Genomic DNA, 72,089 nt, shown 5'->3' with positions numbered 1-72,089 from the left:
AGCTGAAGACCTTCACATTTCTCCATTCTCTTTTAAAGGAGAGAGAAAGTCATTTTACCAGGAATCCCTATTCTTTGCCATACAAAATGTAGAAAGGATATATAGATAAATTTAACTGAGAGATGACAGACTGGGATAAGATATTTGAATGTTTAAAAGCAACAAAGCATTTATATCAAGAATATGCAATGACCTCCTGCAAATCAACAAGAAAAAGGAAAGAAACTTAACAGGGAAATGGTAAAAAATATGTATAGGTCATTCTCACAAGGTATACCAGAAAAGCTAACAAATATATGAACAGATGCTGAAACTTCTAAGTAATCAGAGGACAGCAAATTTAAACAAGTTAATTCTTCACACTCATCCAACTGGCAATAATTAAAAGGTGGATAATAAGCATTGCTTACAGGAATCTAGACTGGCATAGCCATTCTGGAAAGTAATCTCTCAGTGTTTAGTTAAAGTCAGCATGTGAATGCTTTAGGACCCCTCCTGGGTATATTCTCAAGGTAAATTCTTCCAAGTCCAGTAGGAAATATACAAAAACACTCATCACAGCCTTATGTGTGGTAGCAGGGAATTTGGCATCTGAGGTGTCTGTCACAAGGGGAGTGGATGAAAAAAATGTGGTGGCTGCATTATAGTAACATCTTAAAAAATAGTGTTAAGTGAAAAATGGAAGGGTGACATCTTTAGCAGAACACTATTTGCATAAATTTAAAACAGTCACAAAGAAAATAACACAACATGATTTAAAAAGGATTCAGCCAAATTTAGTTTATGTCAAACCCACAGAAGTGTATACAATGGAGGGGAGAGAAGTAGGAGCAGGCAGATAATAATCTACCATGAACTTGGCTATCTGTGCTGAAGTAAAAAAAAAAGAAGTGTGTGTTGTGCTGGTAGGAAATAGACACTGTAGAGTTGCCTCTCTATGTCCTAAGATATCCAGGTCTAAATATGAGACTTCACTGGTGGCAGCAGCACAGAATATAAGGGTGCATTCAGATTCACCTGGCTTTGGTCTCAGCAACAACTTTGCATTTACCAGTGTTTGGCTGCTGCTTGAAAGTGAGGATTTTGTAAAAAGCTGTATCTCAGTAAAGACAGCACCCTAGCTTTCATTTATTTAATTAGAGCATAGCATGGTGGTGGACAGCACGAACTCTGGAGCCAAGTCATGGCTCTACCATTGCTACTGCATGGCCCTGGGCATGTTACTTAATCTCTTTTGCCTCAGTTTCCTCATCTGAAAGATGGGAATAAGAATTGTACTCACTACATATGGTGGGTAGGGTTATAGTTTTTGGCATATAGTAAGCATTTCTTACTTAAATAATTAAATAGTTTTTTGGCAAATATTTGAATATTTAACATGGCAAGGACTGGTTCTGGGAACACATCTCAGAAAAGAGATGCGTTCTCATCCAGCATCTGAGTCCTTGCTCTCATCCAGCATCTGAGTTCATGCTTCATTGCTTAAGCCCAAGCCCCATCTATGCCATCCTGGATCCTTGTTTTCTACTCCCATTTCAGAGTCTCTGTCTTTATTCTCTGACAAATACCCTATTTACTGCAGGTCTGGGGACCCAGGCTGGGCACTGGTGTTTTAATTCCACTCTGTGCAACTAGACCATCCTGACATTTAATGCATACCTGATGTTGGCTATTGCCCAATTCTTGACTCTTCTGATATTCCACCTGGTCATTCCACTTGCCTCTTCCCCTTTATTGCAGAATCTTGCCAGAATACCTCAGCAAGTCTGTCCAAAGATTCTGTCTTTGCTGGTTTTTTCATCATGTAAACGATTTCTTCCAGATGCTCAAGTCAGAAACCTAGGAGACCTCTTTGATTTTTCCTTCTTCCCTCCATCTAATCCAATCCATCAGCAAGTCCTATGGTTCTACCTTCAAAATATCTCTCACATCTGTCCAGTTCTGTTCACCTCCGCTGTTACCAGCCTAGTCCAACTTACCACCATCCTTTGCCTGGACTCCTGCAGTAGCTTCCTAACTGGTTTCCCTGCTTTTATGCTTGCCTCCCTGCATTGTATTTGCACTACAGTAGCCAGAAGTGTCTTTTAAAAATGCAAATTTGATTGTCTGATTCCTGTTTATATCCTTCCATGACCTCCCATTGCACTTGGAATTAGTGCTACTAAACCATGATTTAATTTATAGGAGCAAGTTTTTAAATCAGTGTTTTCTAACCCTGCAGTCAAACCCAGAGCATTTTGCTATGAAATTTTCAAAATTAAATAGAGCACACTGGCAGCTTTTAATTGTTTAATTTTCTTTTCTGTTACTAGATATTTTGCTGCGAAAATTAGTAGGAGTGGGATGGGGAAGATTGAAGTGTAATTTGCGAACAGCTTCTGCTCTGAGAAGCTGATTTCTACATCTTCCAGAAGGTGGGCATCCCTGAGAGAGTTTCTTTTTGTTCTGATCAGGAGCAGGAATGAGGACTACACCTGACTCAAAAATACAGGATGTGGGTGAAAAAGCGGGAAATCAAGGCTGGGTTACCAGACAGTGCCCAAACCAAAAGTGGCTATGGCTGGGGAGGAAGCAGACAGAGGTGGAATAAAGGTAGATGTACCAGGTTAGAGTAGAAGCATCTTAAAGGATTTGAGAAGAGAGGTGAAGGACTGGAGTAGGTACCAGAGGGGCGGATGCTGGGAAGTTACAGCCCATCACAGCCTGGGGAAGGGCTGTGGAGGTCTTTACCTGACTAGTCCTTGTGGAACCCTTCCCTCGAGTCACAGATTAGCTTCTTTTCATTCAGCCAGTTTCTTTTCCTCACGAAAACCTTGTGAGAGGTTGATGCTCTCTTTAAGCCAGTGGGTCTCCACCTCATTAGAATCACCTGTGAAAGCTCTGAAACAACACACGATGCCTATGCCTCACCCTCCCTAGGCCGATGGAATCAGAATTCTTAGAGGGTCAGGACGGTATGGATTTGGTGGGTTTTGGCTCAGGCTTATGTGCTTTTAATTTTCAAGTTCTCCATGTGATTTTGATGCACAATGAGGGTTCAGAACCTCTGCTTTAAGCACTCTTATTTTGAACAAACAAGATTATTTACAACTTTCAAAATTATTTTAATTATAGAATGTGGCAACTAGACAACACTTTACAGCAGTATTTTTCAAACTTTAACGTGCATGTGAATCACCTAGGGATCTTGTTCAAAAGCAGATTCTGGTCTACCTGAGGGTGGGGGTGGGGCCTAAGAAGTGACATTTCTCACAAGCATCCATGTGATGGTCTGAGGACCACCTTTATAGCACAGCTAGGCTAAACAAGGCTAGAACGTGGATGGATTGCTCACTTTGTGCTAGACTGTGTCAGTGGTTTTCATTCATTGAATCTGTACCACAAGCCTGTAAAAAAGGCACTATTCATATTTCCATTTGACAGATGAGAAAACTGAGGCCTAGAAAAGTTAAGCACCTTGTTCAGGATCATAATGCTGGTAATTCAGAGTCAGAATTTGAATCTAGGCTGCTTCTAGAGGTCGTGAGCTTAACCACAACGTAATACTGCCTCAGTGGTGGAATGGGGTTTAGGGAAGGCCTGTAGTCAGAAGAGTGCATTCAGGCATCTGTCTTGAAGCTGTTTGCATAACAAGTACCTTGTTTTTACAGGGTTGTGTGTTTATTTGAGATGGCTGGTGGAAAAGGGGGATAAAATTGGAGGTTATGGAGGGACTAAAGCTCCCAAAGCCTCTTCTTGGTCTGATTCTGTAGGCTATGCCCTCACCTTACTGAGAAGGAAAAGGGGATCTAGAGAGGGTAGAGAATCACTGCAAGGTATGTAGCAACTGAATGGGACTGTACTTTCAGTGTTGCTGTACATCTCACATCATACACAACTAACTGATTTCTGACCTTGTGGGGACATTGATGTCAGTCTTGAGGCTCCTTTGACTGTCCTGACCTGGCTCCCACCTGCCTGTTCCCCTCTTCTTCCACCATTGTCTCCCCTACAAAACCTGGTCCCAGGCTCTAGCTGCAATAACTACTTACAGTCCCCTGAAGGCATCAGTAATTTTATACTTGATGAATGTTATCTTCTCTACTGAATGTCTTTTTTATGCTTTCTTTGCCGAGTTAAATGCTATCTATTGTTCAAGATCCAAGCCAGGTGCGTCTCCTCCAGAAAGAATTTTCTGACCCTTCCAGCCTGGGTTAAGTAGAATCCCCTCCTTTGGGCTGTTGTGGTCCCTTGTTTCCCTCAAGCATAGAAAGCACTTAAGTGACTTACTTTTCTCTTCAATCAGACTGTGAATCTCTCTAGGGCTGTTTCTTTATCTTTGCGTCATGGGACTTAGTATAGTGTCTCGTACATAGTGCGATGGCTTAAAAGAGTGTTTTTGAATGAATGAATGAACAGTGAATAAATGAATGAACCTCTTACTCCCATCCAGTGTTCTTTCCAAATGATCATTTGACTCAACTAGCAGGTTTCAATCCTGACTACAGGATTTTAAAAAATACCTGCACCACACCTCAGACCAATTAAATAAAAATCTCTTGGGGTAGAAGGGATAAGGTCCAGGCATCTGGGTTTTAGTAATGCTTCCTAAGTGATTCTAATGTGCAGCTACTTGCAAACCATGCATTAACCTTTCAGTCTCTCTTGCTATGGTTGGAGCTTAACTGAAGAAAGTTACATGGTGGAAAATTCTTGACTTTTGTCTTCAGATCTGAAAAGGAGAAATAGAAACTATGTAAGTAAATTGATGACTTGACTTACCTAGATTTTTTGAAGGTAAATATATGAAATAACTACACTTTTAGGGCTAGGGTAAGGGATGTCATAGAATCTAATCATCAATTAAGAAGTAATGATGCTTCTAAAAAAGCTGGGAATCACTCTTCTAAATTGATTTTTTAATAATTTTTTAATTGTTGAATATAACATATATACATTGAAGTGATAACTTTCCAAGTGCAATTTAACAAGTAGTTAGCAAATTTCAAAAAAATATTATGTTACAGTTCCACAGTTTCAGTTATTTCCTTATTATGAAATTTAACATATATACACAAAGGTAATATCTTTCAAAGTGTGATTTAACAAGTAGATATGTAGGAAATTTCCAAAGTTGTTATTAGTTTTAGTACCATAGTTTCAGTTATTTCCTTATTGTGAAATATAACATATATACAAAAAGGTATAGCTTTCAAATTACAATTTAACAAGTAGCTGTAGTACAAATTTCAAAGGATGCTATGTGTTATAGTTCCACCATTTCAATTCTTTCCTTCTAGCTATTCTAGTACCCTAGCAACTAAGAAAAAGAAAATTATATAAAGACTCAGTATTCTTAATCCTTTGTTAAATTCCATCTTGTCTGTTACTACCTCTTCCTCTAGTTTAATCACTTTCCCGCTCTTCGGGATGTCTAGGCAGTGACCATCCTAACCTATTCATGTTGAAAAGGGGTGTCAACTTCATGAGCAAAGGGGACACATCTAGTTGATGTTCTTGAAGAGGCTATTGCCTCTGGGTTTTGGGACTTAGCTGGCATAGGAGCACTCTAAAGGATTTAAGTTTCTGACAAACTTAGTAAGTGAAGCTAGAGTCCCAGATAGGGATCCAGGTATTCTGTAAGGTTTTTGGGACAACTGTTGACTTGGGCTTATCATCTTGTAGTCATTTGCCATATCTAGGTGGAGCTTGCATAGGAGTAACCTTCAGGACAGCTTCTTGACTGTACTTGAACTCTCTTAGCCACTAAAACCTTATTTTGTTACCTTTCTTTTCACCTTTTTGGTCAAAAAGGCACTCTCAATCCCTCAATGCCAGGGTCAAGCTCATTCCCAGAATCCATGTCCCACATCACCAGGAAGACTCATTCATCTTGGGGGTTCTTTCCCACGTCGGGGGGAGTAAACTGATTTTTGTAATGGCTGTCAATAGTACATCTTCTCAGTTTATGTAATTTTGACTATTTTTATTCATAGATCATTTGCCTTGAGTGCTGGTGACCACAGTCAAGCCTTTGAAAGACTTTCAACAAATGATTCAGTTTTCTTTTACTTTAATATGTCAATTGGCAGCCAATCCTAGGAATTAAAAAAAAAATGACAACAGAATAGTGAAGGAAAAAAGTTGGTTCTATCTAATTCTAGAACATGCCAGTTGTGAGAAAACCTGTAAATACATATGTCTATGCATTCTACACTCACACAGTTATTAGTTATCTACTTTCAGATAATGTGCTATACGTTGGGAAATAAAGATGAATAATACAAAATTCCTCCCTCCTAGGAATACAGTCTCTCAAATGCGAGTAATCAAATTGTTTCAGTGCAATGTATTGTGCCACAATAGAGGCCCACTCCACTGAGCTCAGAAGCCCAGTGGAAGGCTGGCTGACCTGGAGAAGACTTGTCAGGGGGGGATCCACATGGAAACCAAGCTACTTGCATGTAATGCATAACCATGGTGTCAGAGGATAACATTTCAAATGGTCCTGAATGGACTGCTCCAGGCACATGGGGGTATGATGTATTTGTGTGTGATTAAATCCATGCCATGTCATCATAGAGTTTATTGGAGTCCTACTCTCAGAAAGATCCTTAAAAGAAGTAATCAATGCTATTTCAAAAGGTGTCTAACTGACAGACACATGGATACATCTGCTTTCATATTTCTAAGTAACTGTAAGAGTAGCAGTTTGCCTATGTCAGGAGGGAAAGATTAGTTTGGTTATGGGTTGGTATAGCAGTCAGGATAGGTTAGTTATGCTATGATAAAAATAACCCCAAATATCCATGGGATAATATCAGAAGGGTTTATTTCTTGTTCACCTTTCATTCCAATGTGGATTGGTGGGTAGGTGGGTGGGGAATTCTGTTCCATGTTGTCATCTTTTAGAGAAATGGAGGGTTCACCATCTTAAGACAGTGAACCTGTCAACACAATACTTCAGGGCTCATCAAAGCATGAGAAAGAAGAATGAGGAGTCAAGGACTGCCAATTAATGCTTTTAGCTGAAAGTGATGCACTTTACTTCTGCTCTCATTTCAGTTCAAGGGGATGGGAGAATTGTAATTCTTTGTGTAACCCAAAACAGAGAACAGTTGAATATTGGAGAACATTAGTAATGCCCACTAAATTTCTTCAGCTCCTCCCATGTTTGTCAGAAATAAAAGGGTTGTGCTTTTCAGACATCAGGAAAAAATGGCTTTATGACTACTGGTTATCATTCTTACTATATTTTAGTATTTATGGGGTTGTGAATCAGATGCTTATTTAAAAGCAGTAGCAAGATCAGTTTTCTTCAATATTAAAACTATTTTTGAAAGTTTTGAAATTAAACTACCAGGGCTATTATTTGAGGCAGCATGAATATCAATTCCAAATACCAACCAGTATGATGATTGTATAACAAAAATAATTATAATTGAAAAAATATGCACCTGCTGAAACCCTATGGATTGTAAGTGCAACTTCCGTATGGAAGTTACCCCAGTGAGTTGGTTTACTGGGCCAGCTGGCAGTACAAATGCAGGCATATCACCATATTTTGAAAAAAAGTTGTGTTCATTGCTTTGTTTTTTTTCTAATTGCCTTCAGAATCTCTCTCACACAACCACTCCCTTCCGTCTCTTGTGGTCAGGAAAGATAGGACATATTTGGAGAATAGAAAGGATGGAATCCATTGGGGAGGGAAAAGGGAGTGGTGGAACAGGAAAAATTCTCTGAGAGAAAAAGAGACTGTCTCATTTCTACCTTCTTTCTTTCTTGGGGAACACTTCAAGTAGTGAGGGAGCTGTTAGTCTCCCCCTAGCTGTGCGCTCCAGCCAATGCTGTCCAATAGAACTTTCTGCCATGATGGTAATGTTCTGTGACTGTGCTGTTGAATGTCATAGCTATTAGCCCAGCTGACTTTGGAGCACTTGAAATGTGACTAGTGCAACTGAGGAACTGTATTTTTGATTTTATCGAATTTAAGAAATTTAAATAGCTACATGACTCCAGATAGTAGGAAAGAGGGAAGTTGTTCTTATTCCTGGTTTCTTGATGTCTGTAGCTTTGTTCGTGCATCACAACTATTTTATCTCCTCTACAGGGAGTCGCTAAGGATGAGCTAGGCCAGTTTGAAGGAGGAGTGAAGGACAGGCCTGGGCAAGCATGTGAGCTTGCCACCGTGGCTACCTCCCCGTAGCCCCGTGCAGCACAGGTTCTCATCAACAGTGGGGTCCAGGGGACGAAAGGATGCCCAACAACCTTGCAGACGCAAAAATGGGTGTCATTATGTGTCTTGCAGACCCGGTCCTTTTTAAAGGAAGGCTGTAACTTTGGATATGGGGGAAAAAAAAGAGGCAAATGAATCTAGTGTGTTAGGTAACCTTTTAAATATAGCAACAGCATCTATTTCTTTGTAATATATTTGAGTATAAAATCTTTACTCTCCTCAAAATTCTTATTAAAAATGCAATGAACTTTATTTTGCACATTTGCAACCTTTTATTCCCATTTGCAACTTTTTATTCCTCAGAAACTTCTTTTGTGAGAAATGATTTTTTTGATGGTAGTTGTTTTATGAGAGATGTGGGCAGTTATTGAAAGAAAACTAATGCCATCAAATATTCATTCAGTGATTCCTGTGCATAGGTGCTGTGCTAACAACGAATAGCACTTTGCAATACTATTTTTTAGCAAAATGACTTTTTAACTGGAAAGTCCCCATGGGCATGTGTCCTGGACATCTACACTCTTTTCAATCTTTGGAACCATTGTAGAAAACATCTACTTTTATTGCGAGATTGTAAAACTTAGTGCTCATATTGAACAATTTAATGAACTGAAGTGCCTCAAAACTCACATTGCCTGACAGGCCTCACCTAGATCCTCAGGTATAGGTCAATACAGACTATATGAGTGCTTTGGCAAAATATTGGATTTTATTCTTGAGATTTAACTTGAAGGCAAGGGAGTGAAGGAAAGCAAGTATGATTTGAAGATAATTTGATTTTAAAAAGATAGAATTTGTCCTCTCTGAATTAAAACCATAACTCACTTTAAAAAAGCTTAGGACAGAGGAAGTCATTTTCAAAACATAATATCCAATGGCATCAAAGATATTTTTTTCCAACAAAGCATATGTATAAACAGGAAATAAATTTTTCAGTGGAAGGTTAATCATTGGCACCACCATATTTACATTCAAGTGCAAGATTATACCTAGTTCCATTCCCCCTAACATTCCAGAACCCATCTTTGTTTCATCCTGACATTGTACCAGCATAAGATTCTGATATGCTAATTACTTCTCCAGATCATACCCATGGTTCTGATGCTATAAGACAAGTGATAAAGGTTTAGTTTTTGAGTCAGAATAATTGGGTAATTGGCGTCATCCTGTGACAAGTTTCCCCTTTTCCTGAGGTCTTTTGACTAATGGCCCTATTGTTATCGTTGGAGTGGCTCAAACCCCATAGCGCCATGACGCAAAACTTGATCTTTGGTAGAAATACCTTACACATTTATTCCCTCCAGGAAACCAAAGGGCAACAAAGCGACATTCCAGGTTGAGAACCTGACCTTTTGCACCATAACCTAACCTGTTCCAGGTGAAAAACACTAGGACAAAAATAGATTCATGAGAAAATTTTTACTTGGGCTCCTGCAATGGTTCTCAAGCCTAGCTACACATTAGAATCACCTGGAGGACTTAAAAAAATTACCCGCATTTGGGCCCCACCTGAAACTTGTTGAAAAGACAGTCCTGGGCTGCATCACAGACCCAATGAATTTAGGCTTTCCAGGGAAGGGCCCTGGATATCTGTGTTTTAAACAAGACTCTCAGATGATGTGAGAAATTTGATCAGCTTGAATTAGGATATTGATCTTGAAAAAGAGTACTTAATGTATTTTTGAAGTGAATTTAGTGGTCCTAAAGATATTTTAAATGCTGGTATCTTATTTGTCTTCTTTTACTCACAGACGAATACTATCAAAGGAGAGAGCTAATTAACAGAAAAGGTTTACCATTTTTATCTCAAAACAGAGCAAGTCTCTGATCCCAGGGGATTATTTCGTGTATTAAAATAAAATTTGCATTTTCATATGGCAGCTTTCAGCAGCACCAGATAGTCAGTGCACTGTAACTCAGAGCACCCTCTCCTTCTTTTAAGAAGGAGATTAATACTGCTGAAGGGGTGTCAGGATCTTCTTGTAAATTATTGGGCCCTACCCCAGATGACCTAAACCAGAAACTCCAGAGGTGGAGCCCCACAATCTGTTTTCACAAGCTCTCCAGGTGATTCTGAAAAATGCAAAAGTTTGAGATCCACTGGTCTCTAGGAAGAACAGCCAGTTCAGCAGAATATTAGAGGACATAGTGATGGGTACAATGGAGATAGGAAGTGGACTGGGGTATTAGGGAAGTTTCTGGGAGGAGGCAATGCCTGAGCTCACTCAAAATAGTTTTTGCAGTATGAGGAGAGATGCTTCTGAGAGGTCAGAAGGGGCTGTGGAAAGGAGTTTGTAGTTTACTCTGAACGCAACGTAGAATGCTTTACTCAGCATCATCTTTTGGACAAAGATTCAGCTGAGTGGTGCAGGCCTTATAATCCATGCTTCAGGTGCTCCCTCAGGAATGGAAAGTTAGAGAAATATAGGTATAAAAATTCCTCCTGCATTAAAAATCTAACATAGCAGGTGTGCAATAAAAGTCTGGTGAATAAGCAAATAAATGAAATAATGCAGAAAGCCAGAACTTGTGAAAGTAAGGAAAATCTTTAATGGGAACCCTACAGAGTAAGCATGGGTTTCTGAACTAATTGAAAATCCCCTGTTATTAAAAAGATCACACAAGCCTTCAATGGTTTAGCCAAAGAAAATAAATATTTCTTCTATTCCTCAGAGGAGCCAGAGTTCAGAGGCTCAGAGTCACCTGAATAGGAGGAATTGGGAAAAGAGAAGCAAAGACACACTGCAACTCTGCCTGTTGCATCCCAAGTTTTCCCGGAATTGCTTTCAGGTCTTCTGTCACATTCGTACAACACAGTTACTGAGCACCGACTTTGTTCCAGGAACTGTTCAGGTATTATTATTATTATTATTATCATTGAGTTTTTTTAATTAGAGCAGTTGTAGGTTTACAGCAAAATCATGCAGAAAGTACAGGGCTTCAATATACCCTTCCCTCGCAGTTTTCCCTGTATTAACAGTTTGCATTAGTATGGTACTTTTGTTACAATAGATTAAACAATATTATTATAATTATATTATTAACTCTAATCCATGGTTTACATTAGGGTTCACTGTTTGTGATGTACAGTCCTATGGGATTTAAAATTTTTTTATTCTGGTAACACATACAACCTAAAGTTTCTCATTTTAACCATTTTCAAGTGTACAACTTGGTGGTGTTGATTAAATTCACAATTTTTTTTAATACATTCAACAATGCCAAAAAGTAGGTCTTTGTCATCCCATGTTTACAAAGGAAACTGGGGCTTAAAAAGATTAAGTGACTTGCTCAAAGTCAACATGTTCGTAACTGGAACGGCGGGATTCAAAATCAGATCTATGTAAGAGCAATTTGTCACACTGCTTTATGTGACCACAGGAAGACCGTTAAATGCCCAGGATACCATGTTCATTCTTCAGTTCACCACCCAGTCTCCACCAAAACCTGCCCCCACTCCCTGATCACACATAAAATCTAAACTCATGGGAAAGGCACGCATTGCTTGTTCTAAAGTATAATGAACATTTGAATGTAATCTTTGACTGTATTACAGCTAACCCAATGATTTGTTTTCACTTCCTGTGCCCAAACAACAAATGATTGTTTTATATTTATAGCAATGTGAGGAGCAAACTTTACAGATCTCAATAGCCAAAATTTTCATTTGATTGCCCTGGCATCAAATGATTCTTTCTCCTTCAAATGGCAATGACATCTTGGCACAAAGTGGACTGACTTCTCATGACTAAGACTTTTATAAATTGAATTTAATTGTTGCTTTTAAGTCATGGCATAAATGTTGAAAAAACAAAAATACACGCATATACACATATATACACATATCTGTGAAAACACACACATCCACACACATGTATACCAAAAATCTATTTTATAGCACATTCTTGTACCTACCATGGATCATGCACCATATATTGCAGTCCAAACTGACAGAAAAGGGAAATAAATCATAGTTACTAAAAACAAACAAAAAACAAAACAAAAAAACCCCAAAAAACTCACCCATTTAATTATGTGTTTTTTTCCTTCCTGTATTTACAATAGATGATGAAAGAAATAGATTTTGTCTAAAAAATAAGACATTTCATAGTTTTATTTCAAAAACTATTGGCAAAATTTTGCAGAAGATATGTTTCCTAATTTCCTATTTCTGTGTTCTGTTTTATACTAAAAATATGGTGTGGTAAGAGCTAAACAATTATTAGTCAATTTCTATCTTTTCTGTTGGATTGTGAGACTTTTTCTCTCTAGACAATTGTACATTTGTTTTTCTATATTCTTCAACTATGGCAAATTGTGGGGAAAATATAATGAAATCTCAGGAGGGGGAAATCAAGAAAAATAACACCTTGTTCAAATATGCGATCAGCTGTTTCTTGGATATATGATGGCGTCAACTGGGAACCAAGGAGGATTTCTTGAGAAGGTCTGCCCTTGTCTCCACTGACCGTTGTCATATTGGATAACGTAAAAATAGACTCAGCACAACTCAAGAGAAGAGCTTCTCTGCTTTCCTCATCCTCCCTGCCTTCTCTTAGTTAAAATCAGCAGATAGTAACTCAGATTAAAACCCACTCTGTAGATAGAAACAACCGTGCTGATTAAATGGATCACTTTGCCAAGGGAAATGCAGCTGGAGTGCCCATTTTTCATTCAAATGTTTCAGCCTAGGGAAGTAGCTTCCAGCTGTAAATATATTGAATCACCATTAACCTACTAGAGAAAATAGGAACACAAACACACACACTCTCTTATTAGACGAACATGGCAGGGTGTCTGATAATGCAAACAATTAAATGGAAGAATTTATTTATCGCTTTCAAAGGGTCTTAATAAAATCCTTTCAGAGGAACACAATTTATTTCCTTTAGAGCAGCCTAAGTGAAATCTTGAGAGGAAAAATCCTTTGAAGTTCTGGGAATGTGTGTCGATTTATTTGCTTGGATATTGGGTAGGTTGCTCCATAAGGAGTAAATGTTCTAGGTCCTTGCAACCAAAGAGTGATGCAGGTCCAGCAGCGTCCATCATCATCTGGGAGCTTGTTAGAATTGCAGAATACTGAGCTCTAACCTGACCTACTGAATCTGATTCTAAATTTTAAGAGATCCTCAGGTGATCTCTATGCACATTAAAGTTTGATAAGCACTGTTCTAGCGGTGATTCTCAAACTTTAACATGGATCAGAGTCACCTAGAGGACTTGTTAAAACACAGATTGCTGAGTCCCCTCATAGAGATTCTGATTCAACATGTCTGTGATAGGACCTGAGAATTTGAGTTTCTCACGTTCCTGGGTGATACTGATGCTATTGTCCCAGAGACCACACTGAGAACTATTTGCTCTGAGAAAATGTTGTCTAATAGAATTATAACATGAGCCATGTATATAATTTTAAATTTTGTAGTAGCTACATTTTAAAAGTAAAGGCAAAATTATTTTACTATCTTTTCTTTAATCTAGTATACCTAAAAAGTTATCATTTCAACAATAACCAATATGAAATTATTAACAAAATAGTTTGCATTTATCTTTTTGTAGTAAATCTTCAAAATCTGATGTGTATTTTACACTTAAAACACATCTCAATCTGGACTAGCCACATTTCAAGTGCCAATAGTCTCATGAGCCTTTTGGATATAGTGTATCAGAGCCAGACTAGAGCACTGGTTTCCAAATGTTCCTTCAAGATTGGTTACTGTTTGTGAAACTTTCACTGACCTGGGGTGAAATGAGAAAAATAAAGCCAAATTTGTTCATTTTAAATGATTCGCCTTTATTCTGAGATTGTCTCCTTTCTTCATTTTTTTTGGCGTTAAAATGTTCTCTCTTTAATGCAGCGATTTTCAAAGTGTGGTTCCCCAGATAAGCAGCATTAGCGTTTTCAGGGAACTTCTTAGAAACACAAATCACTGGGCTCTACCTCAGACTTACTGAATCAGAAACTCTGCAGGTGGGTTCTAGCAATTTGTGTTATAACAAGCCCTCCAAGCAATTCTGCTAAAATTTGAGAACCACTGCTTTAATGAAATGATAGTGACAAAATAAGTGGTAGATTTTAATTATTTTTTAAATAACTGTAATCAACAATATAAGAAGTTGACAACTTTATGCTAGTCCCTTAATTAAAACTTTTTTTCTTGTTGGTTTATAAAATCTGAAAGTCAAAGAACCAATGTACTGGAAATTATTTAAATAATATTTTGTGCTGCTATGAATAAAGTACAGTTTAAAAAATAGGGAAAGACTTAACAGGAAAATGAGTGTGTATATAAGCATACAAATGAGTCCTGGGAAGTCAATGTTTGGTTTTCATTAGTAACACCTTTATGCAATTACTACAGGAAAATGAATATACTCAAGAAACAACACTAAGAAAATTCAAATTTCTTATGCAAAATAGTGAAAATGGGCCAGAAAAAAATATTGATTATTTCATTTTCCAGCGCTCTGGTAATTAGTCAGTATTTGGCTTTTATTACTATAAAAGTTGTTCTACAGAAATAATAATATCTCACCTTGAAAAAATAAGGAAACAAAATCTTTTGCCAATTGTGTATATCCTTTTAGAAATGCTACTAAATAAGGCACAAAATTAGAATATTAAATTTGCTTCCTGCAGCCAACTAAGGGGTAGGAGAGTCTTGATATGAATTAAAGTGAAAAGTTAAATAATATAAGGAATTAACCATGAATGTTGGGACAAATGGAACTGAAAGAAAATCTAATAATCTTATCTAATATAATCTTCGAAGAAGATGGTGTTAGTTTGGGAGACCCATGGGTTCAGAATCCCAGACTCTAGCTCAGTTTCTGTTTCCATGTGTGATGATAGCCTTTCTATTCTAAATTTCAGTTTTTCCAAATATACATTAATGGAAATGATGGAATACGACAAGACTGTTGAAAGCCTGTTGATTAATGAAACAATGTTCTTAAAATTTTTAAGATTCCTAAGGAAAATGTGGTTAAGAAGTCCAAAGCATTATTATTTCCTTTTCCCAAAAAGTTCCTGTTAGACTTAATTCAGAGGAAATTCAGGTATATAAAGAGAAAATATGTAATAAAAATTACCAGTTCTGTTCTGTGTGAAGTACCTACCCCTACTTAATGCTAGAATTAGAAATCTTCTCCTTTGTAGTTTGGAAGTTTAATAGGTCTCTGGATTGGGTAGGTAGCTTTCTGCTCCCAATTTCTTTGAAGCCAAGTAGATCATTATTCATCTGGAGACTAGAAAGCTGTGCTGTCCAGGACAGTAGCCACTAGCCACACCTGGCTGTTGACACTTGAAATGGCTAATTTGAATCAAGATTTGTTCTAATTGTAAAATACATACTGACTTTTGAAATTATTTTGATTATTTGGATTAAATAAAAGATTTTTGAAATAATTTCACCTATTTGTTTTTATTTTTAAAAATGTGGCTACCAGAATGTTTAAAATTACATATTTGGCATGCGACATATTTCTATTAGCACTTTTTTTAAAAAATGCAATTTTATTGAGATATATTCACATACCATGCAGTCATACAAAGTGTACATTCAATTGTTTACAGTACCATTATATAGTTGTGCATTCATTACCAAAATTAATTTTTGAACATTTTCATTACCACACACACAAAAATAATAAAAATAAAAATTAAAGTGAAGAACAACAATTAAAGTAAAAAAGAACACTGGGTGCCTTTTTTTCCCCTCCCATTTTTCTACTCATCCATCCATACACTTGACAAAGGGGAGTGTGGTCCACATGGCTTTTCCAATCACATTGTCACCCCTTATAAGCTACATTTTTTATACAATCGTCTTCAAGATTCATGGGTTCTGGGTTGTAGTTTCAGGTATTTACTGCTATTCCAATTCATTAGAACCTAAAAATGGTTGTCTATATTGTGCGTAAGAGTGCCCACCAGAGTGACCTCTCGGGTCCTTTTGGAATCTCTTGCCACTGAAGCTTATTTCCTTTCCTTTTACATCCCCCTTTTGGTCAAGAAGATGTTGTCCATCCCACGATGTCGGGTCTAGATTCCTCTATTAGCACTTTTATAGAGTGATATTTCTTGAATACGATGCAACTAACAATAGGAGATATAATGTTCTATGCTTTGAATGACTATGATAACCTACACTGCTTAATTAAAACCTATTGCTGAATAAACAAGGGGATGTAAATAAAAGCTTTTCTTTAAATTTTATTATAGAAAGAAATTCCAAATTCTGTGACTCCACTTTATAAGTGCAAAGGAGGAAACAGAAACAATTATCCTTGTAATTCAGGACAAAATATTTTTATCTGAAAAATTCAGATAATCAAGGCAAATGATAAATGTTTCTCTCTCTCTCTAGCTCAATAAACACTTTTATTGGATGAGCTAGAATGGGAGGGAGGAAGATTTATTTGCCTTTCCGGACCCTGTTTTCCCTCGGATAGGCCTCCAGCTCCTCATTCTCCAGCACATGGCCATCTGCTGGCCACAGTGGCCTGGCTTCAAGCAATGCACACAAGAAGCTTGCCTTGCTGGTGCTGCATCTTCAGAAGACTGCTGACTTCCGTGTTTTTTTTCCCCCTCCATCACGTTTCTTCTGAACTTTCTTTGATCGCTTTTTGTTTAAAATCTCTTCCTCCTCAGGGGTCAGCGAGGCCCCCCTTTTTGAGGTCATGGGCAGTGCATAGCGCGTGTGGTGTGCTGGCGATAAGCACAATGTAGTTCTTCACCACCGTCTTGGCGAGGACCAGCTGGTTGTTGGATGCACTGCAGACTGCATGGATGACCCTCATTTAGCGAGTACAACCTCAGAACCCCAGGAAAAGTTTCCCGCTTCAGCCTCAGGCAGCGGTACTTCTGGTTGCCTCCTCACACAGGAACTACGTGTTTGGGGGTGGGGGAGCAATGTTAGTGTTGGCCATCCGGCGACCCAGCTGTCACTTCCGCTTCTGGAGATAGGCTTTTCTCTTGTCCCAGGGTCTTGCAGTGCTTGTGCCAGTTGTCCTGGAAGATGCTCGTCTCACGGTGAGGCTGGAAACTATCTTATTTTGTATTAGAAAATATAGCAAGCATATAAAAGAATGTATATCAATATATGTGTATAGTTTGAAGAAAAAGAAAATGAATTCTCTGTATCTAGCGCTCAAGCTGAGATCTAGAATATTACCACATCCCAGAAGCATCTTAGGGGTGTCCCTCTCATCCTCACGAAGTGTCCACAATCCTGAACGTTGTTAACCCTGCCCTTGCCTTTCTTATTTATTGTTACAACAGATTTATGTGTCCCTAAACATGATGTTGTTTGGTTTGGCCTGTTTTTAAACTTTACATTGATGAAAACATTGTACGTATTCTTCTGCGACTTGTTTCTTTTAATATTTTATTTCTGAGATCCATCCATGTTGACATTTGTAGCTGTAGTTCATTACTTTTTACTGCTGTGGTATTGCATTTTGAAAATATACCATAACTTATTGATCGAGGTTGTTTTCACATTTAAACTATTGTGAACAATGTTACTGTATGTTTTTATGCATGTCTAATGGTACACATATAGGAGGTATACTTAGGATTGGGAACATTGGATCATAGAGTACATGCACATTCAATTTGACTAGGTAATGCCAAGCTGTTTTCCAAAACTGTCCTTCCAGTTTACATTCTCACCAGCAGAATCTGAGCATTCTCATTGCGCCACAAACTCAGAATGAGTTGGTATTATCACATTTTGTAAGTCTGATATTTTGGAAAGGTCTCTCGTGGTTTTAATTTCTCTGATTTCCCATGAGATTGACGATCTCTTTACCAATCTATGGGCTATTTGTGCCTCATTTTTATGTTTGGTAGTTTGTCATTCTTACTGATTTGTGGAAATTTAAAAATACACTTTGTATTCTGATACTTAGTTATGTGTGTTGCAATTATCTCCTCTCACTTGAGCTTGTCTTTTTACTCTTTTTATAATGTTTTTTGATGAACAGAAGATCTACATCTTGATTTTAATGTAGTCAATATTTTCCTTTATAATTTGAGCTTTTAATGTCTGGTTTAAGAACTCCTCTCCTACTTTGAGATTATAAAGATGTTCTACCATATTATCTTCTTAAAGTTCTATAGTCTTGCCTTTCACATTTAGGCCTTAAATCTACCTGGAACTGAATTTTGTGTATAGTGTGAGGTAGGAGTCTAATTTCATTTTCTTATATTGAAAGCAAATTGTTTCAGCACTAGTTATTGAAAAAAAAAATCCACTTTTCCCCACTGATCTGCAATTTTATCTCTGTCATATGTTGTATCCTTTTATGTGTGGGTTTCTTTCTGGGCTCTCTATTCTGTTCCGTTTGTCTAAGGTTCTATACCTCCCTCCCCTTTAAAAAAAACTACCTATCACATTGTATATCTCTTCAGCAATTAAGCTCTTTTTTAATGTTTTTCTATAAAGTTTTCTTTGAGGGATTCAGTTTGCTAGTGTTATGAATGGGATTTTTGCATCTGGGTTCATGAGTAAAATTGGTTTTTAAATTCCTCTTTTTATAATGTCATTGAATTTTGTCATCAAAGTTTATATTCATGCCTGAAAATGAGTAATAGTAATGTTTCCATCTTTTTTTTTTTTTTACTATGACCTGAAATAGTTTGTGTAACTTTGTTTCTCAAATGGTTAGTAGAACTTGCCAGTAAGATCTTCTGGGTCTGACATTTTCTCTGGGAAAGATTTTAAACTAATGATTAAATTTCTTTAATGGTTTCTTTAATGGTTATAGGACCATTCAGGTTTTGATTTCTTAAATCAGTTTAGGTAAGTTTTATTTTATAGGAATCATTTCAGCTAAGTTTTAAAATTTATTGGCCTAATATTTATACATCTCTTAATTATTTAATGTCTACAGAATCTGGATTTAAGTCCCATTTTAATTTTATATGTTTATGTAATGTTTTCATTTCATATAGATATTATTTTAATTTGATTTTTATTTTGGAGATTGTCTCTTGTTTCAAAGATTTGTCAATTTTACTGTTTTTTTCAGAGAACCAACTTTTGGCTATTAGGTCTTTCATTTCCTATTTCATTAATTTTTGTTCCTAACTTTATTATTCCATTCCTTCTCCTTCTTTGGGTTTATTCTGTTTTACTTTTACTGACTTTTTAAGATAGATGCGGTTTCATTATTTTTTCTCCAGCTTTTCTTCTTTTCTCATTTAAGCAGTTAGCCCACATGTTTTCCTCTAAGATTTCTTCAGTTTCATAATGTAAGTTTTTTTTTTTTTTACTGCTGGGCTCCTCCCCGGGCTCTATCCCACCCACTTGGGACAATCCACTGGTCTGGATATGACTGCTGCTCTCCAACAATACCTCGTGCACGCCACCTGCTTCTTCTTTTTTTTAAATGCAATTTTATTGAGATATATTCACATAACATACAATCCTTCAAAGTGTACAATCAGTTGTTCATAGTTGTGCATTGGTCACCACAATCAATCTTTGAGCATTTTCATTACTCCAAAAAATAAAATAAAAATTAGAACAAAAAAGAACATCCAAAACATTCCATTGCCCTCCTCCCCCATTGTTCATTTACTTTTTTCCCACACTCATTCATTGTTTTTTTTAACTTTATCAAAAAATTAATAAAGCAAACAATAAAAAAACATTTCAAACAAAGCAAAACAAAACAAAGGAATAAGAAAAAACAAATAAGCTAAAATAACTACATTTATGCGAACTTGTTCCTACCATACCCCCAGAAGTTAACAAACCATAGTCGTTCCTAAGCATTCCCAGAACATTAAGTTTACCCTCCATAACTTATCAGTTCTTATTAGATTATTGTTCCCCCTTCACTATTTGCTGTCTATCAGTAGGTCGCCTACATTCTACAATATAAACCATTTATTTTACATTTTTCACAGTGTTCACATTAGTGGTGGCATACAATATTTCTCTTTTTGTGCCTGGCTTATTTTGCTCAGTATTTTGTCTTCAAGATTCATCCATGTTGTCATATGTTTCACAACATCCTTCCTTCTTACTGCCTCATAGTATTCCATCGTGTGTATATACCACATTTTGTTTATCCACTTGTCTGGTGAAGGACATTTGGGTTGTTTCCCTCTCTTGGCAATTGTGAATACTGCTGCTATGAACACTGGCATGCAGGTATCTGTTCGTGTCAATGCTTTCAGATCTTCCGGGTATATACCAAGAAGTGCAATTGCTGGATGGAAGGGTAATTCTATATCTAGTTTCCTACGGAACAGCCAGACTGTTTTCCAGAGTGACTGTACCATTATACAGTCCCACCAACAATGAATAAGAGTTCCAATTTCTCCACATCTTCTTCAGCATTTGTAGTTTCCTGTTTGTTTAATGGCAGCCAATCTCATTGGTTTGAGATGATATCTCATTGTGGTCTTAATTTGCATCTCCGTAATAGCTAGTGAAGCCAAACATTTTTTCATGTGTTTTTTGGCCATTTGTATTTTCCTCTTCAGAGAACTGTCCTTTCATATCTTTCATCCGTTTTTTAATTGGGCTGTCTGTACTATTGTCATTGAGTTGTAGGATTTATTTATATATGCAAGATATCATGGTTTCCAAATATTTTTTCCAATTGAGTTGGCTGCCTCTTCACCTTTTTGACAAATTCCTTTGAGGTACAGAAGCTTTTAAGTTTCAGGAGTTCCCATTTATCTATTTTCTCTTTTGTTGCTTGTGCTTTGGGTGTAAGGTCTCAGAAGTGACCTCCTAATACAAGGTCTTGAAGATGTTTCCCTACATTATCTTCTAGGAGTTTTATGGTACTGTCTCTTATATTGAAGTCTTTAATCTATTTTGAGTTAATTTTTGTGTAGGGTGAGGTAGGGGTCTTCTTTCATTCTTTCAGATATGGGTATGCAGCTCTCCCAGCCCCAATTGTTGAATAGACGGTTATGTTCCAATTCAGTGGTTTTGGGGGCCTTATCAAAGATCAGTTGACTGTAGATCTGGGGGGTCTAGCTCTGATTTCTCAGTTTGATTCCATTGATTGATATGTCTGTCTTTGTGCCAGTACCGTGCTGTTTTGACTACTGTGGCTTTATAATAAGCTTTATAATAAGTCAGGGAGAGTAAGTCTTTCCACTTCGTTTTTCTTTTTTAGAATGTTTTTAGCAATTCAAGGCATCTTCCCCTTCCAAATACATTTGGTAACTAGCTTTTCCAAGTTTGCAAAGTAAGTTATTGGAATTTTGATGGGAATTGCATTGAATCTGTAGATCAGTTTGGGTAGAATTGACATCTTAATGACATTTAGCCTTCCTATCCATGAGCAAGGAATATTTTTCCCTCTTTTTAGGTCCACTTGTATTTCTTTTAGTAAAGTTATGTAGTGTTCTATGTAGAGGTCTTTTACATCCTTGGTTAAGTTTATTCCTAGGTACTTGATTTTTTTAGTTGCTGTTGAGAGTGGTATCTTTTTCTTGAGTGTCTCTTCAGTTAGGTCATTTCTAGTGTATAGGAACATTACTGACTTATGTACATTAATCTTGTATCCCGCTACTTTGCTAAATTTGTTTATTAGCTCAAGTAGCTGTGTTATCGATTTCTCAGGATTTTCCAGATATAAGATCATATCATCTGCAAACAATGATGGTTTTACTTCTTCCTTTCCAATTTCGATGCCTTTTATTTCTTTGTCTTGCCAGATTGCTCTGGCTAGCACTTCTAGCACAATGTTGAATAACAGTGGTGACATTGTCTTGTTCCTAATCTTAGGGAAGGCTTTCAATTTCTCGCCATTGAGTATTATGCTGGCTGTGGGTTTTTCATATATGCCCTTATCATATTGAGAAAGTTTCCTTCAATTCCTACCTTTTGAAGTGTTTTTATCCAAAAAGGATGCTGGATTTTGTCGAATGCTTTTTCAGCATCTATTGAGATGATCATTTGATTTTTCCCTTTTGATTTGTTAATGTGTTGTATTACATTGATTGGTTTTCTTATGTTGAACCATCCTTGCATGCCTGGAATGAACCTCATTTGGTCATGGTGTATGATTTTTTTAATGTGTCTTTGGATTTGATTTGCAAGTATTTTGTTGAGAATTTTTGCATCTATGTTCATTAGGGAGAATGGCCTGTAGTTTTCCTTTCTCATACCATCTTTACCTGGTTTTGGTTTTAGTGTGATGTTAGCTTCATAAAATGTGTTAGGTAGTACTCTGTTTTCTTCAATGTTTTGAAAGAGTCTAAGTAAGATTGGTGTCAGTTCTTTTTGGAGAGTTTGATAGAATTCCCCTGTGAAGCCATCTGGCCCTGGGCATTTATTTGTGGGAAGGTTTTTGATAATTGATTGGATCTCTTTGCTTATGATTGGTTGGTTGAGATCTTCTGTTTCTTCTCTGGTCAGTCTAGGTTGTTCATGTGTTTCCAGAAAATTGTCCATTTCCTCTACATTATATATTTTGTTGGCATACAGTTGTTCATAGTATCCTTGTAATTTTTTAAATTTCTTTGGGATCCATAGTAATGTCATCTCTCTCATTTATTATTTTGTTTATTTGGGTCTTCTCCCTTTTTGATTTTGTCAGTCTAGCTAAGGGCTTGTCAATCTTGTCGATCTTCTCAAAGAACCAACTTTTGGTGTTATTTATTCTCTTTATTGTTTTTTTTTTCTCTGTGTCATTTATTTCTGCTTTAATCCTTGTTATTTCTTTTCTTCTACTTGGTTTAGGTTTAGTTTGCTGTTCGTTTTCTAGCTTCTTCAGTTGTTCCATTAGTTCTTTGATTTTAGCTCTTTCTTTCTTTTTAATGTATGCATTTAGAGCTATAAATTTCTCCCGCAATACTGCCTTTGATGCATCCCATAAGTTTTGATATGTTGTGTTCTCATTTTCATTTGTTTCTATATATTTAGCAATTTCTCTTGCTATTTCTTCTTTAACCCACTGATTGTTTAGAAGTGTGTTGTTTAACCTCCAGGTATTTGTGAATTTTCTAAGTCTCTGATGGTTATTGACTTCTAACTGCATTACATTGTGGTCAGAGAATGTGCTTTGAATAATTTCAAATTTTTAAATTTATTGAGGCTTGTTTTATGTCCCAGCATATGATCTATTCTGGAGAAAGTTCTGTGAGCACTAGAGAAGAATGTGTACCCTGGTGATTTGGGATGTAATGTTCTATATATGTATGTTAATTCAAATTCATTTATCAGATTGTTTCAGTTTTCAGTTTCCTTATTGGTCTTCTGTCTGGTTGATCTATCTATAGGAGAGAGTGATGTATTGAAATCTCCCACAATTATTGTGGAATCATCTGTTGCTTCCTTTGGTATTGCCAATGTTTGTCTCATGTATTTTGGGGCGCCTTGATTGGGTGCATAGATGTTTATAACTGTTATTTCTTCTTGTTGAATTGTCCCTTTTATTAGCATATAGTAACCTTTGTCTCTTATAACATCCTTGCATTTAAAGTCTATTTTTTCTGATATTAATATTGCTACTCCTGCTTTCTTTCTTTCTTTTTTTGTTTTTTTGGGATTGCAGTTGGTTTTTTTTTTTTTTTTTTTTTTTTTTTTTTTTTTTAATCATCATTTTATTGAGATATATTCACATACCACGCAGTCATACAAAACAAATTGTACTTTCGATTGTTTACAGTACCATTACATAGTTGTACATTCATCACCTAAATCAATCCCTGACACCTTCATTAGCACACACACAAAAATAACAAGAATAATAATTAGAGTGAAAAAGAGCAATTGAAGTAAAAAAGAACACTGGGTACCTTTGTCTGTTTGTTTCCTTCCCCTACTTTTCTACACATCCATCCATAAACTAGACAAAGTGGTGTTTGGTCCTTATGGCTTTCCCAATCCCATTGTCACCCCTCATAAGCTACATTTTTATACAACTGTCTTCGAGATTCATGGGTTCTGGGTTGTAGTTTGATAGTTTCAGGTATCCACCACCAGCTACCCCCAATTCTTTAGAACCTAAAAAGGGTTGTCTAAAGTGTGCATAAGAGTGCCCACCAGAGTGACCTCTCGGCTCCTTTTGGAATCTCTCTGCCACTGAAGCTTATTTCATTTCCTTTCACATCCCCCTTTTGGTCAAGAAGATGTTCTCCGTCCCACGGTGCCAGGTCTACATTCCTCCCTGGGAGTCATATTCCACGTTGCCAGGGAGATTCACTTCCCTGGGTGTCTGATCCCACGTAGGGGGGAGGGCAGTGATTTCACCTTTCAAGTTGGCTTAGCCAGAGAGAGAGGGCCACATCTGAGCAACAAAGAGGCACTCAGGAGGAGACTCTTAGGCACAAATACAGGGAGGCCTAGCCTCTCCTTTGCAGCAACCGTCTTCCCAAGGGTAAAACTTATGGTAGAGGGCTCAACCCATCAAACCACCAGTCCCCTATGTCTGTGGTCATGTTAGCAACCATGGAGGTGGGGTAGGCGAATACCCCTGCATTCTCCACAGGCTCCTCAAGGGGGCACTACATCTTTTTTTTTTTTTTTTTTTTTTTTTTTCCCCTTGTTTGTCTTTTTTTCTTTTTTTTTTTTTTTTTTTAACTTTCCCTTCTTTTTTCAAATTGCAGTTGGTTTTAATTTTCTTTTTAGTCTTCCATATTGTCTTAATTTTTTCTCCATTGAGTATATTTTACTTTTAGAATCAAAGATATAGAAATGTTTTCAACATAATAGGCTCATATATTTTCTTGCAACAATTCCAAACTTTACTGTCTTACTCAGATATGAGTAATACTTTCAATTATGATCAAAAATGTCCCTTCTCCTTTTGAACCCCAAAGGAAAATAGGAAGAGAACAGGAGATTTGGGGCTGCACTTTTGCAATTCAAGGCTGAAGCTGCAGCATCAAAGGTTTCACCGGCACAAAAGAGTTCAGGTCAAATTGAATGCACTTGAAAAAGTAATTGAAAATAAGGTAATTGGGTAGTACAGGCCCTTGCTGTCTTGGGTTGGGTCACAAAGCTGCCTGCCAGAAGGAGAAGCAAGTATCTTTGCAAACTTGTTTCCAACCCTACAAAACTCTCTCCGCCCTTGTGTCAAAACCACAGTCATTTTTATTCCCACTGGTGGTCACAGGGAGGCAGGTATGTTTTCCTTAAATTATCACTGTATGTAACTGAAGAAATAACAATAGCTTCCATTGAGTGAGCGCTTATAAGATGCCATGTAGTTTCTGAATATTGTTTCTGATTTTCTTTCTTTTTTTTTTCCTTTTTAATTTTTATTGGGATTGTTCAGATACCACACAATTATCCAAAGATCCAAAGTGTACAATCAGTTGCCCCTGGTACCCTCATACAGCTGTGCATCCATCACCACACTTAATTTTTGTTCAATTTTTAAAACCTTTTCATTACTCCAGATAAGAAATAAAGTGAAAGATGAAAAAAGAAAAGGAAACTGGAATCCTCCCATATCCCTAACCAATCCCCCTCAATTATTGACTCGTAGTGTTGGTATAGTACATTTGTTACTGTTTACAAAAGAATGTTGAAATACTACTAACTGTAGTATATAGTTTGCAATAGGTATATATTTCTCCCCTATATTCCCCTCTATTATTAACTTCCAGTTGTATTGTCATACATTTGTTCTGGTTCATGGAAGAGATTTCTAATATTTGTACAGCTAATCATGGACATTGCCCACCATAGGATTCAGTTTTATACATTCCCGTCTTTTGACCTCCAGCTTTCCTTCTGGTGACATATATGACTCTGAGTTTCCCCTTTCCACCTCATTCATACACCATTTGGCACTGTTAGTTATTCTCACATCTTGCTACGACACCTCTGTTCATTTCCAAACATTTAAGTTCATCCTAATTGAACATTCTGCTCATAGTAAGCAAGAGCTCCCCATTCTTAAGCCTCGTCCTATATCTTGGTACCTCTTATTTCATGTCTATGAGTTTACATATTAGTTCTTATCAGTGAGACCCTACAATATTTGTCCTTATGGTCTGGCTTATTTCACTCAGTATGTAGCCCTCGAGGTTTTGTCATCAACCCATTTTTTTTTTTTTTTTAAGATAGTTTTGTTCACACACCATACATTCCATCCTAAGTAAACAATCGATGGTTCTCTGTATGGTCACATATTTATGTGTTCACCACTATCTATATAAGGGCATCTACATTTCTTCCACAAGGCGGGAGGGAGAGTCAAAGAAGGTAGAGAGGCAAAAGAAAGAGGAAAAAAATGACAGCTAGGAAGTAGCAAAAGGAAAAATAACCTTAAATCAAAGTAAAGAGTCAGACAACACCACCAATGTCAAGTGTCTAACATGCCTCCCCTATCCCCCCTCTTATCTGCATTTACCTTGGTATATCGCCTTTGTTACATTAAAAGGAAGCATAATACAATAATTCTGTTAGTTACAGTCTCTAGTTTATGTTGTTGCATCCCTCCCTCAATGCCTCTCCATTTTTAACACCTTGCAAGGTTGACATTTGCTTGTTCTCCCTCGTAAAAGAACATATTTATACATTTTATCACAATTGTTGAACACTCTAGATTTCACCAAGTTACACAGTCCCATTCTTTATCTTTCCTCCTTTCTTCTGGTGTCTCACATGCTCCCAACCTTCCTCTCTCAACCATATTCACAGTTATCTTTGTTCAGTGTACTTACATTGCTGTGCTACCATCTCCCAAAATTGTGTTCCAAACCACGCACTCCTGTCTTCTATCACTCTGTAGTGCTCCTTTTAGTATTTCCTGTAGGGCAGGTGTCTTGTTCACAAACTCTCTCGTCTGTTTGTCAGAAAATATTTTGAGCTCTCCTTCATATTTGAAGGACGGCTTTGCTGGATATAGGATTCTTGGTTGACGGCTTTTCTCTTTCAGTATCTTAAATATATCACACCACTTCCTTCTTGCCTCCATGGTTTCTGCTGAGAGATCCACCTATAGTCTTATTAAGCTTCCTTTGTATGTGATGGATTGCTTTTCTCTTGCTGCTTTCAGGATTCTCTCTTTGTCTTTGACATTTGATAATCTGATTATTAAGTGTCTTGGCATAGGCCTATTCAGATCTATTCTGTTTGGAGTACGCTGTGCTTCTTGGATCTGTAATTTTATGTCTTTCATAAGAGATGGGAAATTTTCATTGATTATTGACTCTATTATTGTCTCTGCCCCTTTTCCCTTCTCTTCTCCTTCTGGGACACCGATGATACATATGTTCTTGTACTTTGTTTCATCCTCAAGTTCCCAGAGACGTTGCTCACATTTTTTCATTCTTTTCTCCATCTGCTCCTTTGTGTGTAGGCTTTCAGGTGTTTTGTTCTCCAGTTCCTGTGTGTTTTCTTCTGCCTCTTGAGATCTGCTGCTGTATGTTTCCATTGTGTCTTTCGTCTCTTGTGTTGTGCCTTTCATTTCCATAGATTCTACTAGTTGTTTTTTTTAACTTTTGATTTCTGCCTTATGTATGCCCAGTGTTTTCTTTACTGCCTCTATCTCTTTTGTGAAATCTTCTTTGAACTTTTTGAATTGATTTAGCATTAGTTGTTTAAATTCCTGTATCTCAGTTGAAGTGTACGTTTATTCCTTTGACTGGGCCATAACTTTGTTTTTCTTGGTGTAGGTTGTAGTTTTCTGTTGTCTATGCATCTGACCTCCTAGGCCACCCCAATCAGGTTTTCCCAGATGAGAACAGGCTCAGGTCCCAGAAGGAGGAAATATTCAGTCTCTGGTTTCCTTGATGGTTTTTCTTAGAGGATTGATACACCTGTGCTTTTCTGCCCAGCAGGTGCATCTGTCAGCCTGTCACTGGCTGGTATAAGAGGGTGTGGCCTGTGGCTCTCCTCCCCCAGGCTTTGGGGTCTGGTTTCAGTAAGGCAGGCAGTAGAGCTGGGCCCCTCCCTTTCCTCTTGGGAAGTTATGCCCCCTCCAGAGAGGTCACTGCATATCAATAAGTTCTTTGTTTCTCTGACTCTGCTGACCAAATTGTTTTGATTTTAAAATGGCTGAGGCTGTCTTTACTGCAAAGTGCTGTTGGCTGAAAATGGCTGAGACTTTCTCCACAGAGAGAGAAAGGGATAGAAAGCTTTGAGATTCACCTGTCAGCCAGAGAGAGCACCGGATCCTATGGGCTCCCCGTCCTGAGACAGATATGTCACCGACTCTCCCAAAGTCAGTTGTCACTAAAAGTCTCTGTCTGCTTGTTGAGGATTCGCTGTCTGTATTGAGCAGTTAACATTAAAACCCCAGTTGGAGCTGGGCTGAGAGAGTGCTGCTCTCTAGCACTGCGAGGCTTCCATGAGGGAGGGGCTCTCGGCTCTTGGCTCTCCGCTCTCAGCGCAGGTCCTCAGTTTTTACTTACAGATTTTGTACTGCGATCTCGGGCATTCCTCCTGATTCAGGTTGGTGGATGATAAGTGGACAGTCACATTTGACTCCCTGCAGTTATTCCAGATTATTTACTAGTTTTTTGGTTATTTATGAATTGTTCCGGGGGGAACCAACAGTCTTCCACTCCTCTCTATGCTGCCATCTTAGCTCCTCTTGCTTTCTTTTGGCTGTAGCTTGCATGGAATATTTTTTTCCATCTTCACTTTCAATTTCTTTGTGTCCCCAATGTCTAAGATGAGTCTCTTGTATGCAGCCTATTGATGGTTCATAGTTTTTAATCCATTCTGCCAATCTATATCTTTTAATTAGGGAGTTTAATCCATTCACATTCAATGTTATTACTGTGAAGGCATTTCTTCAATCAGCCATCCTATCCTTTGGTTTTTGTTTGTCAGATATGTTTTTTTCCCTCTCTCTCTTTATTTCCTTTAATGTACCCTTACTAGATCTCTTTAATTCTGAACACTTCTCCATACCTCTCTCTTCTTTGTTTCTCTGCTGGTAGGGCTCCCTTTAGTATCTCAAGTAGGGCACATCTCTTGTTAGCAAATTCTCTCAGCATTTGTTTGTGAAGATTTTAAGCTCTCCCTCAAATTTGAAGGAGAGCTTTGCTGGATAAAGAATTCTTGGCTGGCAATTTTTCTCTTGCAGAATTTTAAATATGTCATACCACTGCCTTCTTGCCTCCATGGTGGCTGCTGAGTAGTCACTACTTAGTCTTATGTTGTTTCCCTTGTATGTAGTGAATTGCTTCTCTCTTCCTGCTTTCAGAACTTGCCCCTTCTCTTGAGCATTTGACAATGTGGTCAGACTATGTCTTGGAGTGAGTTTATTTGGATTTATTCTGTTTGGAGTTCGTTGGACGTCTATGATTTCTGTATTTATGTTGTTTATAATGGCTGGGAAGTTTTCCCCAACAATTTCTTTGGATACTCTTCCTAGACTTTTACCCTCCTCTTCCCCTTCTGGAACACCAACTATTCTTATATTTATGCACTTTATGTTGTCCATCATATCCCTGAGATCCATTTCAAATTTTTTTATTTTTTTCTCCATTCTTTTTTTGTACTATCACTTTCCATTCTGCACTCTTCCTGTTCACTTAGTCTTTTCTGGCTTCCCCGAATCTAGTGCTGTGTGTATCCAGAATCTTTTTCTTTTTTTTTTTTTTTCAACCTTAACTCTTTGGCCTGATTTGCCCTAGTCTTAACCAGATCTGCTTCATTCATATTTCTAATTGAAGTCTGGGCTCTTTATCAGCTTTTTTTTTTTTTTTTATCTTCATTTTATTGAGATATATTCACATACCATGCAGTCATACAAAACAAATCGTACTTTCGATTGTTTACAGTACCATTACATAGTTGTACATTCATCACCTAAATCAATCCCTGACACCTTCATTAGCACACACACAAAAATATCAAGAATAATAATTAGAGTGAAAAAGAGCAATTGAAGTAAAAAAGAACACTGGGTACCTTTGTCTGTTTGTTTCCTTCCCCTATTTTTCTACTCATCCATCCATAAACTAGACAAAGTGGAGTGTGGTCCTTATTGCTTTCCCAATCCCATTGTCATCCCTCATAAGCTACATTTTTATACAACTGTCTTTGAGATTCATGGGTTCTGGGTTGTAGTTTGATAGTTTCAGGTATCCACCACCAGCTACCCCAATTCTTTGGAACCTAAAAAGGGTTCTCTAAAGTGTGCGTAAGAGTGCCCACCAGAGTGACCTCTCGGCTCCTTTTGGAATCTCTCTGCCACTGAAGCTTATTTCATTTCCTTTCACATCCCTCTTTTGGTCAAGAAGATGTTCTCCGTCCCACGATGCCGGGTCTACATTCCTCGCCGGGAGTCATATTCCACGTTGCCAGGGAGATTCACTCCCTTGGGTGTCTGATCCCATGTAGGGGGGAGGGCAGTGATTTCACCTTTCAAGTTGGCTTAGCCAGAGAGAGAGGGCCACATCTGAGCAACAAAGAGGCATTCGGGAGGAGGCTCTTAGGCACAACCATAGGGAGGCCTAGCCTCTCCTTTGCAGCAACCGTCTTCCCAAGAGTAAAACTTATGGTAGAGGGCTCAACCCATCAAACCACCAGTCCCCTATGTCTGTGGTCATGTTAGCAATCATGGAGGTGGGGTAGGCGAATACCCCTGCATTCTCCACAGGCTCCTCAAGGGGGCACTACATATTTTTTTCCCCTTGTTTTTCTTTTTTTTTTTTTTTTTAACTTTCCCTTCTTTTTTAAATCAACTGTATGAAAAAAAAGTTAAAAAGAGAACAAACATACAATAAAAGAACATTTCAAAGAGACCATAACAAGGGAGTAAGAAAAAGACAACTAACCTAAGATAACTGCTTAGCTTCCAACATGTTCCTACTTTACCCCAAGAAAGTTACGTAATATAGCAACATTTCTGTGAACTTGTTCCTACTATATCCATCAGAAATTAACAGACCATAGTCATTCCTGGGCATCCCCAGAACGTTAAATAGCTTATCTGTTCTTCTTGGATTATTGTTCCCCCTTCCTTAATTGCTCTCTATTGCTAGTTCCTCTACATTCTACATTATAAACCATTTGTTTTACATTTTTCAAAGTTCACATTAGTGGTAGCATATAATATTTCTCTTTTTGTGCCTGGCTTATTTCGCTCAGCATTACGTCTTCAAGGTTCATCCATGTTGTCATATGTTTCACGAGATCGTTCCTTCTTACTGCCGCGTAGTATTCCATCGTGTGTATATACCACATTTTATTTATCCACTCATCTGTTGAAGGACATTTGGGTTGTTTCCATCTCTTGACAATTGTGAATAATGCTGCTGTGAACATTGGCGTGCAGATATCTGTTCGTGTCACTGCTTTCCGATCTTCCGGGTATATACTGAGAAGTGCAATCGCTGGATCGAATGGTAACTCTATATCTAGTTTTCTAAGGAACTGCCAGACTGACTTCCAGAGTGGCTGAACCATTATACAGTCCCACCAACAATGAATAAGAGTCCCAATTTCTCCACATCCCCTCCAGCATTTGTAGTTTCCTGTTTATTTAATGGCAGCCATTCTAACCGGTGTGAGATGGTATCTCATTGTGGTCTTAATTTGCATCTCTCTAGTAGCTAGTGAAGCTGAACATTTTTTCATGTGTTTCTTGGCCATTTGTATTTCCTCTTCAGAGAACTGTCTTTTCATATCTTTTGCCCATTTTATAATTGGGCTGTCTGTACTATTGACATTGAGTTGTAGGATTTCTTTATATATGCAAGATATCAGTCTTTTGTGAGATACATGGTTTCCAAAAATTTTTTCCCATTGAGTTGGCTGCCTCTTTACCTTTTTGAGAAATTCCTTTGAGGTGCAGAAACTTCTAAGCTTGAGGAGTTCCCATTTATCTATTTTCTCTTTTGTTGCTTGTGCTTTGGGTGTAAAGTCTAGGAAGTGGCCGCCTAATACAAGGTCTTGAAGATGTTTTCCTACATTATCTTCTAGGAGTTTTATGGTACTTTCTTTTATATTGAGATCTTTGGTCCATTTTGAGTTAATTTTTGTGTAGGGGGTGAGGTAGGGGTCCTCTTTCATTCTTTTGGATATGGATATCCAACTCTCCCAGCCCCATTTGTTGAAAAGACTATTATGGCTCAGTTCAGTGACTTTGGGGGCCTTATCAAAGATCAGTCGGCCATAGATCTGAGGGTCTATGTCTGAATTCTCAATTCGATTCCATTGATCTATATGTCTATCTTTGTGCCAGTACCATGCTGTTTTGGCAGCTGTGGCTTTATAATAAGCTTCAAAGTCAGGGAGTGTAAGTCCTCCCACTTCGTTTTTCTTTTTTAGAGTGTCTTTAGCAATTCGAGGCATCTTCCCTTTCCAAATAAATTTGATAACTAGCTTTTCCAAGTCTGCAAAGTAGGTTGTTGGAATTTTGATTGGGATTGCATTGAATCTGTAGATGAGTTTGGGTAGAATTGACATCTTAATGACATTTAGCCTTCCTATCCATGAACATGGAATATTTTTCCATCTTTTAAGGTCCCCTTCTATTTCTTTTGGTAGAGTTATGTAGTTTTCTTTGTATGGGTGTTTTACATCTTTGGTTAAGTTTATTCCTAGGTACTTGATTTTTTAAGTTGCTATTGAAAACAGTATCTTTTTCTTGAGTGTCTCTTCAGTTTGTTCATTTCTAGCATATAGAAACATTACTGACTTATGTGCATTAATCTTGTATCCTGCTACTTTGCTAAATTTGTTTATTAGCTCTAGTAGCTGTATCGTTGATTCCTCAGGGTTTTCTAGATATAAGATCATATCATCTGCAAACAATGACAGTTTTACTTCTTCTTTTCCAATTTGGATGCCTTTTATTTCCTTGTCTTGCCGGATTGCCCTGGCTAGCACTTCCAGCACAATGTTGAATAACAGTGGTGACAGCGGGCATCCTTGTCTTGTTCCTGATCTTAGAGGGAAGGCTTTCAGTCTCTCACCATTGAGTACTATGCTGGCTGTGGGTTTTTCATATATGCTCTTTATCATGTTGAGGAAGTTTCCTTCAATTCCTACCTTTTGAAGTGTTTTTATCAAAAAGGGATGTTGGATTTTGTCAAATGCTTTTTCAGCATCTATTGAGATGATCAATTGATTTTTCCCTTTTGACTTGTTAATGTGTTGTAGTACATTGATTGATTTTCTTATGTTGAACCATCCTTGCATGCCTGGAATGAACCCCACTTGGTCATGGTGTATGATTTTTTTAATGTGTCTTTGGATTCGATTTGCAAGTATTTTGTTGAGGATTTTTGCATCTATATTCATTAGGGAGATTGGCCGGTAGTTTTCCTTTTTTGTAGCATCTTTGCCTGGTTTTGGTATTAGATTGATGTTAGCTTCATAAAATGAGTTAGGTAGTGTTCCATTTTCTTCAATGTTTTGAAAGAGTTTGAGTAAGATTGGTGTCAGTTCTTTCTGGAAAGTTTGGTAGAATTCCCCTGTGAAGCCATCTGGCCCTGGGCATTTATTTGTGGGAAGATTTTTGATGACTGATTGGATATCTTTGCTTGTGATGGGTTGATTGAGGTCTTCTATTTCTTCTCTGGTCAGTCTAGGTTGTTCATATGTTTCCAGGAAATTGTCCATTTCTTCTACATTATCCAGTTTGTTGCCATACAGTTGTTCATAGTATCCTCTTATAATTTTTTTAATTTCTTCAGGATCTGCAGTTATGTCATCTTTTTCATTCATTATTTTGTTTATATGGGTCTTCTCTCTTTTTGATTTTGTCAGTCTAGCTAGGGGCTTGTCAGTCTTGTTGATCTTCTCAAAGAACCAACTTCTGGTGATAGTTATCCTCTCTATTGTTTTTTTGTTCTCCATGTCATTTATTTCTGCTTTAATCCTTGTTATATCTTTTCTTCTACTTGGTTTAGGATTGGTTTGCTGTTCATTTTCTAGCTTCTTCAGTTGATCCATTAGTTCTTTGATTTTGGCTCTTTCTTCCTTTTTAATATATGCGTTTAGTGCTACAAATTTCCCCCTTAGCACTGCTTTTGCTGCATCCCATAGGTTTTGGTATGTTGTGTTCTCATTTTCATTCGTCTCTATATATTTAGCAATTTCTCTTGGTATTTCTTCTTTAACCCACTGATTGTTTAGGAGTGTGTTGTTTAACCTCCAGGTATTTGTGAATTTTCTAAGTCTCTGATAGTTATTGACTTCTAATCGTATTCCATTATGGTCAGAGAATGTGCTTTGAATAATTTCAATCTTTTTAAATTTATTGAGGCTTGTTTTATGTCCCAGCATATGATCTATTCTGGAGAAAGTTCCGTGAGCACTAGAAAAGTATGTGTATCCTGGTGATTTGGGATGTAATGTCCTGTATATGTCTGTTAAATCTAATTCATTTATCAGATTGTTTAGGTTTTCAATTTCCTTATTGGTCTTCTGTCTGGTTGATCTATCTATAGGAGAGAGTGATGTGTTGAAGTCTCCCACAATTATTGTGGAAACATCAATTGCTTCCTTTAGTTTTGCCAGTGTTTCTCTCATGTATTTTGTGGCACCTTGATTGGGTGCATAGACATTTACGATTGTTATTTCTTCTTGCTGAATTGCCCCTTTTATTAGTATGTAGTGGCCTTCTTTGTCTCTCAAAACATCCCTGCATTTGAAGTCTATTTTATCTGAGATTAATATTGCTACACCTGCTTTCTTTTGGCTGTAACTTGCATGAAATATTTTTTTCCATCCTTTCACTTTCAGTTTCTTTGTGTCCCTGTGTCTAAGATGAGTCTCTTGTATGCAACATATTGATGGTTCATTTTTTTTGATCCATTCTGCGAATCTATATCTTTTAATTGGAGAGTTTAATCCATTTACATTCAACGTTATAACCGTGAAGGCATTTCGTGAATCAGCCATCTTATCCTTTGGTTTATGTTTGTCATATTTTTTCCCTCTCTTTATTAATATCCTTTACTGTACCCATACCGAATCTCTTTAGTACTGAACCTTTCTCCAAGTCTCTCTGTCCTTTCTTTGTTTCTCTGTTTGTAGGGCTCCCTTTAGTATCTCCAGTAGGGCAGGTCTCTTGTTAGCAAATTCTCTCAGCATTTGTTTGTCTGTGAAAAATTTAAGCTCTCCCTCAAATTTGAAGGAGAGCTTTGCTGGATAAAGTATTCTTGGCTGGAAATTTTTCTCACTCAGAATTTTAAATATATCGTGCCACTGCCTTCTCGCCTCCATGGTGGCTGCTGAGTAGTCACTACTTAGTCTTATGCTGTTTCCTTTGAATGTGGTGAATTGCTTTTCTCTTGCTGCTTTCAGAACTTGCTCCTTCTCTTCTGTGTTTGACAGTGTGATCAGTATATGTCTCGGAGTGGGTTTATTTGGATTTATTCTATTTGGAGTTCGCTGAGCATTTATGATTTGTGTATTTATGTTGTTTAGAAGATTTGGGAAGTTTTCCCCAACAATTTCTTTGAATACTCTTCATAGACCTTTACCCTTTTCTTCCCCTTCTGGGACACCAATGAGTCTTATATTCGGACGTTTCATATTATCTATCATATCCCTGAGGTCCATTTCGATTTTTTCAATTTTTTTCCCCATTCTTTCTTTTATGCTTTCATTTTCCATTCTGTCATCTTCCAGGTCACTGATTCGTTGTTCAGCTTTCTCTAGTCTTGTACTGTGAGTGTCCAGAATCTTTTTAATTTGCTCAACAGTTTCTTTAATTTCCATAAGATCGTCCATTTTTTTATTTAGTCTTGCAATGTCTTCTTTATGCTCTTCTAGGGTCTTCTTGATTTCTTTTGTATCCCATACTATGGTCTCATTGTTCATCTTTAGTTCTTTGAGTAGCTGCTCTAGGTGCTGTGTCTCTTCTGATGTTTTGATTTGGGTGCTTGGGCTTGGGTTATCCATATCGTCTGGTTTTTTCATATGCTTTATAATTTTCTGTTGTTTTTGGCCTCTTGGCATTTGCTGAACTTGATAGGGTTCTTTTAGGATATGCGGACTTATTTGAACAATTATCTATAATTTGTCAGAGCTACAGCTTGATGGAGTGTACCTTCCCTGACTTACCAGCAGATGTCGCCCTTGGGCCACCTATTACCCTCAAGTCAGTTCTCCCCAACTTCGTCTGTATGGTGAGTGGGGGTTTGAATCTTGTGGTTATCCAATCCAAATTTCCGTGTGTAGTTGGTGCAGCCAGCCTTCAAGGTGGGGGTGTGCCCCACACAGTTAGGGAGGGAAGGCAGCTTTAAGACTCAAATTTCCCAGCCATTACTGGAGACTCAAAGCAGTTGCACGAGTCTAGCCCTTTGGCTCAGACTCCCCACAGTCTCTTTATAATGTAAGTTTTGATATGTAATATTTTCTTTGTATTCAGCTCTAATTTTTTTTTTTTTTTTGGATGTGTCCTCTCTATGCTCTTTCCCGTTATGCCAGCTAAGTACAGACAAAGGAGAGGTCCTAGGCTCACAGGCTGGCAGAGCTATGAAGTGGAGAGAACTCCAGTCCCTGAATTACTGTACTAACAGACTAGGATCACCCAGGTTGGACTCTTCTGTGGAAGGGAAAGAAATTTCTATTGTGTTTGAACCATTTTGTATTTTGGTCTTTTTGTCCGTGTGCTATAGCTTACCCTAATTAATATAAGCTTTCTTTCATTTAAAAAATTCTTTTGTCCTTCATTCTTTTAAATGTATTAATTTTAAAAATTGTGGATATATATATATATATATATATATATCATAAAATTGCCATCTTCAACAGTTTGATGTTGTGCAGCCATCACCACCATCCATTACCAAAACTTTTTCGTCACTCAAAAACAGAAATTCTTCACCCACTAAGTAATAACTCTCCATTCTTTCTGCCCCCAGTTTCTGGTCATCTCTAATCTACTTTTTCGCTCTATGATTTTGCTTATTCTAGATATTTCACATAAGTGAACTGACACAATATTTGTCCTTTTGTGTTTAGCTTATTTATCGCAATATGATCTCTTCCAGGTTCATCCATGTTGTAGCATGTATCAGAACTTCTTCCTTTTAATAGCTGAATAACATTCCATTGTATGTATGTATCAACATTTTGTTTATCCATCTGTTGATGGATGCTTGGGTTGTTTCCCTCTTTTGTCTATTGTGGATAATATGTTATGGATATTGGTGTACAAGTATCTGTTTGAGTCTCTGCTTTCAGTTCTTTTGGATACATACCTAGGAGTGAAAATGCTGGGTCAAATAGTAGTTTTGTTTAACTATTAGCTGCACCATTTTACCACCCACTAGCAGTGCATAAGGGCTCCAATTTTCCCACATCCTTGCCAACAATTGTTATTTTCCATTTTTTAATAGTAGCCATCCTAGAGGGAATGAAGTAGTATCTTATTATATTTTTGATTTGCTTTTCCCTAATTGCTAATGATGCTGAACACATTTTCATGTGCTTACTGGCCATTTGTAAATCTTTGGAAAAATGTCTATTCAAGTCTTTTCCTATTTTTAAATTGGGTTGTTTGTCTTTCTGAGTTGTAGTAGTTCTTTATATATTCTGAATGTTAAACCCTTATCAGATATATGATTTGTAGCTATTTTCTCCCATCTGTATGTTGTTTTTCACTTTCTTCATAATGTCCTTCGATGCACAAAAGTTTTAAATTTTGGTAAAGTCCAATTTATCAATTTTTTCCTTTGTCACCTCTGCTTTTGGTGTCATATCTAAAAATCCATTGCCAAATACAAGGTCATCAAGATTTACCCCATTTCTTTTTTTCTAGGAGTTTATGGTTTTAGCTCTGATATTTAGGTTTTTGATCTATTTTGAGTTAATTTTTGTGTATGGCGTGAGGTAGGGGTCCCAATTTCATTCTTTTGCATATGGATACCCAGTGTTCCCAGCATGATTCATTGAAGAGGTTATTGTTTCCCCATTGAGTGGGCTTGATACTGTTGTCAAAAATCAATTGACCATAGATGTGTGGGTTTATTTTTGGACTCTCAATTCTATTGCATTGGTCCATGTGTCTGTCCTTAGGCCAGTACCACACAGTTTTGATCACTGTAGCTTTGTAGTAAGTTTTGAAATCAGAAAGTGAGTCTCCAACTTTGTTCTTCTTTTCTAATGTTGTTTTGGTTATTTGGCTAATCCCTTGAAATTCCATGAATTTTAAGATTTACTTTCCCATTTCTGCAAAAAGCTTCTGGAATTTTGATTGGGATTGCATTGAACCTGGAGATTGCTTTGGGTAGTATTAATGTCTTAACAATATTAAGTCTTCAAAAACATAAACATGATGCTTTTCCATTTATTTAGATCTTCTTTAGTTTCTTTCAGCAATGTCTTGTAGTTTTAGTGTATAAGTCTTTTATATCCTCTGTTAAATTTATTCTTAGGTATTTTATTCTTTTAGATGCTATCGTAAATGGAATTGTTTTCTTGATTTCCTTTTTGGGTTATTCATTGCTAATGTATAAAAACAAACTGATTTTTGTGTTGCTTTTGTACCCTGCAACTTTGCTGAGTTCTTGACCTTCATTCTTGATGATTTCTTTAATCTGTCTTCTAGTTCACAAATTCTATTACCCTGTATCTTATTTACTGTTAGATCAGTCTATTGAGTGTTTAATTTCAATTGTTACTTGCTTTTTGTTTCTAGGAGTAAACATACTTGTAAATTTTCTTTATCTGATAATTAAAATATATGAAGTTTTGGGGTCTGATTATCTTTCTTTTGTTTCTGCTGGCCTTGATTCCTTGTATGTGTAGTAATTCTGATGCTGAGTTGCTCAGTTTTCCTAGGAAATTTATCCATGGAGATTCTTTGTTCCTGTGTTCAAAGAGGCTCCTACCACAAAGGATTTGCATTTGCTTTTATTAGGCACTTGAGGCATTACCAGTCCAGGACCACTTTATATAAAATTATTGACTTAAGGTTTTTTTTTTAAAGACTGCTTCACAAGTGTGAATTTGTGTTGCAAACTTGTTTGAAGGCCAGCTCGTGGTTTCAAATTCTCGAGGTATAATTCTCCCAAACTCTATTTACTGCCAAGTTTTGAGACTATTAGTTTCTATGTAATCTCCTGAGATGGGGGTAGTGGTTAGTTTATTTTAGTCTCCTCTTTCACTGAGTATATCCTTTTGGGCCCCAGTTTTATGAGGGTTCTAATACAGGACATTCCAACTTGGGTGGTCGCTGGGCTTTGTCTCCAAGATCATGAAAATTTGCTCAAGTTCACTGGGTTCAGCAAATGCCCTGAGGATGAAGCCAAGTTCAGTGCTACCTTCCTTAGATATTCCTTACTCTTTTGCTAGAATATGGATGCATTCAAAAAGATGTTTTTATATTTTAACTATTATTTTTAGTCATTACCTGGGAGGGCTAGTCCTGATACCTAGTCTGCTGCTTGCCAGAAACTCAACTACCTTTTTTCCAACTAGAATTAGCCAAATAAATCCTCACTTTCAGTAAAGATTGCTTATCAGTTATAGGTATGCTGAGGGTCTTGGTGGTAGGTTGAGTTTACACAATCATTTGCTCTCTCCATTCTTTGAACTTCTGAGTCTAGCTGGCAAGGGAGGGAAAGGCAAAGACAATTCAAGAATAGATGATATGTATTTACATGGGCTCTAAAAGGAAAGTGTGGAGAGAAAGGCAACTATGTATTAACCCCTTGTTTAATAAATATTAAATAATTATTACTCCACCTATGTTATCTCATAATACTCCTGTAATGCAGACGTAATTGCAGATTATTTTACATATGCTTCACAGCTACTGTTAATGTTTACTGAGTGCCAGGTAATTTGGATGTATCTTTTACATGTATCTTTTCAATTAGTTTGTAGTTTACATGTATCTTTTCAGTTAGTGCCATTTTATAGATGAGGGGCTGAAGTTCAGAGGGTTTCTAGCTCATTGTCACTCAATAGCCACTGACCAAATACCCAGAGAGTGCTTTTAGATTTATGGTGTGATAATGGCATTTGGTGTCCTACTTAAATTCATGTCTGCTTCACTTCCTTCCATCCTAAACAGAGTAGTTCTGGAGTTTTAATAGCAAAAATGAATACTTATTATGTACCAGCCACTCTTCTAACTGCTGTATATGTGTTACTCATTTAAGCCTAACAATAACCCTGTGAGATAGATCCTATTATTATCATCAACCCATTCTAAAAATGAGGAAACTGGAGTCCAGAGAGTTTAAGTAACTTGCCCAAGGTCACACAGCTGTCAGGAAGCTGGATTTGAGCCTGTGTGATCGTTTTCATTGTCTGTGCTCTTGACTACAATGCTATACTGCCTCTCAAAATGTGAACCAAAACTTTGAGAATGGAAAGAGAGGAGATTCTGCTTTGCAAAGGATTCTTCTTTGACAGAGTCAGGATTTCTTGCTAACACATAGCCCAAACATATTCACCCAGAATCAGAGAGCAGTTAAACATGCGAGGGGATAAAGGAAGGATTGGTATCGTGTTTTAGAACTCTTAATCTTAAAATGAATTATGGAATGGTAAGGCTGTCTGCCATTGCTAAGAGTGATAACCAATGGGAAAAACTGTAGTGCAGGGGCTGTAAGGACATAGAAATGAAGAGATCAGCAGAGAAAAACAACTCTCTTGAGGCCCATTATCAATTTTTTCTTGCATTTGCATTCAGCTAGGTGAAAATTATCAGGTGAAACAGAGGAAAGTTACTAGAACTCTTGTGTATGTTACTTACTAATCTTAGAAAAGCATCCTTAAACTCCTTCTTCATTCCTTATAAGGGCCAAGAGAGACACCAATGGGTTAAAATATTTTGCAGACCATTTATGACACCATTAAATATCAGTGGCTCTGTTTGCCTGGCTTAAATACTCATTTTCTCTGTGAGAGTAAGCAAATGGGAGTTTTAAGGATTCATGCCTTAAATTATTTTGGCAAAATTTTATAGCAGAGGAAAAAATCTAATGACTTGCTCTAATCAAAAATATTGTTTCTCTCAAAACAATAAAGCTGAGACATTAACTAAAGAGAGATTTTCTAGAGGAAATAAAATATGCATTTTTTTCCTTCCAAAGTTAGCACTTTTCTTTAGACTTCTAGTATATGTGATTGCTATATGTGGAGGCTCTCATCTTGAGCCGGGATGAGGGTTTAAATATGCCTGGTTACATCTTATAAACTCCTGAGATAGCACCTAAAGAAGAAAATTTGTAAAAGTGTGGAGGGCTGGGGAGTCTCCAAGGAGATGATTCATTTTAAAGAAAGGAGAAGCCTGGCACTCCTGACTAGAGGTCTGGTTCCTGCGAGGAGCAAATTTGCTATAAAAATCAAAGCACAAACAAAATCTAGAGTTCATAGGTATACAAGTATTACTGCTTTGGAACCTTCTAATAGAGTATAACATTAACGTTTGTTTAGGTTGGACCACTGTCAGGCGACATCAATGTCCTACCTCACCTCTTTGGCACCCCTGGTGGCATAAGAGCAGTATTGCCTTCTGGCAGAGACTTGCCTGCTTGGTGACCTGGCGGTGGAGCCTGGTGAAGTGAAAGTGCCCAGTGGTTGTCTGAGAGAGCAGTAGCAGATGCCTTGCAAGAGGGCAATTAGTCATGAGCATACTTGAGTTCAGAAGGACCTGGCTTCAGAGAGCACCTAGATTTCCGGAAGAACTTGAGAAACTTTTATAGGTTGTTGAGGTCCTTGCTGGGTAGAGGTGAGAGTCAGAAGAATCTGGGTTCTAATTATTAGTATGATTGTGTTTGTATTCCCATGTTGGGGAGGTCTGGGAAAACTCAAGTTACAGTCATATTTGTACAAGATTTTCAGGACAGCTATAGGCTACTAAATACATATAATCATGCTGCTGAACATATACATGGAATAGAATTGGTATCCTTAAAGATCTCTCTAAGCATGCTTTAGTTGGCACATTCTGTTTTGAATTTTAGCAGTGTTAAATCCATTTTTAGGCTTTGTGCTTGAAAATGGAATTTAGAAAAGATGAGTAAGAACCTTTAGGTTAATGGTGTTTTAATATTTAGATATTATGACTTTTGATCTTTTATTGGGTAGAGAAGGCTTTGAGGAAGAATGGGTAACTGACAACACTGGGAATGAATTGTAAATTTCCATAGGTGAAATAAATGGATAATTTTCAACATCTATTTATTTAACAAGTGCATTTCAGGGAATATTTGGTTAATGAACGTTTGTTAAATTTTTTTTTCTGATAAAGCCAATGGGCCAAAGGAAGTTTAATTTAACAGTTTTAGCAATGCAGGGATTTAAAAAGAAATTAGGAGGACTATGCTTCTAGTGTGAGATAAGAAAAAACATGAACATGTCAAAGACTTCAAAAACACATATACAATGTGAAATTTTCTTGTTAATCCCTCTCTATGTTCTTATTATGTATTCTTTGCTAATCTGGAAACCAGTGCCTTATGGATTGTAGTATAAACCTAAATTGTTACTTTTTAATTAGTGAAATAAAAGCATGTCTGATTTACATTTAATTTTATTTGATACTCTGTTGGTTGAGCTTTACATAATTATCCGGGGAAATTCTTGTTTGAGTTGTCAAGGGCGTGGTCCAAAGATGTCCATTTCTCCTGGAGGAAGTAGAGGCAGCTTGTAGTCAATTCATCATGAATACTGTGGGCCGTGATTGGTTTAATTCTGGCCATATCAGGCACTGTAAAATTTTCTTTCATTACCATTTAGTTTAGCAACTTAAATAATAGAAATAGAAATTTTCTGGCAAAATGGAATTTACCTGTTGACTATTTTAACTGAAAATGGAAAATAGACTGATAATTTAGGAGGCTCCATTTTACTTTCCTACTTTATGCCATACAAAGTCTTTGGGAAAAGCCCAAGAAAAGTTATCTCCTTTGTTCTTTAATTCCTAAAATGTCTACAATTCTCTTTATTTAAAATTCTATGAAGTAAATATACTGTAAGCTGTAACTTATCAAGCCTTTATTTCCTGTCAGAGGGCACTTCTGGATCTTTTCTGGTTTCTCTTTTGCTGCACTTGACAACCTTAAGCACTTGCTCCTTTATTTAAACAAACAAACCCAATTAAACAAAAAATATTTCCCTAATTATCAAAGTGATGCATACTCATTACTATAACAAGGAAACAAATCACTCATAGTACCATTTCCCACTGATAACCACTGCTGCCACTTTGATTTATTTCTTTCCAGATGTATAATTTTTGTTTTTGTTTTTAAACATCGGCGTTGCAGGTGGTCATGAGCTGGTTAGCGTTATTACATTAGAAGTGGAGTTTACTTCTCATTGGCTTATTTATTTACTCCTAAGACTCACTCAAAGAAGTGGGGTTTCATTTATTATTGTTTCAACTCCTTTTTCATGCTTAGGGAGATAAAACTGAACTGATAATGAATATCAAAACATTCCTTTAGCCAAGTCATACTAATAATATTAGTGAAAGTTTTCTCTAACTTATATACTCAAAGCAGAGCGTTATAAACAGAAAAACATTTATTCTAACTATTGATCTTTTTCTAAGGCAAGAGAATCATGATACTATTGTTAAGGAAATTTCTATATAATTGAGGTCAAACTAATATACAGTTTTGTAACAGTGTTTCCATTCAACATTGTACTACCGGCATTTTACATGCCACTAAGTATTTTTCAAAAACATAATTTTTAATGGCTTCTAGAAATCTCCTTGAATTGGGGATACCATAATTTACTTAACCGCTTTCCTGTTTATGGATATTTTGGTAGTTTGCATGTTTTAAAAACTTTTTTTTCTTTTATATAACATTGGTGAAAATACTTGTACACCTTTGATCTTATTTAAGATTATTTCCTTCAGAATATTTGCCTTAAGAATTCAGTAACCTCTTAATTAGTCTCCATAATTTCAGAGTTTATCCCCTCTAAGTAATCTTACCCATTGCTGCCAAATGAATCTTCCTAAAACATCAATTATGTCATATCACTTCATGGTCGACAGTTCTCAATGACTTCTCATTGCTAGTGAAAAAAAACTCCAAATTCTTTAGGTTGGGGACTAAAGTACTTTAAAGTCTTGTTTCTTCCAAGTTCTACAACCTATTTTACCTGAAAAATAGGTTGTAGAACATAATACAACTCCAACAATGATGTATGAGTTACATTGGCTGTCACAAAATAAATTTGGAAAATTTGTTCTCAAACATCTCAGTTCTTTCCCTAAGATTTCTCTCCTTATAGCTGCTGGCATATGTATTTCTAATCAGCCTTCCCACCCCAACCCATTTTTCTGTACATGCAGGGACTGTGTGTGTGTGTATAAATGCACTGTAAAAGATCTGAAAAGATGCAGATCAAGCTTTACATATGGGAAAGGGTGCAGGGATGGAATTTGTGGAAAGAATTAAGGGAAACTCCTACTTTTTAATCTGTATTTTTCTTTTTTGTTTGAACTCTTTTCAAATATATATTCATTTATTTTCAATTTTAAAACAATAAAAATGATATATTTATTTTAAAAACTATACAGGGTTGTAAGATTTAATGGAGATAGGCTTTATGAAATTGCTTTCTAACTTTTTAAAGCTTAGAACAAATACTAATTGTGGTTCTATCCATGACGTTGTTCTGATCATCTAAAACATTTTTACTCCGTTCTGCTAGTTCAGCAGTTCCTACCTATCTTTCAAAGCCCAGCTCAATTTCTATAGCTTACATGACCTTGCTTTGATTACTGAAACCTGCAATTACCTCTGTTAACTCAAAGCACTTTTACTTATGTTTGTCATATGAAATTGGCTTCCTTGGGCTTCAGTTTGGGATATAGGGGTAAAGAAAGGTCAATATAGCAGCAGTGGTTTACAATAACTACACATATAACTTTCTTTTACCTATTTTTTTATTCCATACATACATATGTAAATGGTCTTTTTTTAATTTTTATTTTTGTATTTAGCAAGGGACAATGATTGCAGGTCAGCAGTATAGCAGCATGATTAAGAGCAAGGGATCCAATTTAAGTGACCTGGCTTCAAAGAAACTATCTTAATTTCCAAAGCTGCAAAATGGGCTGATAATAATAGTACTCATCCTTTGGGATTATTTGTGAGGATTAAATGATCAAATTTTAACCCCACCAAATCCATTTTCTACATAGCAACCAAAGTGATCTTTTATAAATGCAAATCTGTTTATGTTACCCTCTTGCTTAATATCCTTCAATGACTTCCTATAGCACAAGGAATAAAATCCAAGATTCTCTGTGTGACTTACAAGGGTGTGTGTGATTTGACCCTTGCACACCTCTTCTATCTCATCTCATTTTTTGGCACTCTTCCCCTTGCTTGGTAATCTCTAGTGTCCCTGGGCTTCTTATTCCTGGAACTCGATTAATTTCTTCCTGCCCATAAGACTTCATGTATATATTGCTTCTGTGTGGAACTCCTTGCTGACGAGTTAATTCAGGTCTTATCTTGGATGTCTATTTCCCACAAGAAGCTTTCCTCAGTCCCCCCACTAAAGATTCATTTTTATAATTATTAGTTTGAAGTCTGTCTTCCCTGTGCCATCAGGAGAGGGACTAAGTCTACCTTATTCACAGGTTCTCTGGCACATAGTAGGTGCTCAAAAATATGTGTTAAATGAATGAATGAAAGCCTAAATTTGTTCAAATCAATATGTTTAAGAATGTTTGGTAGCTGGTATATTTAAGAAATAATTGCTGTTAAGGCTGTTGAAGGTGGTAAATTTTATTTTAACTTAAAAGTCTTGATTAGACAGGAAGGGCAAAAACTTGTGGATAAACAAATTAAAAATTTCAAAATTTTTATCAGGTAAACTCAGATCGGTTATCGAAGATATGAATCACTTTGTAAGTTTCATATGTGGCTTCCAGGTTTTTGTTTATTTTAACATCACTAGGGCAATTAGGAATGCAAGACCTCACACCAGGTGCTTACTGGTTCACTAAAGAACAGGGTTACTCAAAGAAGTCAAGGGAGCACTTTTTTCTGAGAATAATACATGGCTAGTTAAATAGACTGGCCAGGGTTTTTCTTTCTTATGCCAGTGCCATGTATCCATAAAGCAGAGCACAGGAAGTCATCTAGCCCTATGAATTGAGTAAGCATGAGATATTAATATTAATATCTAATAAATAATAATTAATAGAATATGAATATCAGAAAGATGATACCAATTGGTATTTAGGTGCTATCAGTGCCTAAATTTTCAGAAGGTATTTTACTCACAGTAATGATTTGAAAATATAGGTAGGATATATTTCATCATATGTAAATTATATAATTTACATTATATAAATTATGTAAATTACATAATTATAATTATGTAAATTATAATTTTGATAGTTATGTTTGACTAGATAGTATACCAGACAGTTCCTTGCACATAAGTATATTAGACACCTCATATGTACCACTTCAGAATATCTGGACTTCACCTGTCTCTGCAGAGCTCTGTATCTCTTCATCCACTCTAGATGCTGTGATAGCAACTAATTTTTTGTGGTCCCAGGATACAGGAGATGGGAGGGAGCTGGTAGATAATTTCTCTGTCTTTCCCACCCCTGGATAGAGTATTCCATGGTAAAGCTTTCCATCTAGTCTATCCCACATGGCCATGTCTCTTTGTGAACTGGTTAACTTAGAAACGCAACTTCTTGTATTTGCTTCTCAACCTTACCTGCTACAGTTCCCTTTTCTATCATTCACGCTGTCCTAATTTTTGAGGGAACTTAGTTTAGGACAATGAATGTTCCATAAATATTTAATAAATTGAATTGAATAAAAAATAAAATCTTGGCTAAATGGGAGCTGTTGTTTCAACAGTCATCTTTCTGTGCTTCAGAAGAACTTGATCTGCACTTCCTGACCCCTTTATCTTATGACTGCCCATGGATTGGTAGATATGGTGCCCAGAAAGAAAGAACCAATGAATGAAAGCCTATTTCATTGACGGTGAATGGTCTACCAGATGACTTGAAGATAACGCATGGTTCCAAAGGGCTTATTTAGGAAGGCAGAGGGAAGGATGGATTGTTCTGTGTTAGAATTGTCAGGACTGTGGGCTGAAAGTTCATCTTTTCCTCAGAAATATAGGTCACTTTTAGACAAGTCATGGCCGTCTTGTCTAGGTACCTCCCGTTAGGAAAAACTCCTGCATAAATTCTGGCCTCCATTGTTCCTTGAGAAAAAAATTGAATTATTTCTCCATCCAATTTCAATGAATAATGGTTTGTGATATGCATATGAAACTTGCAAGACTGAAAATGTGAGGCTGCTCTGTTATAAGGATAAAAGGAAAGAAGGAAATTTTAATTTAATTTATTTTTTTATTACACACTTGCCTTTAGAAACTGGGAATTGTTAGAAACGTCCATGGTAACTACAGGAAAATTGTTTAAAACATTCAAGATGTTAAAAAAAAAAGTGATACACAGCATTTGTTCTGTATTTTTGTATATATCAGTACCCAGGGCTAGGCCTCTATACTCTTGGGAAGAAATGCAGGCATTATTATTATTGTTATTGCCATAATTGTTATTAATAGTAAAGAAGATTGTTACAGAAATGAAAGTAAGGAGGCACCAGCTATGCTGACCTGTATGAAACCTTCTGCAATTAATGAAAAAGAGAAAAGATGACATTTAGAGTATGACCTGTTTTTTTTGGGATCATGCCACTATATCTGCTGATAATGTTTTAAGGTTTATGTGGTCTATCATATTCCCAGTAAATGATGACAATTATAAATTTGTATAATTTGGCAACTGTAAAGTATGAAAAGGAAAGCCTTATTAGGGAACTTAAAAAAAGTACCGAATGTTCTGCTTTTTTCAAGATACATGTGGAGGAGATTTATAATAAATCAACTGACTAGACATATGACTCATATCAGGGATATTACTGGAATTGGCTATTTGGATCTTACCATCACTGAAGGTAATGCTTGATCTTTTCACTGACCATAAAGATGTTTCAAACACAGTTATAGAAGCTGCACTTGGTAGAGTCCACTGAGGCCAACTGCAGCAAGCAACAAATGTATTTAAGTATTTAGTCCAGCTAAGATGCAATATCCATCTTGCTTTTACTTCTTTTATAAGGACAGACATGAAGAAGCATTCATTTTGGCTAACATAAAGTCGTTTAAAAAGAGGCAAGAAGCTGTTGGTGGAATAAAACCTGAAGAATTTTGTTTAAAAAAAAAAAAAGAAGAGGGAGGAGCTATTGGTGGAATAAAACCTGAAGAATTTTGTTTAAAAAATAAAATAAAATAAAATGAGGCAAGAGAACAGTGGAGCATAAAGAGTAAGCAGTCAGCCCATATTAGTTGGTGGAGTGGAAGGAACAGGATGGATACCTGCCTTCATAGCTGCCTGCATGGCAGGAGTTCTGGACTGACAACAGCTAATCTTGGTGGAGGGGGGTGCTACGAAGTCTCCTCAGTTTGTCGACCCTCAGTGCCATATGTGGGACAGAGGAGGGATGTAAGCAAGAGGCAACATTAGCTGGCTCAGGTTTGGGTAGGAGAGAAAGAAAGAAGAGGAAATAAAATATAAAGGCAGATCACAGAGGCTATCCAACCCAGCTTCCCCGCCCCCTTGGTTAAGAAGTCCCTTTTTATGGTGTCTAGGGGAAAAGGTACAGCCAGTGGCATAGCCCAGTGGGTCCCTAATGTGACTCAGTGGATTGGCAGCATTAGAATCTCCAAGGTTGCTTTAGAAAATATACCTTCTAGAGGTCTGATTCAGTAGATCTGAAGCAGGGCCTTGGATTCTGTATTTTTAAACATTTCTCCAGGTGTTTCTTATACCCAGTCAATGTTTGGAACCTCTGACATAAACTCTACTTAAATACCAAAAGTAATGGTGAGCTTATTACTCATCTGCTTCTGGTTAGCTGAAGAAGATAAGAAATGAGATGGTCCCATCTTATTTCAAACCAGATCTGCATCTTTAAAACATCCACCCAGTCTTTGGTTCTTTCTGGGCCTTTTGGTGTAATTTAAAGATCCTAAATCAAGTCAGATTATTTGAATATGTGTTGGACTTATTCATCATAGTTTTATGATCTGATTGAGCAGTCAAGGCAGTCTGGGAGTAGAGAATACGAATGATAAAGAAACCCAGATTTAGGGATGGGAACAATGGAAGATCAAAGAGTTGAAGGATTTGAAGATGCCAGAGAGGGTGAAATTGAAACCAGCATCCATTGCCTTTGAGGAAACTGAGGCTTTCAATTGTCTGGTGTATGGGGAGGAGTTAAGTGACTAGGGTTAAGCGACTAAAGGTCCAGGTGTGAACTAGGCTGGGAGGGGAAATTCAGTGAGGGCTTGGGTTGTGTCTAGCTTATCTTACACTGATTTCCCAGGCCTTGGTGCAGTAGGTTCTTATTCAGTATTTTTTGACTGATTAATGACAGAATGTAGATTGAATAGGTATGTGGGGAGAGGAGAAGAAAATGAGGAGATTGTGTCAGAAAGGGAGGAATGACTAGAGATTTTATTTTTTTATTTTTTTAATTCATTTTTATTGAGCTCTAGTCACATAGCATGCAGTCATACAAAACAAAGCATACATTCAATTGTTCACAGTATCATTATATAGTTGTGCATTCATCACCAAAATTATTTTTGACATTTTCATTACCACACACACAAAGTAATAATAAAAATTAAAGTGAAAAAGAACAGTTAAAGTAAAAAAGAACACTGGGTGCCTTTTTTTAAAATTCTTTCCCCATTTTTCTATTCATCCATCCATAAACTAGACAAAAGGGAGTGTGGTCCATATGGCTTTCCCAATCACATTGTCACCCCTCATAAACTACATTTTTATACAATTGTCTTCAAGATTCATTGGTTCTGGGTTGTAGTTTGATAGTTTTAGGTATTTACTGCTAGCTATTCCAATTCATTAGAACCTGAAAAGGGTTGTCTATATTGTGCGTAAGAGTGCCCACCAGAGTGACCTCTCGGCTCCTTTTGGAATCTGTCTGCCACTGAAGCTTATTTCATTTCCTTTCGCATCCCCCTTTTGGTCAAGATGTTCTCCATCCCACGATGCCAGGTCTAGATTCCTCCCCAGGAGTCATATTCCACGTTGCCACATTGAAATGGAAAAGAGGAGGTAGAGAGTGTGGAGTGCAAGGTCCCAGCTCTTGCTTGTGGGTGAGTTTGGTAATTTGGGCAAGTCCCATATCCACTTTGAACACAGATATTGTTTTGTGTTAATAATATCTGTCCCATCTCCCTTACAGAGTTGTTGGAGGCTCGTGTGATCATGTATGTAAAAGTCACTTTGAAAATACAGGTAATCTCTAAGGGTCATCCTAGTTTTGAGATTGTGCATCACACCTATTTTTTATACAACATATGAGTGTTATGAGACACTATAAAATATATGTATGGGTAAAGGTACAGTTTCAGTTGCAAGAAAAACATCTAAAACCAGTATTCAATAGCTTAGTCAAACAACCATTAAGCTAAATGACTTTTATCTCTGGAATATTAGGTCAACTTTGGGGAAGATGCTTCTAACATATTTTTTTCTTCCATTAAGCACATGGTGGCATTTTTTGAAGTATTTGGAAAACCAAATAATGAACATGAATTTGAGTCTGCTGTTGCCACTTATATATCTTCTACAAGTTGATTTTCCAGATACTCAGGTAAAAATGTGATGCCACTGAATGGTTCTTTGATTCTGGCATTCATTTTCAAATTTGTTGGAATGAGTTATTAATTCTGTAACTCTCATTTTAATTGTGCTGTGATTTCTAACAACTGGGCATTTTTCTGCACTGTTTATTTACATGTCTCTTGAACCGTGGCTCCTTTTCTGACTTTGGAATATGCAAAGCTTTTCACCTGACCTAGGGGGAAGATTTAGTGACAAAGATTAGTTTAAGCATTTCGTATACTGGCTTTATTTTCTATACCCTTGCTTCTTCTGAGGAATACAATCTCAGAATCTTACATAAATCCAAAGTTGGATTCAAGTATGGTTTTTATTAATTAGTCTCTTGTTCATTTCTAATGTAGTAATTGCCACATAGTTCCTTAGCAGGTTCAAGAGCATAAAACGTGCTTTTTTGGTAAAGAAGGGTGATATGCTTCCTTGAGACGTATTTGAGAGAAACTGAAAGTCCAATTCCAGGGGCCTAATCCTTTGCTGAAACAATATTTATGACCTAAGAACATCATAAATTCTATAGGTCCTTTATTTAATCTCTTCCTGAATGGTTTGGGTCTAAGAATCTGGAGACCAGAGTTGAAGAGAGTAAAAATATTCTTCTGAGAGAGATGAGGTCAGTTTTCCAACATTTGGAAAGATTTTATCAATTTACAATTAACTCATGTTCAGTGATAATTATCAACTTCCATTACTCTCGGCAAAATAAATTACAGAGCAGTTGCCTACAAACTATTTCAAATCCTCTTGTTAAAGAAATAAAAAAAAGAAAATTTGAGGGAATTCTGTACCTGACAGAAGAACCTGCTTGGGAGCTAGATTTCCCAGTAACGTAGATTACAGATCTGTGGCAAAGTTATCAATTTGTTCTCCGTGCTTTAAATCATGAAGTTGAAGAGTAAAATGATGTTAATGGAAGCCTGTAGAAAGAGACGTGATGATAGCACGATATTGTGAATGTAATTAACAGCACTGAGTTATATATTTGAATGTGACTAAAAGGGGTCATGATAGGTTGTATCTATGGTACTAGAATAAAAATTTAAAAAAATCCATGAAGCAACATAAATAGTGAACCCTAAATTAAACCATGGGCTATTAAAAAAAAAAGTGGAGTGATGTGAATGGTAGCTTGTAGAAAGAGAATAAACGGTGAAAGGAAAGTTTTGAAATACTAGAATGGGAATCCTTTGTATTATTTTGGTGTTTGTCCTCAGCCTACTGTAATAATGACTGTGCCTATTCCTTGCTCTGTTTTGCTTTAAATTTACATACTGTACCTACACCAAAGCTAGGAATTTTCAGTATTTCCTCCAGTCCTGTGTTGCTTATTGAGAAATTTTCAGAGCCTCTAAAAAGCCCTTAACCTTATCATTCACCTTATTTCTTCTATGCAGCTATGGATGAATGGCAGGTAAATAGAGTCCCTGTTGGGTGAATTCTCCCTTGTTTAGAAAGGTTGAACTGTGTGAGTGAAGTGAATTGCATGTGAATTGTGATGCAGATTACTTCATGTCAGGGCCAATAAAACCTTAGACCTTAAGAATCTCCCAGATGAGGGAATGTTGACAGATCTTAACTGTGGGAAGGGTGTTGTGATAATAACCAATTCAAAGTGGAATATTGCTTTTCTCCAAAGAAGATTCGGAGAAGGAGTCAATAACATTAACCTTCACGTCGGCTAGTCCGAGATGAAATACTAGCCTGGGCACCAACTAATCAAGGTTGTCCTGTCCCTTGCGTTCTTGTGTTGGAAAATAACTTAGTTCAGTATCTTTAAGATTTATTCACCTTGTATTTGTACTGATCACATGCATTGAACTGCAAACTAGAGCCAAGAACTATATTTTCACCTTGTGTTTGCACTGATCACATGCATTAAACTGCAAACTGGAGCCAAGAACTATATTTTCACCTTGTATTTGCACTGATCACATGCATTGAACTGCAAACTGAAGCCAAGAACTATATTTTTGAAGCTGGGCTGGTGATAGTCAGACTGTCTCTCAGTCCTTGGAATAAATCCAGCCATCTTAAATATTGACATGTTTCTTTATGATGCTCTAGAGACATTTTCATCATGCTGTATTCTTTTGATCTGCTGAATCTAACCATTTCATTTCAGTGCTTTGCTAACAGAGGTAGATTCTCTTAGCAAAAATTCCTTGCTGACTGAAAATGCCCATATGGACATTTAAGAAATAGAAGTAATAAAATATGTCTGATGAAAAAGAGAACATAATGAGTGTTTTGAGTTGATATATACTATATGTTTAGGTGTGTACCCATATCCATAACCACATTCTTTTTATGTCTAGTTTTTATATTTATAAAGAGAAGATTGGGGCTGTAAATAATTATTTGCATGTTCATGAGTACTTTATGCCATCGTAGCCCTTTATCTGTTAGATATTATTAACCACACTGGCTACTACTAGTAGTCCTCTTCTCCCTCCTCCTTAGTAATGGGCATTTTCAAAGCACCTGGCAATGTGATAATTGCTTTGTCTACAGAATCCCCTGTAATCCTTTCAACAACTGTATGAAGTATATATCTTTTTCTCCATTGTACAGACTAGAACACCAAGGCTTAGAGATGTTAAATAATTTGGAAAAAATCATACTGCACTTGGTGGGGCTGGGATAAGAAATCCAGATCTTTCTTACCCCAAAGCTTGTACTCTTATCCATTTTGCAATTCAGTCTCAAGTGTACTGTTAAGAGCAAAAATCATTCTATTAGGACAGGTAAAGACCTTACTCTAAGAGATAAATTTTAAGTTAGCAGAGATCAGTGCAGAGCTGACAAACATACAAGGAAGCAGAGGCATACTGAGGCAGGGTTAGAATTAGGGCAGTGGCTGACTGATGAGCAAAGGGCAAATTCCATGAAGCAGTCAGGCTGCAAGGAGAAAGATATCTCTGAGAACAGCAATAAACTGCACTTGGGGCCAAACGATCCCACCAGCACCAACAAAGAAGGGAGACGTGTAGGGCCAGCTGATCCCACCTGGGTAAGTCACCTAGGATCACTCACCAGCCAAGGAGGAAGAAGGGGAGGGTAGTAAACTAGTTAATAAAAATTACAAAATGAACAAAAATCTATAAAAGTGGATTGCCCCACATTGCCGGGGCTCTCGCCCCTCACCTCTTTCTTTGCGAGAGTGCCCGCAAGTTCCTTCTCTGCATGGGTACTTAATAAATTTTGTTTGCTTACTCTGTGCTGTGCCCTTGAATTCTTTCTCACAGCATGGCCAAGAACCTAGAAACCTGAATCCAGCAACAGTATGCCAGAGATCGAACAGTGCCCAAGCAGCACCAATGGAGAAAGAAACTATTCCCGGCACTAAACAACCAGCAGCGCCTTTAAAACAATTAATAAAGACTCAATCCCTTATTGTATACATCATACAGCTACAGAAAAGTCTGAGAACCTTCTGTAAAAGGGTTCTGATTCAGAAAGTGACCATCTAGCACAACACTGCATGAGACAAGATCATACAGAATGTGCAGATCAAGCAGAAGAGGACTAGCAGACTTGGGTGACTTAAGAAGAGGAATTGGATGGGATTGGAACAGAGACAATTCTCCTGGCTCCCTTTGGTCAAGAAGGGAAATTATAACTTAATATAAGAAACCCATAGGTAACTTGTGCAGTAAAGTATTAACCTTGACCAAAGAGAGGTCTGATCTTGCCCTTGGCTCTTGGGAGGTTGTGCTGGTTTGGATATATTATGTCCCCCAAAAAGCCACATTCTTTAATGCAATCTTGTGGGGGCGGACTGATTAGTCTGTTGATTAGGGTGGAAATGTTTGATTAAATTATTATTTCCATGGAGATGTGGATCCCACCCATTCAGAGTGGGTCATAATTAAATCACTGGAGTCCTGTAAGAGAGCTAACAGATAGAAGGAGCAGAAAGCAGCTGAGAGAGACTTTTGGAGAGATGCTTTGGAGCTGGCAGAGATGCTCAGAGATGCTTGGAGTTGCAGACAGAAGGACAATTGGAGATGCTCAGCTAAGGATATACAGGAGCTTAGAGAGGAGCTGAAACACAACCCAGGACCAGCAGATGCCAGCCATGTGCCTTCTCAGCTGACAGAGGTGTTCCGGATGCCATTGGTCATTCTTAAGTGAAGGTATGCTCTTGTTGATGCCTTAGTTTGGACACTTTCATGACCTTAGAACTGTAAATTTGTAGCTTAATAAATCTCCTTTATAAAAGCCAATCCATTCCTGGTATGTTGCGTAATGGCAGCATTGGCAAACTGGAACAGAGGTAATCTCAAAGCCCATAGAGGGTACAGCCTGATAAGAATGTCTTTGTTTATCTGGAGACTTTAGACCACACCAGATAGCCTATGCTAACAATGCAATTTATATTACGGCGTTGGGCCACACAGAATCACTCGACCCCTAGAGGGGCTGGAAACTAAGGTCAGCTGTGTAGGCAAGCCCCAGTGAAAACTCTGGACATCAGGACTCCTGTGAGCTTCCTAGGTTGACAAAACTCCATGCATATTTGCCACGCATTTGAGTACTGTCCATAACTTCACTGGGAGAAGACAATTAGAAGCTCCATGTATGGAACAATCCTGGACTCTGCCCTATATGCCTCTTCCCTTGGCTGATTTTAATCTTTATCCTTTCAGTGTAATGAACTGTTAACTCTGAGTATAACAGTTTCCAGTAAGTTCTATGAATCTTTCCAGCAAATTATTGAACCGAGGGTGGTTTTGAGAGCCCCTGAACTAGCAGTTGGTGCCAGAAGTTAGGGTGGTCCTGGGGACTGCCCAAGTTTGTATGATTGTGAATTCTTTGACACTTTGCATTGAGAGGTAGGAATCTATGTCTCCTCTCCTTGATTCTGGGCAGGCTTGTGAGTGCTTTGACCAATAAAGTATGATGGAAGTGATTCCATGTCACATCTGAGATTTAGGTTCTGCCTCATCCTTCTTGGAGCCCTGAGTTTCCAGGTAAGAAGTCTGACTACTATGAGGCTGGCATGTTGGAAAGGTCACTTATTGATTTTCTGGTTGACAGTCCCAGCTAAGTCCAGCCTTACAGCCATCTGCCTTCCCCCCCATGGTGTCAGACATGTGATTGAGGCCAACTGCCAGCTGAACACAGCAGAGTGATCTCCAGCAACATCATGTGGAATCATCTAGCTGGTCTCAGCCACATTTCCTGAAAATGGTGGTTGTTTTAAATCACTAGGTTTCAGAATAATTTGTTGTGTAGCATTAGATAACTGGAACTCTTTAGTATGGAATTCATAGTTTGTTAACCATTTTCGTTTGTTGACCTGGTGAAATAATTGCATGTGGAAATTTAGGGTGAGGTGTAGAACAACAGGGGTCTCCTTCATGAGTGGGATTGTGAGATTTAAAATATATTTATGTACAGTTTTATTGAATGGCACTGGTTATTTGGGAAAGTAGACTGCCTGGAAAAAGAATGGATTATGAAAATGGAGACCCAAATACTGGGCTAGATCTTTGTGGTTTAGACTGTAACTTCAGTTCTTCTACTGAGACACTGTCAGATCTTGGAGCAACTCAGCAACCTTCTAATATTTGGTAAGAATACCTGCCCTACCTTCCACATGGAGAAGTAAGTGTGGCCTTGAAAAGAACATGGAATAGTATGTGTGAAAGCAATTTAAAAACTATGAAGCATTTCATGAATGTATTATTTTTCTGCTCATTCATACGGCTGAATTTATACTGCTGCTTAGCACTTATCAGATGGTCTTTTAATTATAGGTATGCATTAATCTCTTCCCTACTCTTTATGCTGAGTATAGTACAAAGATCATAGTAGGCACCTAATAAATACTTGTTGAAATAGCTTCTTAGTATTAATACTAGAGAAGGAAGACTGGAGAAAATTTAGCTGGAGACCAGTACAGAACTTTTTTATAATGTCTGTAGTGTGCAAGATGTGTTAGAGAGAATCCATTACCATCTATCTTAATTTTCTATTGTATTCAATAGACTATCACATATTTGAACTTGACACATACTAGTATAAGCTAGATAGGCTCTGTCATCCAGTGGGTGCAGTGGATATGATACTCACCAGTTCTGCTTTAAAACAGCAAGAAGTTGGGTAAGAGAGAAAGATAAAAGGAAGAATTAAAGATGTGCATCATTTTGATTATTAATGGACACAGCATTGTCCAGAAAGTTTATGGCCTGGAAAATCAAGCTGATAGAATCATTGGCTGTCCTCTAGTTGCAGAGAAATGCCTTGGGTGCTCTGGAGGAGTTACAGGGGAAGTTCATGGGCCAGCACTGCCTAAGTTCAGTTAAACAATCACTGTGAGCCTTTTGTGTAAGACCCTACTTCAGAGGCTCACAAGTGAAGACACGCTCCCTTCCCTTGGGACGTTCACGGTCTAATGGAAGGACATTGCCTCCAGTTTGTGAAACAGTGTTTTTGATCCCCTGCTTCCTCTGCCCAATGCAGTTTGGGAAATCTACTGATAACAACAGGCAGCTATTGTGAAACTATACAGATGGGGAGATTCTATCACCCTCCATTTTCTCTCATCATTTTTGGCACCCAGTTCCTCATCTCTAAGATAAGGATGATAATTTCTTTACTATGTTGGAGGAATTAAAAAAAAATTGTTCTAGAATACATGTAGAACATTGTCTGGAGTGGGAGCTGTTCAATAAATGTCCTTCCTATGGTCTCCTTTTTTCCTTCAAGAAGATTTCTTTTTAATCATACTTTCTGTAACTCATGCAGACTTCACAGGAACCATGGAAACATTTTTGTGGTGTGGCCCAGCTCCTTAACCTCAGAAGTGGGGTGGTGGGTGAGGAGAGCAGTCACTTGTATAGCAAGATTTGAGGAGTGTCTGATGATTCCTTATTGCCAAATAGCTCTTCCTCTATGATCCCTGAAATGCCATTATAAATCTTTTTCTTTAATCTTGTTGGTATTTGGCTTTTAGAAATTCTCTATTAAAATGCAAAATTTCACCTTGCCAGAATGATGCAGTATAGTGTAGTGGAAATGGGAATGAGCTTTAAGCTGTACAGACCTGAGTTCAAATCTGCTTTGTAGTCTTGGTCAAGTTATTTAATCTCTCTGAGCTTCCGTTGCTTCATTAATTAAAAAAGTAAAATAATGCCCTACCTTGGAGGGTCGTTAAAGGGTTACAGATAATGTGTGCAAAATGGTTGACACTCAATGAAGGGTGGTACTGCTAATGAGCCATCACATCACCCAACTGAAGCTGCCAGAGGGTGGGTACTTTGAGAAGGAAAAGGCACCAGAGGGGAAAGCGAGGCAGCGGGAGAGATGGGCAGGCCCCCAAAACATTGCCTGAGTCACAATTTGTCTGGAGTAGGAGACCCGTAAATTTGGATGGGGAAAATCTTGTTTTTATTTTCACTAAATTCTAGCTGAAATTTAATATTTCCCTTTATTATGTATATAAACAAACAGCCCCAGTAATATCTACAGTATTTATGCATTCATCACCAAATCACAGATATTTTCATATCATATTGCAGTTATTGCAGATATTTAAAAATACCATTTATAGTCATCACTACTTCAAAATTATGGCAATTATTATTCCTGCCACTGATGCTTGCTATTTATTTTGTTAATAAAAAAGTGCATATATTGTTATATCACAAATTTGCTTTTAAAAGTATTTTGATAACAGTATTTCAAGATAATTAGCTCCTTTTGCAATCCTATGTGTTTGTTTTATGTATTCTGAGAAGGGGGCCATAGGATACACCAGACTACCAAAGGGGAACATGGCACAAAAAAGATTAAGTTTTTTTTTTCTTGAGCAAAAAGCAACTGTTTTGTAAAGCCACCCGGAGTCACTGAGGAGTTTCTCTCCTTTTCTGAGAGTTGTTGGTAATGATAGAACTATTCGCTACCCTGGTCTTCTACAAATCAAGCAAGGGTAGTGGGAGATCTATATATCTATATCCCTATCTATCTTGTCGTCATCTATCTATATTTTTTTCCTCCTCATTTTCATATCCTAGAATGGTCTTTGAGAACGAAAAAGGGAATTGCAAAGATAAAGTTAAAAAGAAAAGTTGATGTTCTGTTTGAGTATTATATCTATTTCTTATGAGTGGGGAGGAATACCTAATCCAGTGGGGTAACTTGAAGCAAAAACCAGGATTATTTTTCCCTGAGACAGCTGAGATAGTCTGTTTTAGTCCCTTCAACTGTAAGATGGGCAAGATGTTTGTGAGATGCTTTGGGGATTTAATGCCTGACTTCCACAGCTTTTCCATCTACTTTTCTGAGTCTTTCAAGTGTGTTGCACTGACCACTAGGAATAATCAGCTCCTCTCAAATATCATGATTGAGCAAGTGGTAGGGGAAGGTTAGGAGAGTGGGGGATAGGGCTGGGTGCAGGTAGAAGAGAAGAGAGCAAGACATTTCACATACAGTTTGACCTGGAAAGAATTAACTAGACTAGTGGTTTCAAAATTTTTGCTCATGTACTCTGTGAAAGAATATTGAAAGGCTTTTTTTGAGTTGATATCTAAAATGTTTTATCATACATTTAAATAGTTGCAAAGTACATATTAAATGCTGCACTGAATATCATATCTATGATTCAAATATATTTTCATCCAAAGTTTGGAGCTACAGATTTAGCTCATTAAATTTATGGAGAGTGTCCCTCATATAAATTAATTGGCAAAGCTAGTTCTTATTGTCAAACTATTCGGCAAAATTAGTACTTTCTTTCAGAAAAAGATCTTATTTCACTTTTTAATTCAAATAAATGTGTTAGTTCCAACTAACTTTGTTGCTTCTGAATTCTAAGAAATGAAGGAAAGAAGGAAGGAAGGAAGGGAGGATAAGAGAAAGAAAGTTGGCACAGAGATTTGCCATGAGTTTTTCACCTCCCTTCAATATTTCTTTCTAAACTTTTCTTGCTTCTCCCTCAAAGGAGTCTTCCTCAGGAGGAAGCTGTGGAGGTTTTCACACCCCAGTAGTGTGAAATGCATCTTAGTATGACTGTTGTGGATCAAAGGTATGCTTTTCTTTTGCAAAGTAGGAAAAGGAAAAATGGGGAAAAAAGAGTCTGTGGTATGAAGCAGATTCATTTCAGAAAAGATTACCAGAAGTTAAAGACTGAGAAAGTCTTCATGCACCAGGACACAAGAACCTGTGCCTCAGTTTGAAGACAGGTGAGCTTGTTCAACTCCATCATTTTTACTGTAGTTTGCCCCAGTTCATCTTTATAGTGTCTAAGACCGGAACAATCTCCTGGTCTTGGACTCTTTCCATTACTACATCCACCATTGCCTCAGGGTGGCCACAGCCTGTGGGAATTAAGTTGGGTGGGTTGAAGTCCTGTGATCATCTGGAATTATTGACATTCATTGGATGATGATGGTGATGACGACTTTTCTTTATAAAACCCACATTATTAACTAACCTCTTTTGTTTCATAAAAACATGAATGTCCTGGCTTTTTTTTTTCTTTCTGATTAAAGCACTGCCTTTGTTCTCAGTCCCATTGGAAAGGAGGCGAACACAACTTCTCATTTCCGTGCAGCTCTTGCCATTGAGCAGCAATGTGGAGCAAGCACCTCTGGAAATACAGGACTTGTTTATGCTTGGCACGCTCACAAGGGAGAAAAGCTGAACAAACATAGATCTCTACCTTCAAGACATGTTTCCATACCCTACTGTAGTGGGAAGGGGTTGCAACATCAGTACTATTGTCAGACCAATTGCATTTTCCCCCACAGGCACGAATTTGCATGGAAATTGCTGCTCTGTGTTGGCAGTGCTCTTCTAAACATTTCACCCAAAGAATTATACCCAACATGGGACTTTGCTCTCTGGGCTGTATCTCTATTGGATGAAGAAAGTGAAATTCCAGTGAAATGGGAAAGGGCTTGTCTTAAGTCTTTAGATTTGGAAATTACCAGCATAACACTCCAGCAGAATTTACCTGTCTCCAGGAGTTATCAGTATAAATCTTGTGAATGCTAGGGTGGTGGGTAAGGTGGGAGGCTGGGGGTGGGTTAGGGTTTTGCTCTTGTCTTAATGACTGGAGGAAGTGTTAAAGGAGTTCTCCAAATTCTCTCTCTTCTACATTGATAAGCAAAAATACTGACTTTGGTCCAGGGTTGGAGAAGGAGCAAAATGGGAGCAGAGTGGGAAATCACTCCAGGTAAAATAATGTAGTTACTGCCTTAATTTCCACCTGAGGTTCCTCACACCCTCCTTTGTGGGGCCTCCTACCTGCTTTGTAGTTGTCATGTCTTTCTCTCACTGTCAAACCTTGCTTTGAGGAAACTGCCTGGCATCTAGTCTTCACCCCTCAGTATCGATTAAAGTTTGCGATGCTTTTCCCCGGGTCATGGACTCCTTTATCTCATTAGTGGAGTGAAAAACTTGGCCAGAGATTTCAGACATCAGTGAAAAGGTAGGAAAGTTTTTAGTTTTAATTTTATTTTAGTTTTTGGTAAATCTCACTATATAGGCAACTGTCTACTTTCTCTAGACAACAAGATTGGCCCTGTTTAGCACTTCTTAGTCCTGAGCAATGACCCAAATGGGTTCCAACCCAGGAAATGAGGGATGAACATGCCTTAGCATAGTTGGAGAGTCAAGTTATTAAGATGCTGGAAAGGTATCTACAGAAATCCCCTGGAGAGCTTCCAGTTATAGCCATGATTCCTCCAACAGGTTTAGAACCCCCAGGAGGTCAAAAGGAACTCCAGTGGTGTCACAGTCAGCTAACTCAGAAGAGGATCTGAAATGTTAGCAGTTTTATATTTGTGTAGAGTTGCTGGGAGCCTGAGGGAAGTAGAGTTGTTAAACAGAAGCAGGCTGGCAAGGCTCTTCACTTCAAGAACTTAAAGGTAAAAGACAGCATATGTATGAGGCAATATCAAATAGGAATACAAAAATAAATTCAAGTATGCGCCTTTGAAATATTAATACTTATGAAGTGCCCACAGGGGACAGAGGAGTCCTTTTAATGCAAGGTTTAAAGGCTTTACTCATTTTGATTTTTCATAAATTGTTTTGTTTGATTTGGGAGTTGCGTCTTTTTTTATAAGCATTATAATGGAATTTTGATAAGAGATGTCATTAGAGGAGTAGGCGAGGGCTTGGGCTGAAGGAATTAGGATAATGTGAGTTGTAAAAAAGGAGAAGGCAGAGAAGAAAGCCAATGGGAAGGGGTGGAAGCTGAAGGGGGAGTGAAAGAGAAATTTAAAGGAAAAATCTAATGAAAGTAAAGAATTCAGGGATTGCACACTAGTGGTCCATAGGTCACATTTGCATGTCCATAATCAAAGGTGTATCTTATTTGATTCACATAGTTCAAAAAATTTATATAAAATCTTTGATAACATTTGAAAACTGAGACTTCACCTAAAAGTCTGGGTTTCTGAGTTTGCTGGGAAAATCAGAAGGTGCTGTCAACACTGACCACAATCCTATGTGATAATAATTGGGTAAACTGAGAGGTGGTTGACTCCTTTTGTTAGAACAGGAGCTCTATAGTTTGCACGGCACTCTTGATTATTTCCATCCCAGCTACCTCGCTCATTTACATCATCTCTTGGCCAGTGTGGGCACTTAAGTTTGTAAGCCCTGGGCTCAGCTGGTCTTTGCCTGGAGAAGAAAGACTGGCCTGCTGCCTGGCTTCCCTGAGAGGACTGCTGGTCCCCATTGATGTTCCTGTTGACCCCTCTGCTCATCAGTCAGGAGTAACCTCTGATAGTTGCAGGCAGTCATCAGTATAAAAGACATAAGCCCTAGGCTGCTCTCCTTGTTCTCATCACTACCAGACAAGTCATGCTACCTTTTCTAACCACAACTCTGTCAACCAGTCAACTTCTCCTGGGGATTTTAACTTCACTTGCATCAAGTTTCCAGCCTGTGGCCTGATAGAATTGGCAGACTTGCCAATCCTCATGGTTGTGTGAGCCAATTCCTATAATAAATCTCTTAATATTTACGCACGCACGGACACATACACGCATACTGTCAAAGTTTGTTTCCCTGGAGAATACACTAGAAAAGGGAGGGCCCATATAGTTGGCAGTCACAAGTTATGTCGAATGTGCTTAAAATAAAAAATTGGAATAGCTCTTGAGGAAAAGGAGTTTGCCAGGCTTAAATGCAAATCACTTAATTATTTCTATAAAAATTAAATGTATTGATAAAACTGTGGGAAGAGTAATTGTCCTGCACTTTAAATAGTTCCAGAAGTGCTAGGAAGAATAAGTCTGCAATGCATCTAAGAATTAGAAACCAATGCATCTAAGAATTCACAGATATTAGTAAGGGGAAAACTCAGACCCAAATTTCTTGTTTACTGAGTATTTTGGTCTCATATTCACAATGCCATGCTTTGGTATTGTTATTGTTTTCAATGAGCATGTTCCTGTACCTCTCTGCATAATAAGAAGATTTAGTCCTATCTTATACAGAGGAAGTAAAGTAGTAGCTGGAGTGTTCACAGACTTACTTTTTCTTGTGTTTAGTCAACAAACATGGAACATGTACAGTGTTTCAGGCACTGGGGAAATAAGGATGTTAAACACAGTCCCTACCTTTGAAAAGCCTCATTCTATCTGGGGAGACAAAAAGTTAAATGAAAATGTGTGATACAAGAGAATGCTATCATAGGGCTGTATAAAGATCTGAGAAGAAGGAAGAATGTAGAGGGCAAGAGAGTCATTGTGCCAGTTATGTTATTGTCTCTCAGCTCTAAACCCACCTTCTATAACTGGCTTTATGATGGTGGAGCTGAGACTCTCTTTGCTAGCCAGCTTTGCAAATAGGAGGCACCAGAGGGAGAGGCAAGACTGGAGGAGGCAACAGAGGCTTGTTCCTTCTAGTCTGCTTCCTGTACACTTCCGGTGTGCTTGTGGTTCCTGTGATTATTCCTGCTTCCTCACTCTGAAAGTGGCAGTTCCTTTCCATGGCAGCACCTGAATCCAGTTTGCAGTTTTCCCAGCCCATGCACAACCAGCTTCATTGTGCCTTCCACACCCATCCCAAGACAGCAGCACCAACTAGCCAGTGTCCTCTCACAACCATGGGTGTCCTTCTGAGTTTGGAGATACCAGCACCAGACAAGCAGCACTCCATCCTCAGATTTGTGAGTTTTAGCTCCATAGGTTCATTCCTCTAACCTTCTAAATTTTAATAATTCTAATTTCTTCCCTTTGTTCCCCCAGCCTTAGGGGTGGTAGCAGCTTCCTGCATTTGCTACCTCCGTGACACTTTAGTCTTCTCTTTTTACGCTTTCAGTTACCTAGTTAACAACTTTATCTCTAGTTAACAATTCTTTCTTGTGTATTCTATCTGTTCCAGTTTGCTAATCCTACCCTTTTGCAAAACACCAGAAATGGATTGGCTTTTATAAAAGGGGTTTATTTGGTTACAAAATTATAGTCTTAAGGCCATAAAGTGCCCAAGGTAAGGCATCAACAAAGGGTACCTTCACTGCAGAAAGGCCATTGGCTCCAGGAAAACCTCTGTTAGCTGGGAAGGCACGTGACTGGCGTCTGCTTGCTCCCAGGTTGCGTTTCAAATGGCATTCTCCAAAGTGTTGCTCTTGGGGTGTTTTGTCCTCTCTTAGCTGCAGCTGCTCTTCAAAATGTCACTCTCAGTTGCTTTCGGGGTTTTTGTCCTCTCTTAGCTTCTCCAGAGCAAAAGTCTGCTTTCAATGGCCACAGTCTTCAAACTGTCTCTCATCTGCAGCTAGCAGTGATCTCCTTCTGTCTAAGGTTTTATAGGGCTCCAGTAAACTAATCAAGGCCCACGCTGAATGGGCGGGGCCACACTTCCATGGAAATTATCTAATCAGTCATCACCTACAGTTGGATGGGTTGCATCTCCATGGAAACACTCAATCAAAGAATTACAATCTGATCAACACTAACACGTCTGCCTACACAAGATTACATCAAAGATAATGGTGTTTTGGGAGACATAATACATCCTAACTGTCACACTATCTGTTTAAATAACTGATGTTGATTCTGTCTCTTGGCTGGACCCTGACTGATACAGGTGACAAAGGATGTAAGCCCCTTGAGGACAGGGACCTTGTATGCTTAATTTCCTGTCAGAGCTTTAGCTTCTAGAACAGTGCTTAGTACACAAAGTAGGTGCCCAATAAATGTTTGTTTTATGAAAGGTAGTTTTTGGCTTGGCTTTGGCTTACAAGCAAATAGTAGGGAAAGGGAATACTAGGCAGCGGGATCAGCATGAGCAAAAGTACAGAGGCATGAAGATGCATAACATAATGGGGGACTACCAAGTTGTTTGTGGCTTGTAGAGGACAAGATTATGATGGAAGGTGAGGTTGGACATGTAGTTTAGGCTCAGATAATTACAGGCTCTGTATGCCAACCTAAGGAAATTGGACTTCTTTGCTGGGAATGGAGTAAAAGTAGATGGGATCATCAAAGTTGTTAAGCAGAGAAGTATTCCTGAAAGATATGGAGCTGGGTGAATTGTGAAATGCAGATTTGACTATTAGGGAGCTACTAAAACAATGGAGATGAAGAATGATGGGGATGTGTGCAATAGATAATGAAGTCTAGAGATGTTTTGGAGATACAGTCAATTGGGTCAGTTAAATGATTAGGCAGGAACCATAAACAGGTAATTATAATACTATGTGACAAGTTCTATAGCTGTGGTAAGTGTGGAGTGACTTGGTGGCAGATCCAACAGGGAAAGGCTCTTTCTGGCTTACCATGGTGCCTGAATTGTTCACCATTCAAGCTACTGCTTGGGGTTAAAGCATTGTTTCAGGAAAAGCTCTCATGTTACCTGAGACAGCCCAAGAATAAATGATCACTATTAATAATTGTCAACAGCTTAGTTTTTCAAATGCCAGTGGGGAGCAAGGCTAAGAAGGAATAGAATAAGGCAATGGAGAAAGCCTGGGGTCCAGGAGGCCAGGCCCAGGAGAGGGGCGTTGTCCTGAGAGGCCTCGAGCAGCTGGGGCCTAGCTAAATGGCCTGGACATTTGAAAGGGGAAATAAGCAGGGACTGGTACCATATTAATGGAGGAGACCTGATCTACTCTTGAGCTTTATCTACTCTTCCAATTTGCTCTGTGGGATGACCCTGAATTAGAAATGCTAAATTGTTAACGTCTCACTCAGTGGGGGTGTGGAATTCTTTCGCTGTATACTTGGGTGCATTTGTATCTGCTTGTGCCTGTAGTCTTTGCGTGTGGGTATTTATAAAGAATGAGAGAAAATGTACACATCCAAGTTTTAAATGTGCTATTAACATATGTTAATGAATATTTTAATAAGTAGAGTGGACAGACTTGAACCAACACCTGTTTTGGTCACGTAATGTCACAAATTTTAATAATACCCCTCCCCATTGGCAATGTGGTTTATATTCTCAACATCTCAAGGGTGGAAGCATTTCATGGAACTTTCTCTCTATACATTGCATTCGATGTGACAGTTACTCTTACCTTAGAGGCCTCCTCCCTTGTTCATGGCCATTGAAAGTTCCAGTCTGTTCTTGATCTTGAGGTGAAATCCTTTGTTTGCCACCTTGTTAGATGGTTCGTTTGTAAATTTGGGTCAGAGTTTGCAGCTGAAGTGATTGGCCTGGCTACTTATCATGATGTAATAGGAAGATTGTGAGTTCATTGTGGAGTTGGACACCTGCAGCATAGGCCTGTGGGTCCACGTTCCAGAGCTCTGCCATTAGAGCTATTCTCTGTACCTCTTGTAGTCTTCTCACTTCCCTTTACCCTTCACTTTGTTGGGCCGCCTTCTTATGTTAGGACTCCCAAATATTGCAATAATTCCAATTATTAGGGCAGCTCATGCATAGCCCAAGAGCTTCCGAGCCTCTCTGTTTGCATCCTCCTGCTGCCAACTACCTGATGCTTACTGTATCAGATCATTTAGAATAGAATGTGACTGTTTAATTGTGGTTCTCAGCAGAGGCTGTGGCAGGGGTAATTTTCCTCAAAATGGGATATTAGGCATCATGGGCACTAGGAGTAGCCTGTCTAGGACACCTAAATTCAAATCCTGTCTTGGTAACTCACTAACTGTTAATATTGGGGATATTATCTAACTTCTTTGAGATAATTTCTAAAATGAGGTTAGGAATACATCTTTTAATTGGGCTACTATGGGGATTAAATGGGAAATATATTAAGCACACAGTTAAATATGTGGGATCCAGTTAGTCTTTAATGCTGATGATTTGTGCTGCAATTCTTGAAGCTGCTTTTGGAAAGTCCCAGAGTCTCTGGGTCATACTAATTATAAACCTATCAAGCTATGTAGCATCTGGATGGGGTGAGACTGTGAGAAAAATACATAGAAACATGATTGCTATCACCATTTTATTTTCTCTCAACATCATCTCACCTCTGCCAAACATCCATAAAGCTTGTGTTTACTGAGGAACCCCAGTGGGTAAAGATAATGCAGGGAAAAGCTGAAATGGATGATTAGTACCAGGTCTTAGACATCAAACAAAAGGAGAGAAAGGCTCTTGACAGCTTCCCAGAGGGTGCCTTGTGGAGAAGGAATTTACTGAGAGGCAGGAGATAGTGAAGATGCCTTGGACTTCCTGCCAGGACCCTGCTGATTGTGCTATGGGAAAGGTTGGCTTGAGGTTAGCTCAGAGGCTAAATGAGCCTGGTTAAACAATCAAACACTGTAACATAGGGAAGTTCTAAGGAAACAGAGAACAAAACCAACTGGTTTGGGAGTTTAAAAGAAAGTAGAAGGCTGGGGAAAAGACAGAGCCTTTCAGTGACCAGGGAAGAAGTGGTGGCCTTGACCTTGGCCGGCCTTGGCTGCTGGTATGTTCTCCAGCATCAGTAGTGACTGGGGAAGGGCAACAATGTGGAAATACAGTCTAAGGGAGAGATACCTGGTAGAGTCACTGCCCTGCCCCTGAGACAGCAGCTCCAGTCCAGAAAAAAGGAGGCTCGGTCTGTGCTGCTGAAGGGAACCTTTCCTGGGACTCCTTGAAACTTTGAACAGAAATTTCCTCTAACAGTAGTTAATTTTCTTCTAATAAAACTACTTTGTGATTCATGTGGCCAATTTGCTTGCAAGTGGGGGAGTTGGTGCCAGCTTGCTGGGTAGTCTAAATTTCCTCAGGTTTCTGAATGGGGGCTTAAAATATTACAGTGCTAACCCGACCTGCTAAAAGCTGCCCTGAGGACCAAGTGCAAGCATTGCAGGAGACAATGCTTTTGAGGACTGTGGAGAATGTAGAGCTATATCTGCAGGTCATTCCCATCTTGTTTTCCCTGTCTTTGCCTTCCCTGCTCCGCACAACTAAATGCAAAGATGACTCCCGTCTGTGAGTTCAGACCAGGACCTGGGCCAAACTGAAAGAAAAGGACACACATGGATATGTGAAGAGCCTCTCTCTCTCTCACTTCCCCCATCTGTGTACAGGCTTAGGAGCAAGCCGAATCCCTAGATTCAGAACTGATGGTTCAAAACATAACTGCCAGGCTTCTATATCCTTCCATAGAATCACAGCAGTCCCCAGGCCCTGGCTCCACTGGATGGTCTTCATTTTTCCCTGTAGTTCCACTCTCTTACTTCTCACCTGCTTTGTGCTGTGAGAAGCTGTCTTGTATGTTCTGCATCAATTGAGCTTCTCCTTTGCCCTTTATTGTATATGGCCAGTGAAGAGAATCAACAAGAGAATGAAAGGCAAGAGGAGAGAGAGTTTGCAGTGTTATGCCTAGGCTCCCTCCCTGCCTGGACATTACCATTTATTCTAAAGAGTACTCTTAGCCCACAGTGGCTGACATAAAGTCAGTAAGGAATAGTTCTGGATTTGCTACAGAGAAATACAAGAAAAATAACAGTTTGGATATTTGTGATTGGAGGAAATTTCAAGGAAGTGGTTGGGGAAAGAGTGGGTAGGGAAGAGCAGTCAGTTAGGGATGGGTGGAATGCCTTCTACATCTTGAGAAACCTCACAGACTTCTCTGCTGCCTAGGAGGATTGTCCAAAAGTGTTAGGAAAGGTAGCTGGAAGACGCAAAGACAGGAGTCCTTTGACTTGAAGTGATTTGAAGAGAATCAGGGTGAGGGTGGGGGGTCTGCCTGTGGGTGATGGCTTCAGTACTATTGTGGAGATGTCAACAGTCTGCAAAGAGACTGTGCTATATGCCATCTGATTCCAGCACTGTACCTACTCTCTGTGCTAAAAGGGCTGCAGGAGCCATTTCTTCTGTGCTTTCTGTAACAGTTACTCTGAATGTGCCCTGATAAATGGAAACAAAGGGAAGAAATAGAATTCCATCTAGAGCTCCCCAAACAATGCTAGCTACAGCTTTGCAAAAGAGGCCAAAATAAGCAGCTGTCATACATTCATCAAATTCAGGACTCTCCCAAGTATTAAATCAATCCCTCAAAGCAGTTTTATTGCTGATGGATGAATGGATTGAAGGAGATGTATAGCTTTAAAAAGAGCTTGCCATTTGGGGTAAAAAGCATGCTGTGAGGCCCAGTGGCTTGGCGTCATGATTTCAGAGCCCAATGGTATTTACTGAGTAGGTTCCAATCCTGTTGCTCTTAGGCTTATTTTGTTGAATTGTGCTATTTTAAGGGTATTCTATTTTCTATTAACTTAGGCTCACAGAAAGTTTCCTGATGCCAGTGGATAGTAAAGAGCTGTGGTCATTCACTCAGTTCCCTTAATACTCCAGCAGAACCTTGGTGTAGCCCAGTCTGCTGATAGCTGTAGCAAAAGGAATATATCTGGGTCTAAGTTTATTATAATAAATTATCTTATTGTTTCTCTTTGATCCTTTAAACATGGTGACATATTGGACTATCTCAAGTATTTATTGCTGAAATTTAAGTGGGAGCAAAATACAAAAATGACTCCTTTTAATGTATAGAGATGGCCACCAGTCCACAAAGCTTGTGTTGTATTTCTTTTCTGCAAGCAATGATGAGAGTAACATGGATCTATTTATTTTCTTTTTACCCATTCATCATGGTTGCATAATAAATGACTGGGTTTGGTGAATATATCTGGGGTACATAAGGTGTGGGATTTTTAGTACAGTGAGTTGTGCCCAGTGGCTCAATCAAGCAAGAAGCCACAAAGATCCATGGAGGTCTCCACTGATTGATTCCACTGACTGATTCTTATGTCTCTAAGGAGAGGCCTCTGCAGTATTTGTACCTTCTAGGGGTTGATGAACTGAATAGAGGTAAGCAAAAGGAAACCAAAAATCACCTATCTTTATGGAATGACTTTCTCTTTCACCCATTTCAGATTTATAATCTTTAAAATGTCATTCAATCTTCTCATCCAAAGTATTTTAAGGTGGCACAGTTTGGGTGTACTCTGACCTCAGGAAGAATTCTTTTAACACATTTGTCCATTTTGGAGATGTTTCTTACATTAGTTCTAAAGCTGTTCAAAGAAGACAAAAGATTTAACCCTTCTAGACATGCCAGCTATAGAAGCGTAAGTTATTAAGATTTGAGTATACTAACAGATATTTGACAACTCACTGCAGTTATCTAGTAGTAAATGAGTTTAAATGGAAATAGACATGGAAGAGGGTTTTCTCTTGGGAGAAATTGGTAGACACTGAAATGAGCTACTTTGTAAAACTAGAATTTTTTGTTTTAAAGACCTTTATAAAATAAGAACAATAATCCCTATTGTTCTGTAACATCTTCAATTGATAAACATAAAGGAATGGACTAGAGCAGGACTTTTCAGTCTGTGCTTATTGAAGGATTTCTCAGGGTAGGTGGGAGGGGGCCAGTCGGGTAAGCTTGTGGACAGTATTGCTTCTCCTCTGAGGCAAGTGCTGCTAAATATAGAAAAAAGATACAACTCTCATCTATGTACTTAGTTCCAAATTTTAAATTAAGACAAGGGCTGATCAAGATGCAAACATTAAAGGCTGAAAAGCATTGAAAACCTCACTTTGAAAAGAGAGCATTTCTTTTAGACATGTGGTTAAGAGAACCCTTGTTCCATCTTAGTGAATATACCATAGACATCTCATATAAAGAGGCTACTAAATGTGTGGCTCATAGTAGGCACTCAGGAAATATCTGTGGAATGAGTGGGTATGGAGGAAAACAGATACAGCAAAACACATTTGGCTTATTTATTACTTGACTGTTAATAGACGAAGTATTGAATATGTTTGTTGTGTAGAAAGAGGTGTGCAAACTTTTTCTGTAAAAGACCAAATAGTAAATATTTTCCACTTTGCAGGCCATATGATCAGTGTTGCAACTCAACTCTGCTATTGTAGTGTAAAAGCATCCATAGATAATAAGTAAATGAATAGGTATGGTTGTGTTACAATAAAACTTTATTTGCAAAATAGGCAACAGGCTGAATTTGGCCCTAGTTTGTTGATCCCTGGTGTACAGCATAATTGTGATCAAGTCACTCAGCTTCAAGGTATATCAAAATTAATCAATAAGAATATTAGTTATGAGAAGAAACATTATTAATAGTGACTTATTGATGGATCAACATTTTGTGTAAAGAGCATTCTATACTTTTATTTCTGAATATCTGAATAGAAAGCAGGTACACGTATATAATGGCAAAAGTTCTTTTCATTTTGTGGCCATCCCAGCAAACATTTCCTTTCTGCTCTTTAAACTTCTGTAAGGTGTTTCTACACAATAAAAAATAATTGGGAAAAATCTATTTCTTTTTCAGAATGAGAAGTCTGATTTATGAAAAGCTTTGAGTGTTATGAATGTGGAACTTTTAATTCATAGGACTAGTTCCTTACTTCCTTCTTAACCCAAACAGAGACTCCTTTCTTAGGAAAAAGCCAGGAACGATGGAACCAGATGAAGTCAGTATGTAAACACCTAGGCTGTTCGACAGGGCCAAATTCAGGACATAGAACACATTTCTAGCAGAAGTGAAAATGACTGACTCATATCAGCAAGGATCTTGTAAATGTCTTATGTTCTGAAAATCTACTCCTTGTGGAAATCCTGACATATTTACATAATTATTCTTTCCCTGTCTCTCTGTCTCTGTCAGTCTGTCTTTGTCTCTCTTTCTCTCTCACTCACATAGATGCACAATTTGAATTCCTGGCACTTTTTTTTTTTACCTAGCTTGCATTTTATTATTTTTATTTTTGTTATTATGGCACACTAATACTTTTACTATGATAACTGCTTTAGTTCAAATCATTCCAAATTCGAGCTACTCTCTGAGAAGATTAGAATGTTAGTAGTTTTGAATTGGTACAGCGAAAGGAAACAATGTTTATG

General features: G+C 37.9%; 1 long non-coding RNA gene and 1 pseudogene across 1 annotated transcript; one reads left to right on the top strand and one right to left on the bottom strand.

Moving 5' to 3' along the window:
* Positions 1-16,632: 16,632 nt before the first annotated feature.
* Positions 16,633-46,816, bottom strand: LOC119543758 (annotated as a pseudogene).
* Positions 46,817-47,989: 1,173 nt separating this feature from the next.
* LOC119544617 lies at positions 47,990-50,422 on the top strand. The gene is made up of 3 exons (XR_005218879.1): positions 47,990-48,050; positions 50,156-50,280; positions 50,370-50,422. It is a non-coding gene; the product is annotated as an uncharacterized LOC119544617 (long non-coding RNA).
* The last annotated feature ends 21,667 nt before the right edge of the window (positions 50,423-72,089 follow it).

The sequence above is a fragment of the Choloepus didactylus genome, chromosome 9 (genome assembly GCF_015220235.1).
Source record: "Choloepus didactylus isolate mChoDid1 chromosome 9, mChoDid1.pri, whole genome shotgun sequence".
NCBI lineage: Eukaryota > Metazoa > Chordata > Mammalia > Pilosa > Megalonychidae > Choloepus > Choloepus didactylus.
The sequence above is the reverse complement of the archived record's forward strand: the minus strand, read 5'-3'. Positions and strand labels throughout refer to the sequence as shown.